General features: G+C 48.8%; 1 protein-coding gene across 1 annotated transcript; it reads right to left on the reverse strand.

The window, feature by feature from the left end:
* Positions 1–1,967: 1,967 nt before the first annotated feature.
* On the reverse strand, positions 1,968–48,853 carry Slc1a7 (solute carrier family 1 member 7). Its single transcript, XM_027402406.2, has 11 exons — positions 48,629–48,853; positions 38,145–38,224; positions 21,991–22,206; positions 12,201–12,243; positions 9,989–10,211; positions 7,053–7,152; positions 6,146–6,379; positions 4,697–4,891; positions 4,057–4,191; positions 3,548–3,650; positions 1,968–3,083 (listed from the first exon to the last, which is right to left on the reverse strand). Exons 1-11 carry the CDS (start codon positions 48,791–48,793, stop codon positions 2,865–2,867), a joined length of 1,713 nt encoding a protein of 570 aa, XP_027258207.1. The 5' UTR covers positions 48,794–48,853; the 3' UTR covers positions 1,968–2,864.
* Between the last annotated feature and the right edge of the window lie 22,517 nt (positions 48,854–71,370).

Genomic DNA, 71,370 nt, shown 5'->3' on the forward strand with positions numbered 1-71,370 from the left:
GCTATGTGCCTTGTCCTCTGTTGTCTCCCCCTTGGAGACTTGGGGTTGTCTCCTTGCTCTGTGGCCAGGTGCTTTCCACCCTCTGAGACTCACAAAAGCTGGCTTTTGTTTTTTGCCTTCCCTCTGGCCTCACCCCTTCCCCAGGTGCTGGGGCAGTCCCACCACAGGGAGCCCCTTTTTGTTGTGCCCTGGCAGGTCACAGGCACTTTCTGAGGACAACCTCAAGAAGGAGGGGGAGGGAAAGGAGGCAGCTGTGCACAGTGGGGGCTCCGGGGCATGGTTGCATTGGTCTTCAGTTCTGCAGGAAAGTTCTGGGTACCTTTGGTTTTGTTTAAGGAGAAAAAAAAAAATATATATATATAAAGATAAAAATCTCAAAGCTGATTTTTCCTGTTACAGAAAAAGTAATATAAAGCATTGTCCCTGCTGTGCAGCCATGTGGTGTCTGTGTGTGCTTCCATCCAGGGGCTGGGCTGGCATCTGCTCAGGGTGGGCAAGATCCAACAAGCAATACCTCTGACCAGCAGGAATGAGTGCCAAAGACCAAGGGGCCCCCACAGAAGTGGTGCAGACAGAGGAGGGATGGACACAGTAGCAAGGCAGGGAGGCTTGGTGCATGCACTCTCAGTGGGCGGGTCAGACAGGACACAGGCCTACACATCACCCCAGCTCCCCCAAGCTCCTCCCAGGCAGAGGGCCCACCTGCAGAGTCATCTTTGCAGGGAGTGTTTTTGCTGGTGTTACTGATGTGGGCCAGGCTGTCCAAGTAGGAAAGAGGCTGAAGGAAGGTCTAAGAGTTCATGCAGAGCTGATGTGGAGACAGTCTCTTTAGGTATGCCCAGGGAAGAGGTGAGGGACATGTCCAATATGGCACCCCAATGTGGGCAGAGCTGGGCCTGGGTTGAAAGCTGTAGGGAGGCTGTACCTAGTGCCATTTGGATCTAGACGACTATATAGGGATCTCCCTGACCTGGAGATGTGTGGGTACAAGCCTGTCAGTTTCATCAAAATATAGACTCCTGCTTGTGGCTAGCCAGGCAAGGCAACTGAATTTCTTAAAGGCTTTAAGAGGTGGCTCCAGGAAGGAATGACAAGTGAGCCCATCTACATGAAGGCAGAAGTAACTAACTGACTGGACAGCTGATCTCTCCCAGGTGGTCAGGATTCAGCTGTGGAAAGACAGCTATGGTGGACCCATGAGAGGACCACAGAGGGGGGAGTGGGAGAGTGTGTCCTGGAGCTGAGGCCCTTCCTATAGTCTTTACACTCATGAGAGGAAGGTAGAGTTCAAGGGTGAGGGCCTGTGCCCTACTGACCCTTGAGTGACCTTGGGGTGGCCTGTTTCCTCCCTGGGTCTCAGTATCCTCATGAGCCTGGTATATTACCCCTCCAGACCCCAGAGTGATACCCCCACCCCACCCCAACCCCAATCCTGGCTACAACAGATTGTGTGGACAGCACCCTTTTCTGTGCCTTAGCCTTCTTAAGCCAGGCCCTTCTCTAAGGTAAAATGTTAACTAACAAACTGCAGGCTTTGGCTGAGACTTCTTCCTTCTCTGGGGTCTGATTTCAGGCCTAGAGCCCAGACCAGGCTTATCAAGGCAAGGAGGTCTGTGAATAACAGCCCTGGGAAAGGCCCAACTACAGTCAGGCCTATTGAGGTGGCCTGGGGTGGGCTTGTTTATACTCTGTCTCCCACATGTGATGGCTCAGACAGGCCTGTCCTCACTGTGACCACCAGGACTGGCTGATGTGTGCTCTGTTGGCTTTCATTTGCTCAACAAAGAAGTTCCGTCCAAGAGTCTGGTCTCAACTAGAGAGTGTGGCCCATGCCTTATAATCTCAGCATTCGGGAAGGCAGGTGCAGGAAGATTGCTACTAACAGAGTCTGCATAATGGGTGGCTAATACTGCCTAAGAAAGACCATGTCCCAAATACGAAACAAAACACCACCAGCACACAGTCTGTTACATCCACAAGTCTTGAAAACACAAAGACTTTTATTTATCACGTTATTGCAAACACAGAAAGAGCTAGTAACTCTCATTCCTCTTTGCCACACAAGTCTTTATGGAGATTGGACCCTAAGGTACTGCTGGTCACTTGGCCAGAGAATCCCAGGTTAGGCCTCCCTTCCTGTGGCCCATCATGCCCACCTGTCCCATGGAAGGCTGGCTGGGCAGTACCCATGGAGCCTCCAAGCTTTAGTGGACATCATTCTCCATATTAGATGAGAGATCTGGTGGACAGAAATGGACAAGGCTACGGCATGTGGAAGGCATCAGGTCTCAGCTCTGGGATGGGCCAGCCCTTATTGGGAGTGCTGGGTTAAAACCACATGCTATGGGGTGGGGCAGGTTGACCTGGCCTGGACACAGCTGGGGCAGAAACAGGACACTGTTGTTTTATCTCTATGAGTTGGAAGCAGTGGTGGCTGTGGGGACCCTGGAGAGGTCAGAGCCTCTTTTGCTGGTCATTGCAGGTTGCCTTGTCCTCCAGAAGGGAATGGCCAAGCCTCCAAAGACTTGAGTTTATATCCTGACCCAGATGTTGCTTTCAGTGAGTGGTTTTAGCTGTCAGGCCCCAAAACTGTTCCTCCATAAGGTACAAGTAAAGACCCTCCCTGCCAGGTGATTTTGTGGGCTCTTGCAGGAGAAACTGTCACAACTAGGTCTTGGGCCACAAGAGCCCATAGTTGCTGGCTGGGGCTCCTGCACGCATTGTCTCTTTACCGAGACACTATTTCTCATCAATGGCTGACTAGCCTGCCCGTGGAGCTGGATGTGGTTTTGCCAGCTGCTTGGGTGGTATTCTGAGTTCAGCTCCTACCCCAGGGTCTGGCCTGGCTCTGCAGCCCTGCGGGTTCACACATTAGTCTCCAGCTCACTGATCTCAATGGTGCAGTGGTCTAGGCTGGCACTGGCTGGCTCCTCATCCTGCTCTACCTGGACTGGGATGTGGTGGGGGCACATGGGACCAAGGGTTAGCTCCGAGGCCTCAGCCACACTCTTCACACAGCCATTGTGCTGGGCGGCCACGATCTCCTGCAGTGTCACTGGCTTGGTCTCACAGGGTAGCAGTTTCTGGAGAGGAAATGAGCCTTGTTAGTACCAGGAGGGACTGAAGGTCAGGTAAAGCCACCAAAAGGGATTTTCCTATAAATACAACTGGGTAGCCTTGGCAGGGCACAGGCTTCTCCGGGTACCAGTTTGCAAGCTGCCTTGCCTCCTGCCTCCTATCTTGGTAGATAAGGGACTTACCCAACAGGGTCCAGTTGGAGAACAGTAGCTCCTCTGCCTGAACTTAGCTTCCCTCCAGTGAAGAGGGTACAGCCAACTACACACACCTGCAACCCTGAATACCAGGCAATTCCCAGCTGCCCCACAACATACTACATGAGGGACTGGGTTTCTCAGAGGGAAATGTGCTGTTTTCCCCTTCACTGCTTCCCTGGCTGGATCTGGGCACTCTGTCAGATCCACCATGAAATCTGCAACCCCACCTGGCTCCATCTCTTAGAGGCTTCCTGGGGAGACACTTCTCTCACCTCGGTGCCCGTGTCCTGAGCAAAATCCTTCCGGCAGATGTGGGCCATGATCCCAGCCGCCAGTGCATCACCCAACACATTAATCATGGTACGGAAGCGGTCCCTGGCAAGTCAAGGTAGACAGTGAGCTGCAGCAGTCTCAACAGGAATTGTAGAGGGCCACACTGAACTGGAAAGTGTAAGGCCACTGCACAGAAGCACAGGCAGTGACCGCAGACAGGGATGCACCCAACCCATCCTCAGTGGTGCCTAAGCAGCTGAGGAGGCCCCTTAGTGAACACAGGCCCTGTGTTTAGAGGGGCCAGACTTGGGGTCACTATCTAGAACTTCTTTGGAGAATTCAAGGGAACACTGTCTTGACTTTTGAACCCTGGGACCCCAAGTCATACCACTGAGCTGGGTGTAGATTATTGGGGCACCCCATGTGTAGTACATGGCAATTCCCCAACCCTCTGCCTGCTGCCCTCAGCAAGGGTGGGGTTGGGTAAGGACTGGAATGAAGCACTCACAGAGCCCAGTCTACAGCGATGATGAGGTTGATGTCGTCGGTGGGCAGTCCCACAGAGGTGAGCACAATGACCATGGTGACAAGCCCTGCCTGTGGGATGCCAGCTGCCCCAATGCTGGCTGCAGTGGCTGTGATGCTGCAGAGGGAGAAGGATGTGGCAAGGGTACCTGCAACAGCACTGGTTCCTAGACCAGAATGCTAGGTCCTCAGGGTCAGCCAAGGGGGTGGGGCAGTCATGAGTATCACATCAGGGGGTTCTCAGAGAAGTGTGTGTCTGCTCATAGTCCTTTGGCCCATGGGTCCCCATCCCCATCCTTGAGGGAACTGTGCTGTGGGACAGAGACACTCAAATTCTGGTGGTCTACCCCAGCTCCATGCCAGCTACATTCTGGCCTGGGCTCCCGGGTCAGAATTGTGTGCTGGGACTAGCCCACAAGGAGGTCACCTCAGGCTTGGCCCCATTGCAGCTGTGTGTGCTTGACACTAGCCTCACTGGTCCTCAGGCCTGGCCCTTGCCTCTGCTCACCCTGATCCCAGAGATTAGGCTTACCCTAGCCCTAGCCCTAGGCCTGCCTGTGGCTGTCATGTACCCATGTCCCTGCTGACCCAGGAGAGTTCTGAAGTGTGGCAGTAGTACACACCTGATAGTGATGATCTGGCCAAAGTCCAGCTCGTAGTTGTTGACCTGGGCAATAAAGATGGCGGCCACAGCCTCGTAGAGCGCGGTGCCGTCCATGTTGATGGTGGCACCCACAGGCAGCACAAAGCGAGCGATGCGCCGGTCAATGTGGTTGTTCTCCAGCAGGCACTTGAAGGTGATGGGCAGTGTGGCTGAGCTATGGGCAGAGGGGCAGGTGTCTGCCCACCACCCTCCTCCAGGATGGTCTGGGCCTTTGAAGTGAGTCACTGCAGGAGGGCCAGCTCACTGATGCCCTGACAGAAATGTGTGGCATGCATGTGGGTCAGCTTGGGCTGGTAGGAATGACCCTGGGAAGAGCTGTGTGTTAGGCATTGGGTTGTCCTTTCCTTCATCTTCCCTGGGGAGGAACGCCAAGGGTATCTATAGCGGTGACTGGCAAAGGCTACTCCAGAGTTCCTGGACCTTGAGTCCAGGCTTGCACAGGTCCTCAGCAAGCCCTGTAACCTGGGCACCTTGGTTTCTGTTGCACACAACTCCCAGGTCACCGGGCGATTGCAAGATCAAGCCATGCAGGGCTCAGGGAAGCACCCGATGTTATATCTCTGAGGGGTTTCTGCTGCAGGGGTGGGGGTGCCTCTGACAGGGGTGAAACATGGCACTGACTGGGAGACTGAGGCACAGGCAAGAATGGTGAGGGATACAGGGAGACCTTTGGCCCAGAAAGATTGGGCTTAGATCCCCACAGCTCCTTCCACATGTGGCTTGGACACGTGATCTCAGGAGAATATTATATCCTCACAGGGCAAGATGACCATGTGTGACCAATGCATTCCCTTCCTCCCTCCTCTAACTATCCCAGGTCCTCTGTACTCAGCTGTGGTAAGGAGTCCCCAAAGCTGGGCATGGGTTCATTGGTTCTATTGGCCTTCTCACCCCGGTGGATTATCCCAGTCTCTGAAGGAATCCTGTGCAGGTACAAATTATTCCAGTGCAGGTATGGGGACACTCAGGCCTGAGAAGGTTAAGGGACAGCATACCATCACACTGGAATACCTAACAGAAGCATGACTCCAGCCTTGGCTGTCCGGAAATGCTGCCAAGGTTGAAACAGGTGCTCCAGCCTGAACATTCCATATAGAGTAGACAGACTGAGCCCCCGTGATGTCAAGGGGCCTATCCTGACAGGAATACATGGCTGTAGAGTAAGGATGGTCCTTCATGAAGACTGAGAACGCTTTGGGACCATGGGCAAAGGAAGGCTGCAAGAATGACTGAGGCAGCCAGAGTCTTGAGCATTAAGCCCCATATGGTGGTATTACCAAGACAATATTGCCACCCCTGGGATCTGTCTAAGGAGCCATGTTAGCACTTCCTGTGGTTCTGTGGTTGGATGCATGGGCAGACCTCTGTTCAGCCTACCCCAGCCTACTCAGCTCTTCATTTGTGCTACCTGGAGGAGGTGGCCAACGCAATGAGCAGAGCTTGGAGGACTCCACGGATGAAGACGATCGGGTTCTTCCTGGTGATGAGGAAGTAGAGCAGGGGCAGGATGAGGAGGCCGTGGACCACCAACCCGCATACCACTGTCACGGCATAGAAGCCCAGCTTTTTCCCCACTGCCTTGGGGTCATCCATCTCCAGGATCTTTCCAGCAATCAGGAAGACAATGCCAAAGGGGAAGTACCTGGGGTGGCAGAGTGGTCTCAGGTTCAGTTCAGGGTCCCATCCCACCTGGCACCTTGCCACCCTGTGATCTCATCTCAAGCCCCTCCCAAGGACTGTATGAGACTGTAATGGAGGTGCCCAGCTGACAGCCAGGTCCATGGCATCACTAGTTCCCTTCAGTTGCACCAACCCCAGGCAGCCTGGGACCTCTTTGTTAGTTCTATCCATGCCACTGGTGACAAGAAGCTGCATTTTAGCTCAGCAATGCCACATCTAGGTGACCATGGGCAGTCCTCTGCATGCACTTCTGACTAGAAGGCTCCTGAGGTCTGAACTCTTAACTAGGATGATTACTGGTTCTCACTTCCACTGTGTGCTTTCTTCAAAAGCTGGGTTAAACAGGTTCCACAACGTGGGGAAACTGAGGCCAAGAGAGCAGAAGACTAGGCTTGGTTGTGTTGGAAACCCTGCACACCCAGCTAGCTCACTCAGGCCCAGGCTGAGCCTCCTGTGCAGGTTGTTGAATCCCTAAGAGAGCACCGAGAATGGGTCAGTGATGTGTCCAGGACAGGAGAGAGAGAGAGAGAGAGAGAGAGAGAGAGAGAGAGAGAGAGAGAGAGAGAGAGAGAGAGAGTGTGTGTGTGTGTGTGTGTGTGTGTGTGTTGGGGGGAGACTCCATAAAGCAAACTTACCACCCTGCAACTGCCACGATCTTCATGACGGACTCATTAAGGCACTGGCAGAAGCTGACCAGGGGAGTCCCGCTGTCACCCATGCGGCCCAGCATGATGCCTGCAGAGTGACACAGAAAGTCACAGGTGCACCAGGCCATCGTGCAGACATGCTGATAGCAAGGAGGGACAGGTGGGCACACAATGCAGAGTTCAGCCCTTGCTGACACCCCCGCAGCCTCTAGAATCGTAGTTCATTCTCCACACAGCAGTAGACATCCATCCCCTTGAGATAAAAGGCTCCTGAATACAACCTGACGTCCAGTCCACTTTGACAGTAATCAGTTCCCAGCTTCAGCCGTACATACCTAACTGCACTTCACCACCCTGCTCTGTCTGCCCTTTCTCCCTGGGCCCTGGTCTCATGGGCCTTAGCATTCTAGACAACAGGTTCTCTGCTGCCTCAGAGCATTTCCCAGGTTTTCAATGTCTGGACATCTGGCTGTCAGTTTGCTTGGCAAGAACACATGGGGAGACCGTTCCTTGGGGTCAGCCCTGTGACAGCACCATCATGTCACCATTCTGGGGAGCTCCACATGCTGAGACTGTCCTTCAAAAGCTCTGCATGCCATTTAGCAGCTCAGTGGCTTGCCCAACAAAGGAAAAGGTGGACGCTGAATGTGGCATGTGGGACTCCAGAGAAAGGCTCTGTCACCATGAAGCCACACAGAAGTCATCTTGTGGTGATGGGTGACAAAGGGCTTGCCTGTGTAAGCAGCAGCCAGGACTGGGGGTGACACTGGGTCAGGCCCACTCATCTTGTGATGGCTTGTGGCATCCTGGCAAATGAACCAGCTCTCACCTTCCATCAGTCTGCCTTCTGGCTATTTCTGCCCCTCCTCACCTTCACTTAGATGTCTCCAGGATGGACTCTGGGCAAATTCAGATCTAGTATACATAGGACACAGGTGTGACAATGAGGCACCCCATAGCATAGGCAAGGCGACCTGAGCACCAGCCATGTCCTCACACCAAGAAAGAGAGGCAAAGGACACAGGGATGAAGGGCCAGAGAGCCCTGATTAGGGCAACTGTGCATAATGGTATGGATATAGGCAGGTGAGGGCACTCTTTGGCTCACACAGGAGTGTGAGCCACACACACGCTAACTAAGATGGGCTGGTGCTGACTTAGCACAAATGTACAGCGATACACAGAGAGTTACACTGCCTAGTGAACACTGAGTCTCAGACATTTCATTTCACTGCTACCAGGTATCCTTCATTTGCTGCATCATCCCTCAGAGAGGCTGTGGTTGGAGGGGAAGAAAGCCCAGTAGCCAGTGCCAGTCGCAGGTCTTAGCCCTTTATGTGTCTGGTATTTTGGCCAAGGCAATTGGAACTTTGTTATCCATTATTGCCTACACACTCAGTCATCATCCAAACACATTTTCAGCAGGTTTCTCTGAGCTCTGCCCTCACTAGTCACCATGGAGGGATCCGGCAAATAGACTATAAGCCAGGCAATTGATGCTGAGCCACATAACCCAGCTTCAGCGCGACTACACACAAACAGTGGCTAATGCAACAGGGTCAGATGTTCACTGTGGAGCATTCCGAGCAGAGAAGTCATGACCCGGGCACCTGACTGAGTCTGGGGACAAGAAGACCTTGAAGAGGATGAGAGAGGTGGCAGGGAGGAAGAACAAGAGCAGTGGGCTAGAGAGAGCAGAGGCCTGGGCCACAGGATTGCAGGGAGATGGAGCAGCCGGGGCCACCCTTTGAGTTCTGCAGCTTCTAAAGCCCCATTTGGCTTCTGTCTGAGTGCAGACTACAGAACAGAGCTGGCTTCTTGATCCCAAGGACATATGAGAGGGGTCAAGATGCAGAGAACCAAGGCAGCTGTTGCAGGATCCAGATGGCTCCCGAGTGGTAGTACTGGCAGAGAGAGAGGAGGCAGGCCGGCAGGAGCTGGGTAGGGGACCAGAAGATCAGAAGGCACATGTCCCGGATGTCTCATATATACAACAGGAGGCTGAGCAGGCTGTGTGTGGGTGAGATGCGGTGGGAAGGCCAGGGAAGCAGCCTCGCCAGGGCTGATGCTGAACACTTCTCCAGACATCCAGGCCTGGAGATCCCCCAAGAGAGGGGGTCCTGTGTGTGGCAGTGGGCAGCATTCCTGGCAGGAGGTTGTGGCATCTGAAGCTATACAATTTAGGCGCCTCTTTAAGAGCAAGAATGCACGCTGAGTAGGCTTACACTTATAATCCCACTTGGCAGATGGAAGCAGGAAGGTCAGGAATTCAAGGCCATCTTCAGCTACAAAGTGAGTTTGAGGCCTGTCCAGGCTGCATGAGGCATTGCCTCAAAAACAAAACAAAACAAAACCCCAAAACCCAAGCTATATTCATTGTATACATGTATGAAATTTTCAAAAGCAAAGAAAAAGTTCAAAAACAAAGCACAAGCAAACCTCAGAATATAAAACTACCCCACACCACCACAACAAAAAAAGGTGACTGCTTTCAAAGGTTCACATACAAATAAGGACCTCAGTCACACCCTTAGTGGTTTAAGCGAATAAATTGCTGTGGTTGGAGGGACTTTGGGGACCCAGAAAATGCTTGCAAAGGGAAAGATATGCTCAGGGGAGTTACTATGAGCCCCCCCCAAAATGACACAAACAGCTCTAGAGAGAGAGGCAGCTAGGGAAAAGCCCGAATGTGGGATGAAAGTCGTAACAAACAGTGCTAGTTCTTCACCAGATATCATCTCATGACTTCAGTGAAAGGTCCAAGGTAGGAGAGAGGGAGCAGGGCAGACACCTGTGTGGGCAGAGCAGCCCCAGGGCAGGAATTCTCAGCTCGAAGAAGGGCTCAGAGCCACTGAGGTAGAAGCAGGAAAGAAGGGCCGGGAAGATTGGAAGGGGCACTGGTGTGGCATCTTCTCACACACATACCCATGGTGGCTGAGAAGATGACAATGCCTAGCACGTTCATGCCATCACTGGTACCAGGTTCTGACTTGTACACAATCTCCGGTGGGGGTGTCAGGTCCAGAGCAAAGTTCTGCACACGTGAGCCATTGTCTTCCTGGACCCCGTAGATGAGGATCCGCTGAGGAGGGGCCTCCTCTGAAGCCCCCTTGGGAGACTTGATAACTGGAGTGGTCTTGGTGCGGTACTGTTGGGGAGCATGCCAACCAGGAGGGAATCAGTGTCATGTTATTATAGGAAACACTTTAAGGCACATTTGTACACACTTGTATCAATGGACTCTCGAGGGAGAGCCTGGATGTTACCCACCACAAAGAGAAGGGAGTCCTTTATCCAGCTACATAGTGCCTGCAGCTCTCTCCAGTTCTGTGTCACCTGACTACCTCCCCCATCTACCTTCTCCTCTGCTTTGTCACCCATCTCCCCTTCCACCACGCCAGGATCCATGCACCAGACAGCCTGAAGCCCCGTTGTCCTTGGAAAGATCCAGAACCTTCTCAGAGAAAGCTCCTAGGCCCCAGGAGATGAGAAGTTACCCAAGGTCCTCCTCTGCTCATCAGACTATTCCTAGGGCTTGCTCCCTTGTTCCTTAGATTCCAGGAGCCCAAATGGGGTGGGGGTGGGGCGGGGAGCATCTGTCCCTTCAAGCAGCCTGCAGAAAGCCCCACGTGAGGCTTACCGCTACCAACATCAGCACACACAGAACTGAACCAGACACTTTCTGCTCAGAGCCTTGGAGAGGAAAATGACAAGCAAAGGGGGTGGGGGTAGGGGGTATTTGATTTGGGTCTTGAAAAAAAAGGAGTTTGCCAAAAGGAAAGGGTTATAAAATAGAGTAATACACACAGTAACCTCCAGTAATTCCCCACCACCAGGGCAGAATGCACTTCTCTGCCCAGCTTTCAGGGTCCTGGATCACGGTTCCTGGATGAAGATTAAGATGTTGGTAACTTGCTGCAGCTCCACAGCTGCTTGTTCTGGGGTCCCTTTCCAGGCCCTTAGCCTCCTGCTTTGTGTCCCAGCCCAACACTCAGCCTTGCCCAGGCAAAGGATTTAGGAAGGCACTAGCTGGGTTGCATCGACAATTGGTGGACAGAAGAAGGGGTAGAGATCTGTAAAGGAGCTGGAGTGTGGCCAGAAAGCTTGGGAACAACCCTCATGACATGGAGAGGACAGACAGTAAGCAAGGGAGGTTGCCCTGGGGAGGGTGCTCCTGACATGGTGACAGCGAGCGAGCGGGGTGGGGGTGGGGGTGGGGCAAGATGCAAACCGCATACCTGAAGATCCTAATATCAATTTGAAGACCTAGAGAAGCCATACCATCTGCTTCCTCTGTCTCTAGATCCTGGACCTAAAGGTGATTTTCGTGTGTTAACTGAGGGCACATTTGTAAATATTTTTTCTTTTAAGCTTACTAATTTATTTTGCTTTTAGACAGAGTCTTGTATTGCCTAGGCTGCCTGGGGTTTCTATTTTTTTTAAGTTTATTATTATTATTATTATTATTATTATTATTATTATTTTATTTTTAGCAGCCTAGGCTGTCCCAACTTCCCCGAGTTCTGAGGATTGCCAAGTATATTATCAAACCTTATTTATGCAGTGCTGGGAATCGAACCCCGGGCTTTGTACATGCTAGGCAAACACTCTGCCAACTGATGCACACTCCCCAGGGCCTGTTTGATGTACTTTAATGTTTTCCTAATTTCCAACAGTGAATGTTATTATTATTCTTATGGGGAGATTGATTTTAGAGAAGAAGCATGTTAGAAGCCACCCTGACCTGAATTCATCCGCTCTCTTGTCCTTGACTAATAGTAATTTTGACCAATGAGCTACTTCTGAGCCTCAGTTTTCCCATCCAGGAAATGGGCTGGTCTTGCCTTAGTGGACACTGGTGAGGATAATTGGGAGGGTGGGTATGAACACCCATGTGCTGAGTCAGGTGCTCAGTCAAGGCTTTCTTCTGCCCCACAGAGTTTATGAGTAACTGGAACCCAGGACAGGGGTGTGGCCATGGGAGGGGCTAAGATACGGATCCTGCCCATGCCCCCTCCCCCTGGCATCCACCTATAGAAGATAGGAAGGCTGCCAGCCTGTCACTTTCTAACCAGGCCCAGATAAACCTGCCTCCCCTCCCCTCCTGCTCCTCCCTCCAAAGCCAGGCTCTGCTCACCTGTTTGAATGTGGCCTCTACCAGGTTGGCTGGGAACATGTTCCTGAGGAGAGAAGAGGCAGCAATTAAGGATTTCCAGTGCTGGGACAGGAGGCCTTTGGAAGTCATCAATATGTACCCTTGGTAGCAGGCAGTGGAAGCCTTCCATGAGCCCCCCTACCCCAGGTGGCACCCGTGACACTGGTCCCCAATGACTCTTAGAATTTCCTAACCAAGCATTGTTCTTTCCCAGCCCCAGGCCTTGCTTACACTTCTCCTGCAGACTGGCATGGGCATCCTTACTTCCCTGATTGCTTAACTGCTAAGCAAATCAGCACGTTTCCCTAGCCAGGTGTCTGATTCAAGGCAGACCTGTGGCCTTTCTGTGTGTGGGTCACCTTGGCAACTCGTAGATGTTTGTCTTCCCATGAGATGGCCTCCTAAAGTCAAGTCTCCATTTGTCCCCTCCATCCTTTTATTTGTTTTTTGAGATAGGGTCTCACTATATAGACTTGGCTGGCCTGGATCTCACTATATAGATCAGGCTGGCCTCAAACTCATAGAGAGCCATCTGTCTCTGCCTCCTAAGTTTTGGGACAAAAGACGCGTGTCACCACACCTGGCTTCTCCTGTATCTTTGATAACCTTTGTGTGTGCGTGGGCCCTACTCAGACTGGACACACAGTGAACTGTTACAGTCTTTCTTCTTTGGTTCAGAGGTTGACCCTAGACCCTCCCTAGAGCCCCCAGTTGGAGGATGCTGTGTTAGGAGACAAAGATGGTACAGAATGTGCATAACCCACGTGCACATACACCCTGCCTGGCTGTCAATCATCTCTGGACACTGTGCAGTGCCTGGAGCCCAGGAGTGTGGTGGAAGGAGCTGCTGTGCTGCTTGGATGGAATAATGACAAGAAAACCAGCACATTTAGTGCATATGCAGTGCGTTCCCTAAAAGTTTTTGACTGGCAGTTGGTTGACTCCATGGACATAAAGCTCATGCCAATGGAGAACTGAATGTGTCTTATTTATTTTAAGGCTGAAGGTAGAGGGGCTTTTGTCCTGCCAGATATGAATATATACCAGACAAGTATAGTTGTTGTCAATGCAATGCCCTGCACACACAATATGGCAACCCACACCATAGAGACCGGAGCACAGGGCAGAAATTCCAATGGCTAAACATTTAATTTCTGTTGTCATTTTGGCATTATTGTTGGTGTGTGTGTGTGTGTGTGTGTGTGTGTGTGTGTGTGTGTGTGTATGCAGGTGAGTGCCATGGCATGTGTGGAGGTCAGAGAACAACTTTTAGGATTCAGTTATTTCCTTCTGCATTTTTGTGGGTTCTGGGGATCAAACAGGTTGTCAGGCTTGTGTGGCAAGCACCTAATGAGCTAGCTTGCCATCTTATCTATTATCTATCTATCTATCTATCTATCTATCTATCTATCTATCTATCATCTATCCACCTATCTAATCATCTACCATCTGTCAATCTAATCATCTATCACCTATCTAATTATCCACCTATCATCTATCTACTTACTATCTGTCTAACTATAGAGAGGGTCATACCATGTACCACAGGCTGCCCCAAACCTGCCATCCTCCCAAGTACTCAGATTATAGGTGTGTGCTACTGTGCCCATCCCAACAAGTACTCTGTATTTGAGAAAGCTGTTTCAAAAGCCAGTGAGGAATTAAAGGAGTCATCTTTAAAACTGAATAACTGACCAGCCATTCTGAAAACTTGTCACTCTGTTATTTAATCTTCCACCAAAACGAATTCCATTTGAATTCAAGATGTAATTTTTTCAAATGAAACAGTAAAAAACCTAGAGGACAATAGGTTAATCTTTTATCACCACCTAAACATGGAAGGGCTCGCTAAGAACAAAGTGGACAACTCAACTGATTTAACTCATTGAAAAGAAGAAATTGCTCCATTCACTATGCCATCCTGCCTGGGATATCGGAACAGAAAAAGGTATTAATGGGAAAATTAGTGATATCCAAATGGAGTTCTGCAACAAACTGGGATGGTGGCACAAGCCTGCATCCCCAGCACTGGAGCAGTGGAAGCAGGAAGACCAGGGGTTCATATCATCCCCAGCTACCTAGTGAGTTCAAGTCCAGTTTGGGCTGCCTGAGCCCCTGTCCCAGAGGACTGAACAGACAGATCTATAGTTTTAGTTCAAGGTGACCCAGTTCCATTTCTTAGTTTGAAAGGTCCTGTGGTTACAGAAGATGCTAACATCTGGGCCACTGGGGAGGATAGGTAGGATTTCTTTTCTTTGCTAACTTCTGAAAACCTAAAATGATACCAAAATGTCAATCTGAGGAAAAAACAAGATGCTTTCTAAGGTTACAATGCAAATGAAATTACAAAACAAATGACAGACAAGCTGGGGCATCTCAATGACTACAGTAATCACCAGACTCTGAAAACATTTTCAACAATTCCTGCTTTCTTCCATCTTCACCAGCTGCCCGCTCTCACGGGATCTCAAATCCCTAGAGGGCAGGGGCGTTTGTTCTTTTTCCCTGCTTTGTCCCTGGAGGAGAGCCCGACACACAGTAGGCACTCTGAAAATATTTGCTGCTTAAGCAAACAGGTCGCAAAACAGTAACACTTCAATAGAGAAAGACAAAGATATACCCAGGAATTCTCACCAAAGAAGATATGCAAATTGCCAAAAACATTTTTTTTTAATGTTTTGTAAAATGACAATACACACGCTGGGGAGGTGAGGGAGATGGGTGCCTTCAGGTGGCCCCTGCAGTGACCTTTCTCTAAGGGATCTAGCAAGACACTCCCACCTCCGCCCTTTTGACCCCTTCTAGGACAGTTACAGACTGGAGATGCTAAGGGCCTCTCGTTCGGTTTCCGGGAATGAGCTGTGATAACACACCCCCGCTGCTGTTGGCCTGGCTCACCCTCCCTCACTTATCCTGGCAGTTCTCTTTCTAGATTTGGTTCACACATGAGTGAGGCTGCACACGTGGACATGAGTGTGCTCTGCTTCCTAAGCCTCCTCCCCAGCAGCTGGGGCCAGAAGCAGCGGCTGACTGCAGTGTTTGTGCTCCTGCTAAGATTCAGGCTCCATGGACACATCTGGCCAGAGGAGGAGGGTAGAGGAGCTACCCAGGCAGAGGCTGGCTGAGAGCATTCTGTGACCCTATCTCAGGGGTCTGTCTCAGTTTTGTCACCAGGGAAGGGAGAAGCATAGGTCAGGAGCTGGGATCTCATTGAGTCTGCCATCAGATTGCACTGATTGTCAAACAGTGTGAAAATCTTGGTTATGAGCCCCAGAAGGCTCAGGGGACTTAGGAGGTGGTTAGCCTTACAGAAAAGACTCTAGGTTAAGAAGAGCTAAAAAGCCAAGCATGTACATTCCTTCAAGACTTCTTTAGTGTGAGGCCACTTTATCAGGTGGGCTGTGGCAGAGCAAGCAGGTTGCCCCCAGTGTGCGCCCTTCCTTCCTTTCTTGCTTATGGAGGCCTGTTAGGGTAAGAGACCCACAGGGCCCAGCCACCAAACCCTGATTCCCATCCTTTATTGTGTCCTTAATTGGACAGCCCCAGAGAGGAGAAGTCACTAAACTCCATCCCTAAAGAATGAATGGCTTTAGTCTAGGACAGTGGTTCTCAACCATCCTAATGTTGTGACTCTTTACTACAGTTCCTCATGTTGCTATCATAAAATTATTTTCATTGCTATTTCATAGCTGTAATTTTGCTACTATCATAATGTAAATATTTTTGGAGAAAGAGGTTTGCCAAAGGGATTGTGACCCTCAGGTTGTAAAACACTGGTTGCCAGGCTGTGGTGGCGCCCACCTTTAATCCCAGCACTTGGGAGGCAGAGGAAGGCAGATCTCTGTGAGTTCCAGGACAGCCAGGGCTACACAAGAAACCCTGCCTGGAAAAACCAAAGAACAAAACAAAACAAAACAAAACAAAAACAAAACAAAACAAAAAAAACCCACAAAACAACAATAAAAACCCATACTTTTGATTGTTACTTGGGAAAGCACTCATTTTCTGTTGGTTCTGAACTCCTATAGGAAAACTCCTTTATCCCATGAGGCCTGTAACCTGGTAGCAGCTACCTAAAGCACAGACAGAATGTGGCTAGGGGTATGAACAGTCATATTTGCAACTCCCAGCAACTAGCCTGGGCTGCCTGCCGAGGCTACCCTCCATATCTGCTGTTTGTAAGTTCTTGCTGAGATGGTTCCAAACATATCTTCTTTTGCAACCCCCACCAAGGCCCAAGGTGGAGCTTGCTCCTTTCAAGAACAGCTCCTGAGAGGCTCATCCAGCCCTTGGGATGCTAACGGGGAACTCCAAACGGAGCCAAGTTATTACTTAATCTCTGTGGTGTTTTAATAAGGTGGAAAAAGCAACAGCCAGCTCTGATTAGCTCTCTGCTTGGACTTCCTGAGGCTGGACTGGAAGCCGACGTCAGGGTGCTGACTTGGAGCCCTGGGAAATGAATTAATGACTTGGCAGGTCAGCCAGGGACACAGTCTGTAGTGATCTTGAATCATCTTTGAGACACAAGCACACATCTTTGCCTCCTTAGCATTGAGCCTCAGGGCCTTGTTTCCTTGTGTGACCAGCCTCTTGTCTTTCTGACATTTCACATTGTCACAATGTCCCCAAGTCCCCAGGGTCTCCATCCTGGTCATACGTGTTCTCATTCTGTGAGCAGCATTTAGCAGATGCCTGCACTAGACTGTGGTAAAGTGGTTCTGGGCAGTTCATTTCCTCCTAGAGCTCCAGAGAGTGGTGTCCATGCACCTTCCATTGAAAATGGAGGTTTCTGTCCCACCTGGTCCCACAACCGCTTTGCCCCAAATAAACACACAAAGACTTATATTAAGTATAAAATGTTTGGCCGACCCAGCACTCCGGAGGCAGAGGCAGGTGGATCTCTATGAGTTCGAGACCAGCCTGGTCTCCAGAGCTACTTCCAGGACACCCTCCAAAGCCACAGAGAAACCCTGTCTCAAAAAAACAAAAACAAAAACAAAACAAAAAAAATGTTTGGCCGATGGCTCAGGCTTCTTACTGGCTAGTTCTGTCTTAATTATTAACTGATTGATTTCTAGTAATCTGTGTATTGCCACAAGGCTGTGGCTTACCCACAATCAGGCATGTTACTCCTTCAGCAGCTGGCATCTCTTAGTCATCTCTCTTTCCTTCCTGTCCCCAGCCTTCTCCTAGTCTGGTAGCCCCTCCTATCCTTCCTACCTGGCTATTGACCAATCAGTGTTTTACTCATCAACCAATAAGAGAAACATATACACAGAAGGTCATCCCCCATCATTCCTCCTCTGATTTTTGGGGATGGAGCTTGGTCCTGATGTGGGGACTCATTTGTTCCTCCAGTTCTGGGCATAGTGTTTCACCCTGAGACTTAAAGGTGGGCTGACTGCCCGGGCATCCTGTGCCTCCAGTCACGCCTGTCGACCCTCTCTGCTCCAGTTCACCCTTCCCAACTTCACCAGCGTCTCATTTCTTTCCCTATTTTTTTTTTTCTGGTGGTAGGGATTAAACCTCATGATACTAGGCCTGTCTCCTGATACTGAGCTCCACCTCAGACCCCGTGTTCTACGTTCGAGGCCTGAAAGCCAACCCAGACCTGCCATTCACTGTGTCTGGGGTTGAGTTTTGCCATGTTGCCCCATTATCCACCTCTAGAAGTTTCTGCTCACACCCCATGGCTTCTTGCTAGCTGTGGGCCTTGTGTGTGCAGCTACAGAGCCAGAGGCATCCTGGAAAGAGAGCCACCTATTCAAGGTCACAGTGGCTGTTGGCAGGAAAGGAGGTAAGACCTTGGGTATCGAAAGTGGTGGTTCGGCACCCAGGAAGCATATCACCTTCCCTGCATCCCTACCTCCCACAAAGATGTGGTGTCAGTCGTACCCAACCGCAGCTTTGCAGAGCCGCAAAGCAGAAGGCTTGACTTCACCATGTGAGAAGCCCCTAAGAGCAGACCAGCACTGGGACATTTGATTCTGACACATGTATGGGCCCCAGAGCCTGGCAGCCCTAAGCAGAGCCTCGTCCCACCCTGAGGAAAAGCTGTTTTGAATCACAGGGTCTGAGAAATCATGGATCATGGAAACGTAATCCTAGAAATAATAGCTCTTAGAAGGAGGCCTCTCAAAAGCCCTCTCTCCTTGGCCTCCAGCACACCTGCTCTCCCGCTCCTCCTTTGCCCCTCCTGCCGGCCCCAGGCAGCCCACAGAGTTGCCAAGGACCAAGTCCTCTAGCCCCTAGGCACATGCTTTTCCTGAAAAGCAGAGGCTCCTAATGAGTCTTTGACCCCAGCTGCTCTGTTGGTATCACAACCTTGTGTGTAGGCTCCTGGACAGGCCTGTGAAGATCTGCCACCACCGGGGGCAGGGAGGGTGACCAGAAGAAATAGAGAAATCTGAGGGTGTAATAGTGTCAGGTAGTGAGAGGGGCTGGGCAGACAAACTCAGCCAAGCGAAGAACAACACAGCAGAAAGTTGGCCCAGAGCAGAGACCTTGGCAAAGTGTAGAACAGAGGCATGCTCACTCACCAGGAAAGGCCATGCAGAGAGGCAAGGACAGCATGAAGACAGGAACACACGGGACAAGACTGGCTGAGGCTGGTATGGCTAGAGTCAGGGGAAGAGTGGGGCTCTGAGGCCCTGAGTGAGGCAGTGGAGAGGGAAGGAGGAATTGTGACGGCTGTAAGTCACAGAGACCGAGGGGACAGCTGGCAAGCAAGCCAAGAACAACAGGGGGACGGCTTACTGAGCTGCTGTACTGAAAATATATCAGACTGGAGCAGAGAGAAAGCAGAGGAGCCCACTGGACACTCACATGGAAGGTGTAGTGGGAATGCCAAGCGTGGCACTGAAGGGCCACGGTCTGAGTCTGGTTTTGAAAGGAGAGCTGACAGCATTCAGAAGAGTGGGGTGTGGGAGAGGGAGAGTTGGAAATGTAGAGGGGGGATGGTGAGAGAGTGGGCAGTGTGGAGGGAGGGGGTGGGGCTGAGGCCTTTGGCTTGGACATGGTAGCTTGGAGATGTAGACAAGTGTGTGTTAGAACCAGGAGTTCACTCTAGCGGTTTGTAGGTTGAACCAAAATTAGAAAACACTGGTGTCTTGGGACATTCAAAGCCTTGGTGGGGGATATCATATCACCTGGCTTACACAAGCCTTGTGCTCAGTTCCCTCTCTTCAGTCTTCATGGTAAGAAAATGTCCAGGCCAGCTTCTTCCCACAGTGAGGAATGTTGCCATTCTGAGAAAACAGGACTGGCCTCGAAGCATGGAGACTATGAGCAGCCTGCAGAACCATCTCAGTCAAGCCATCCCAGGCCCCTCTGTTACCCAGACCACCAGCCTCCTGCAGACCCTGAGTGGGCTCAGTCTGAACCAGCAGACCCTTACAGCTGACTGCAAACCCCAGTTTGACATTTCAAGCCCATCAGTTTGGGGTGGTTTGTTACACAGCTGCAACTGACTGACACACAAGATAAGTATTCCTATAGAATATTCCTATAGAGAGGGAGAGATGCTGAGTATTGGCCACCAGTTCCCATGAGGGAGGAAAGAACGTTCCTTTCTAACTTTGAGCCAGGAGAATCACTCAGAGACCATGACTGTGTCTCCCAGGAATTGAGGAATGTAGAGGCTTGTGCCTGACTCATATCCAAAGACCCTGGGAAAGACTTGCACTTCTGGCAAAGATAAATATACTTTCCATGGTCCAGCTGTGGCTCTTACAAAATGGACCATGACCAAGAGGGTAGCCCAGGGGTTGACCAGAGATCTTGCCTGAAGGCAGCATTGTAAGTGCCCAGATGAAACAGGGATTATTTTAGCAGGAGAGCCCAATGCTAGGAGGGCTAGAACCTATGAAAATACTGTAAGAAATACAACCAGGGAATACCGACAGCAGTACACACATGCCCAGGAAAGTAGGCCCCTGTGTACCCTCCTATCAGAGTGGAGTTGGTGGGGCAAACAAGGAATATCTTCCCACTGCAGTTTCCCAAGCCAGAATCAGATCCACAAGGAAGGATTTGTGGATCCTTCCTTGTGGATCCACAAAGCTGGGGTTGGTATTAGATAGGTCTGGATTTATGTCCTAAACGATTAGAAGATGAAGAGGGACTGGGAGGAATCCATGGAGCAAATCTGCCAGTTAAGCCCATCAGACTGTGGTCATTTAAAAGAAAACGCCCCCCACCCCCCACCCCCCCTTGGTTCATAGGGCGTGGCATTATTTGAAAGGATTAGGATGTGTAGCCTTGTTGGAATAGATGTGGCTTAATTAGAGGAAGTGTGCCACTGGGGGTGGGCTCTGAGGTTTCAGAAGCTTAAGCCAGGCCCAATGTCACTCTCTTTTCCTGCTGCCTGCCCCTCCAGCTACCTCGTCAGCACCATGTCTGCTTGCACGCCACCATGCTTCCCACCATGGCGATAATCGACTGAACCTCTGAACTGTAAGCCAGCCCCAGTTAACTGTTTTTCTTTATAAGAGTTGCCATAGTCATGATGTTTTTTCATAGCAATAAAATCCTAAGACACAGGCCATTTCCAGTGTGATGTGTCTGTAGAGGCTGTCCAGCTCTGGCACACTCATACATCCTGGCCTAAGCCCTTCATCCTCGGGGCTACTTTCCTTTTCCTTAATTTCAAAATCTCCATCTTCAGCTTGAATCCACTCAAGAGATTCGAATTCTCCTGTGGCAGGTTTGTGCCTACTCCAGAACCTTCCTCCAGTTTGGTCTCCACATATTATCCACTCAGATGCTTGGGCAGTAGCAGCCTCCTCACCCACCCTTACTCTCATGCTCCCGAGTCCTGATGGTGTTCCTGCTAATCGTGCCAGTCTCCCCAGTCTCACCCAATGGCCGTCACCCTGGACCATCCCAGTTCTGCCTTCCTCTCTTGGCCTGCTCCACATGGATCCATAGCCTCTCCAGTGGCTAGAGGGAGCCTTCTACACTGAACCATGCCACTCCTGTATTTGAAGTTATATTCTGGGCCAGGGCTGTGCTCAGCTACAGAGCGTTTAGCCAGCAGGCAGAAGACCCTGGGCTAGACCACCACCACTGCAGAAATAAATCCAACCTGCTTCCTGTGGCCTTTAGAAACAGGCCAGCATGCCATGGTCTTTCTCTCCTGACAGTGACTCCTCTACCGCAAGGAAGGGTGGAGGCTGAGCCTCCTGATCCAGGCTCGGGCCCAGAGCTGGCACTGGCGAGGGCCAGGAGGGTAGTTGCCAGCTATGGAGCGGGCTCAGGTCCATGGATCTGAACTGACTAAGGTAGTGGCTTCACAAAGTCACTGTCCTGGGTGCCAGACAGCCTGGATGGAATCCTGGTGCCTCACCTTCCTGCTAAAGAATCTGGGAAAACCACACTGCTTCTCTGAGTCTTGTTTTCTCATTTAGGGCAAAGGGCCCAATAGAGAAATAGAGGGACCCATAACTACTGGCCTCTTGCCTTGCAAGCTGGGTGGCCTCAACAGCTGTGGGATCAGTCAGCTCACAGCCCTTCTCAGCCTGGTGTTCCCTCACCTGCCCCCAACCCCAAGGAGATGGCAGAGCAGAGCCCAGCAGGCAGCCCAGGGGCTGGGAACAAGCTGTGTTCATTAGTGATGTCAGTGTACTAGAGGGTCTCAGAGTTTATCCTGATCCATGTTGCCACGTATAATCTAGAGCTGACCTGAGCCCCACATTCTGTGTATCCTCTGGAGGCCACACAGGGCACCTGTGCCAGGCCTGAGGATTCCAAGAGCATACAGACAGAGAGTTACCGGACAAGGTCCAGCAGAGCATCAGCTGAGCTCATGACTGGCTTCCCACTCTGTTCCGTCGTCTCCTTCTGTGCTGCCCCGCCCGGGTGGATGATGGAGACCATGATGATGCCCACAATGACGGCCAGAAAGGTGGTCCACAGGTAGTATGCCACAGTGAGGATGCCCAAGCGGCTGGAGGTCTTGGCATCCAGGGAGGCAAGGCCGGACATCAAACTGGAAGGCAAGATGGGTCAGGTTTGTGAGAGGCACAAGACCTTGGCCAGGAACTCTGGTGTGCCCACTGTGGCTCCCTCTCCACTAAGCCCTGTAACCTCATGTGCTCCAGGAAGTCTCCCTCTGGGTCATCCAGTCCTGAGGCTCCTAACCCCCCTTGCTCCACATGCTCTCTCTCTCTCTCTCTCTCTCTCTCTCTCTCTCTCTCTCTCTTTCTCTCTCTCTCTCTCTGAAACCTGGGTCTCCAGTCCAGTACATCACACCTATACATGTCCAGTTCCTCACCAGACAGGACCAGGCCATGTCACTTCTATGGTGAAGTCCTTTCACACTGCCAATGGTAGGGGCTTCCTCGGCCTCTTCTCTCATGACCCTGGTTGTCATGGTGTGTTTACCTGCCTAATGCAGTCACAAGATTGAGTGCGCATGTAAGGGACATGTCTGACTTCTCTATGGGTCCCCAATGATCAGACAGGGCACGAGTGGCCCCTACAGGCTTACTGAATGAACCAATGAGTGAGGTAGAGACAGTGACCTAGCCTGCCAGCTGGCCACACAACCTCTGACATGCAAGTCTTCCATCTGGAGATCCAAGATCCCCCTCTCCACATGAGAACACCGAGGCATATCTTCCAGAGTGTACCTGAGTCAGACCACCCCCTTGCCTGGCCAGTGTTGAAGGTGTGTCTCTGCTCTGGGGAGGGAGTTGAGAGATTAATTAAGGAAATGCCTGCGCTTTGTTTCACTGCCAAAAGGATTTTCCTCCAAAGCCCTTTCATTCTTTCAGATAAAGGAAGTATTTGTCTGGATTTAATCATGTAAACAAGAGCAGATAATCCTAACAATTCCTCATGCTCTCCTCAATGTCAGCCCTATATCCAGCAGCAGTCAGTGTCCACCCCGTAGAACATACCTTGCCCCTGAGACCTGGGCAGCTCTGCTTGGCCCTGGGCATGTGCTGACTCTCCCATCAGGACCAGGGCAAAGGTCCCTCCTCCTGGAGGGTTCTCATGATGTCTACCCTCCTCTCCTGGTCTCTGTCCTCATCCCGTTTCTTTGAGTTGTTATATTATCAGGGCCCCTGACAGGGTAGGCTGGGGTCTGAACAGGGTGTGTGAGCCAGCCCAGGGCAGGCCCAGAGCAGGCAGGAAGGAAGAGAAGGGAGGGAGGGAGGGAGGGAAGGAGGGAGAGAGGGAAGGAGGAAGAGGGGAGGAGGAAGGAAGGAAGGAAGGAAGGAAGGAAGGAAGGAAGGAAGGAAGGAAGGGTTGCACAATCTCTTTTCTCCTCCTCTGCCAGGATGCCATATGCTGGTGATGGGCTTAGGGTTGGTCTCAGACATAAATCGCAAAGGCCAGTAATGGGATTTTCAGCAGAGTAAACGAGGCTGCTGGGACCATTATCTAAGGAAGATTACCTCTGCCCTCCCTCGGCAGAACTGTGGCGAGGCCCACCTGCTGCAGGCCAGAGGGTGTGCCCTAATTCACCCTCACTAGTGTCCTGCTAGACCAGCACTCATGCCGGCCCTAGGCTTGTCTGATTTAGTGTGTGGATCCTGTTCCTGACCTCAGGAAGTAGTTACTCTGTCAGGAAGCAGGGGAAGTGGCAGGCAAGAGCACCAGGACACAAGGGAACACAAGTAACTGCTGCAGAAGTTGGGCAAATCTGAACAGCAAGGGAGGTGACAATGAAGGGACATTTCTATTAGGGGAGAGAGCTCCAGCTAAAATAGTAGGGAAAGGTTTCCTGGAGGTGACGGCTTTGGAGTTAGTTCCTCCAAGATGGGGAGGGTTTGGAGATGGGGCCAACAGGAGCGTATGGCAGAGGGACACAGGAGACTTAAAGTGTGGGACACTGTGCTGCTCAGTGAGGTCAGAGCTCAGGGTCTGTGTGAGCTATGGTGACAGGACAGAAAAAATATATTGTAGGTGGTCTTGAACGGTGAGTCAAGGGGGGCTGGGAGGCCCCAAGGGGGTGCAGAGGACAGAGAACAGCCATTGTTTCCCAGGTACTGGGTCTAACAGTATCTGCCTAGGGTGAGAGAGCACAGAACAAAAGATTCCTACGATTGGGGGTTCCAGGACAAATTATGAACCCCCTGAAGCCCCCAAAATGGTCAGAAGCAACATTTTGGACCTCAGATAAAAAGATGTCTGTGCTGGGGGGCCACCATAAGGGTCAGACCTGTCACTGGAAAGACTGTCCTAATGAAATATGAAGTGGACATGAGATTCAGCTTCAGGGAGCCCCAGAGCATCTTGGGAAACCGATCCCTCTCTCACTTGCAGTCCAGACTTACAGCCTAAGGACTGTGGCCAGGACACAATGAGAATCAGATCTCCTAAGGACAAAGGTTCTTGAGGAAGGGGCCCAGTGAGGTGGCACCAACTTGGACACCTAGATGTGGTAGGCAGAGAAGAAATGCAAACACAGTCACAACCTGAGGGCCCTGTGGTCCAACCCCAGAGAGCATCGTAGTCTGAAAGATGTGATGAGAGTTCTACACAGGGCCATGCAGCCCTGCTCAGAACTCATACACCACACCTCACCCACCATCCCGCCAATGGGGCTAGTGAGCAGAAGTGAGGCAGGAGCTCCCCGGGCTGGTGCTGGCAGTGCCCAAGGTGACAAGGCTGGGAGGAAAGTGCCAGGAGAGCCTGTGTGAGAGCTGGGCTACTCCTTAAACTTGTGGGCACAAGGAATGTGGGGTAAGTTTCTACCATTTGGGATCTGGGGCTTCTTCTTGCTGGTGAGTTCCTTGAGAACTGAGGCTCTAGGTCAGTGGTTCTCAATTTCCCTAATGCTTCGACAAATTATGAACCCCCTGAAGCCCCCAAAATGGTCAGAAGCAACATTTTGGACCTCAGATAAAAAGATGTCTGTGCATATTTTGTGAATCTGTATGACTGGGGTTCATCAGTGTCACCCAACAGGACAGGACTGCCATCTGATCTCACCCAGTGTGTGCAGAGGTCCCTGTAGCAATCCATATCTTTAATGTATCTTTAATACAGTTCCTCATGTTGTGATGATCCCTGACCATAAAATTACTTTCTTTGCTACTTCCTAACTATAATGTTGCTATGGTTATGAATCACAATGCAAATGTCTGATATGAAGGATATCTGATATACAACCCCTGTGCAAAGGCTGTTTGACCCAAAGTGACCGTGAGCCACAGGTTGAGAACCTCTGCTTTAGAGTCACAAAGGTTTTCTTTTCATTTTTTCTTCTTTTTTTCTGAGAACTGACAAGCCAGGACATATTGGTACTTGAGAGAGTGTTAAGCCTCAAGGACGCTTGTGCATGTGGCTGAATAAAGGGAGTGTCAGTCTGTGGAGAGAGAGAGGTCCTTGGCTTCCCTATTTCTCCATGTTCTCTCTTACGTCTAGAACAAGCATGTCTTGTGTGGTGGAAGACACTGCCCCAGACTTTCTGCCTGGCAGCCATAGAGGCTGCAGTTTGCCAGGAGCTTTTCAGTTCCCCAAAGACTTGAGTATCTGCCTCATTCCACCACTCAACAGCCTTGTAAGTCAGTGGCACCCTGAGGAATCCCTATGTCAGAACCATTCGTCATTTAGATTTGCTAATCATTATCTTTTTTTTTTTTTTTTTTGAGAGTCTGGCCTTAAACTCTGCAATCTTCTTCCTCAACCTCCCAAGTAATAGAATTATAGGCCTGTGCCCCTTAGCCCTTAATTAATTTTAAAAATTTCAAAAAGGACAAGCCCAGCCCAGACCACAAAATGAGGCCCTGTCTCAAAAAATAAAAGTAAAAGGAAATATGGGATCTATTTAATAACACTTTAGGACTAGAGAGATGGCTTCGAGGTTAAGAAAGAGCACTGACTACTCTTTTAGAGGTCCTAAAGTTCAATTCCCAGCAACCGCATGGTGGCTCCCAACCATCTGTAATGAGATCTGGTGACCTCTTCTGTCATGCAGGCAGAATACTATGTACATAAGTAATAAATAAATCTTAAAAAATAATACTTTAACCCAGGATATCCAACTTATTGCCATGAGTGATCAATATGAAATGTTTACACTGCTCAGACTTTACATTTTAATTAAAATTAATTAATGAATCAATAAGTGTCCTGGCTGCATTTCAAGTGCTTGATAGGCTAGTGGCTATCATACTGGGAACTGTATGTCTGAGCTGCACGTAAGGACAGTGGAGCTCAGGCTACTCAGGAAGTAAGTTCTAGAATCAAGACTGGAATAGGGGTTCCTGAGCCCTCTCTTCAGGGTTCCTTGGTGGTAGGTAAGGTCCTGTTCTAAGGACTAGTTTGGGATAATAATGACTGTCATGTGATCCAGGCCAAGTAATTCCTTCTCAGTTCAGCTCTCAGAGTTCTGACTTGTCCATAACTATAGCCTATAGATTTGTGGTGGTGAGCCTGACATCTGAGGAAGTTACCAGATAGAACCTAGACAACCAGCTGTTGGGATAGCCAGACCAAGGCTTACAGGCGGCATAGTAGGTCCCATAGAGATGACCTCATATATTCCTCCTGATTTAGGGTAGCGATCATAACTGTGTTGTCTAGCCCACTCCTGGCTTAGCTGGTTGCTCTTAGGATGCCTAAGGTCAGTAAAAGGTCCCAGGGAGGATGGGAGCCCAGAGGCCTACATATCCCTCCCAAGCCATCTGGTTCACCACTGAGTGCCCAGGGATTGAGGATCAAGAGATTGAAGTGATTAGAGACATTAGCTTGTAGAGATGGTTGGGGGCTGGCCTGGCTCCCAACCTGTTTCAATCTGCAGAGTGGGGGAAGGGAGGCCTTGACTGCCAGGCTCCTGAGGAAGGGGAAAGGCTACCTAAACACCTCACCTGGCTTGCACATCATCTCTCAGGTTGTCACTGTGAACTCCATTGTGGACCAGATAACTGAGCAAGAAACACTATGGTGGGCGTGACTGGGGAAGATTTCCCTGCGGCTCTGCCTACTCGATTCACCTACACAACCTCCCGCAGAGTGCCTGATCTTAGGCTGCAAGTGCCCTGCCTTAGCCTTAGTTCTCAGGTGACCCATAGAACAGTGTAAAAACTACTTTGGGATGGTCTTCCTCACTCTCCTCGCCCGCTCCAGCCATCTCCTCTCCATCGTGTCCTCTGGAGGCCTCCTCAGACAGTGGCCACCTCAGCCAACTTCCCTGTGCCTCTCTGTTCGTTGAAGGACACTGTGGTAGGATACTCACTCCAACACCCCAAAACCAGACCCCGAGTCTAGCAGAGGGTGGCAGTGGAGAAGTGTGAAATGAGGGAGACAGACTAGGTCTATAATCTTCGCACTTGGGGCCAAGGCAAGAGGACAGAGAGTTTGATGTCAGCCTAAACTATTTATCAAGCACCAGGGTTTCTGGATCTCCCCCAGTGTAAGCCTTAGTCTGTCTTACTTCTAGTCAAAGCCCAGGGCCTGACTAGACCCGAGTGTTGGTTTGCTGGTGTGAGATGTTAAATCTGGGTGGGTGGGTGGGGCACTGGACCAGCCTGTAAGGATGGCTTGGGTTCTGGTGACTTTGTGTATCCAATGTCAGTTCCCTGAGGACTGGGCCACCTGAGCTAATTTGGTCCCGTAGCCAGGCTGAGGCAAATTCCCTGGTGCTATGTGTTTTGGATATTGAGGCACTTGGCCCTAGAACTTCAGGGACCAGATGGGGTGTCAGCAACCATCTGGCGTTGAACAACAGTTGCAGACAGTAGACAGGGTCTTTGGGCTCTGCTTTCAGCCCTCTCCTTTCCAGTCATTTTTATCAATGGCTTGGCCAAGGCCACAGACAGCATGTGGATCAGATTTGTAGAGGACAACAAGCTGGAGGGAACAGCTGACTGTTGGATGAAGGGCCCCCGCAAGCTAGAATCACCGGCCAAATCTGACGCGACGAAACTGAACACAGACAAGTATTGGGCTGCACTTGGCTCTGAGCACCCGACAGTGGGAACACTGAAATGGCCGGGAGGAAAGCTGAGCTGCTGCAGTGGCAGTGGGAAGGGGACATTGGCAGTTCCTTTGCTGGTAGCCTGATGAGTCACCTGGGACTTGGGGCCATTAGCCTGAGGGTTCAAGGCTGCCACAGACCTGCCCTGAGACTGAGTACCAATGGGAAAGGGACAGGGAGGGTGTTGTGTCCCTCAGACAGCTGCTGGGCTTGCTTGACAGGCAGTAAAATGGACAAAAGCTTTAGGGGAACCAATTGGGGTTCTGGGACAGGAACCCCAGAGCCCGGAGGACAGCAGACTGGGATACTGGGGCTGAAAGGGAGCTATGGGACCTCAGCTCAATGCCTGTTGTAACTTCCATCAGAGCCGTCACTGCCACGAACCTCTCTGAGACACTGCAAGCAACTTCCTGAAGCCACACAGTGGGCACTCAGGTGTCCAGCACAACATTCAGGAACAACTCCTACTACCAGCTAACCTGAGAACTAGGAATGAACCTGAGGCCCTGAGCTAAGTCCTTAGCTCTAACCTTAGCAACTTCTCAGGCTATAGGCAGTCTACCCTGCAGGCAAAGAGGTATGTATGTGAAGGGGTGTGGGCCATGAGTGAGAGTGTCTCCCATCAGCCTTTCTAACCCCCCACCCAGCAGAAGACAGGCACATTTTGACAGCAAGTGCCACGTTAGCGCCTGGTTCCACTTCCCAGATGGCTCTGCCACACCCCTTCTCCCCAGGCAGTTCTGTCTAGGACTTGAGGCAAGATGTCTTGATGCCAGTTCACTAAAATATGGGCCATCTGGTTCCAGCACTCCATCCAAAGTGCAGAAACTCCCCGAGAGCCTCTGCTTACACCACTCTGGGGCAGCAGCCACGTGGGCCAGTTTGTCCTTTAGGACGTACTTTTCCCGGAGCCAGGATAAAATCTAGCTCCAGGGGAGACAATCACCCATGCACACAGCTGCCCTTTGCAGGCACACAGACCAGCCCTCCCTGATTTGCAGGTGGGCTCCCATAGAGCTGTCTCTATCATGTGGCACAGAAGATCAAGCCTAGGAGGGCACAATCTCTACCATGAATTGACTTCCACCTGCCAGGCTGGCCAGAACCAGGCTGTGCAGAGAAAGGCCACTCCCGAGGAAAGGGAAGGCCCTGTGCACTCAGGAGCATGTCCCCTACTGCTCCTCCAGTAGGGCTAACAGTGTCTGTCCTCACGCTCAGGCTGAGCCTGTCTGAATGAGGTTCTGCTAGGCACAGTGAGTCTCTGTAGACAGATGACAGAACCACCTACCTCCCCAGTCCTGTGTACGTGTTACCACACCAACCATGTTGGGTACTTTCTCTGAGTACCTGGGGTCCTGCAAATGATGAGGGGCTTGTGGTCCTCAGTGACCTTGTTTAATAGGTAGCAAGACCTGCAGTGTAACAACACAGATCTCTGGGTCACCACTGTGAACTAGAGATCAAAAGCAGTTGGTAGCCCACGAGGAAGCTGGGCCCACCTTCCCCGGGGTGGCTGCCCAATGCATCCTGGGAAGGTGAGCAGGAAGTGGAAGTGGAAACAGCAAGACCAGGGGCGTCTGAGAAGGACGGGGAATCTCTAGGCTGAATCTCTAGGCTGCAGGTCTGCCCTGGCACAGACCCTAGCTGGGCTGTGTTTCCTCTTTTGATCAGCAAGGATCTCAGCTGACAAGGCAAGAGGGCCAACGAAGGCTCCCAGCCCCCACTGAAGGAACGGCAGGGCTGTGCACAGAAAGGCTACCTGACTTCAGGGCTGAGTCCAGAAGTTCAGGCCATACCAGGTTTGACACTTAGGCTGTGGCCACCTCCAGCCCAAGCCTGTCCCAGAGCCCAGAGAAACTTTTCTAGGTACTGGCTCCCAAACCAGACTTCAAGACTGTTTGGCCCAGGCCATCTCCAAGGAGTCAGAACGTGGGTGTGTGGAGTCGTCTGCCAAACTAGAGTGCCTCAGCAAGGGGGAGAACGGGCGGGGAGACTTTTCTGACCAAACATGATTTCCTGGTTCTAAGAAATATCCGTTGAAAATCTTACAGGAAACGGGAAGAAAAACAAATTCATACATGAGCATACGAACACACCCAATTCACAACGGTCCCACACAAAGCTCCCACACAAACACATACACATGACTTCTCTCTAAGACAGAGCTGACAAAACACTCTGCCATGCTCAGCCTCCATGAATCACAAACACATGGCTTCGGTTTCCTTGAATGATGCCTGGTTTGAGAAACTGGAGGAGGGGAGAGGAAGATTTTGGGGGAAAAAACAAGGGAAGAATTGGAGGCTCTGGCTAAATCCAGATGTTGGGCTAACCACCCCCCAGTTTTTGTGTTGCTCTTGTATGTGAATGTGTGAAAGGCACAGTTAACATCCCAAGGTTTCCCGTAGTGGAGCCACGATGAGTTACATACACAAACCCCATCTGCTAGGGCCTGCCTTGTAAGTTTGCACATTGGCTGTGTCTGTTTTATGGCAGAGGCTAAGAATGCTGTAAATAACATGACTTGAGGTAACTCCAGGTGCAGAAGTATGCCAGTGGTGTGTCTAGGAGCATTGCAGGAACTGGTGATGGAAAGGGTTGCAGCCCCCTGTGGATGAGTCTAACAAGAGGCCCAAGGCACGGGTGCAGGGTGGAAATTCTTAGGACATTTTGTTGAATGAAAACCAAAACAAGCAAGAGGCAGATTTGTTTTCGTGGAAGAAACAGGAAGGTATCCTCCAAGAACTTAAAGGAACAGAAAGCTGTGGGTGTTTTGAGTTTTTTCCCTTTCTTTCTTTCTTTCTTTCTTTCTTTCTTTCTTTCTTTCTTTCTTTCTTCCTCTCTCTCTCTCTCTCTCTCTCTCTCTCTCTCTCTCTCTCTTTCTGTTGGTCTACGAATTTAAAAGGAAAGGGATATATGCAACAACAAGCATCCTTATAGGGAGAAAGTGGGAAAAGATGCCTTCTAGGTCCCAGGGCGTAGGTGAAAGGAATCAGGAATGGGTAAAATTGCAGAGCAGAGTTGAGAATGGTAAACTACTTGGTGTTCACCTAAACATCACCCTGGGTGACACCCCCACATAAGTTAAGGATAGTGGTGTAGCAGATTCTGCCCACAGACCATCACTGTCTTGTGACACAGAAGTTTTCAATTTTATATAATGTGACAACACTTAGTTATAGAGACGGGGGTGGGGGGTAGGGGGGGTGCCCTTGCTGCCACTTTCACTTTAAGAAAAAGCTACCCAATGGCAGATGTGAGACAAGAAGGAGCTTGCTTCCCAGGGGAAGGGGCCCTTTGTGGTTTGATGGAAAATCTATAGCATTGTATAAAAGTGCACCAATTTTCAAGAGAGGCTCAAGGGCCCTTTGCAAGAAAAGACTAAAGCCCCAAACCCTGTTCCTTGTTATTGAAGTTAGTGGCCGTGTACCCAGAGAGCCCACAGAGTCAGCTGGCAGGAAAGAACCTCAAGAGAACCTGGGAAGGAAAGGGGCACTAAGGCTCAACCCTAGGGTGCTAATCTTGGGGCATGCTGGGGAACAATGAAGTATCACTGCTTGGGGATGATTTATGGAAGAGGTGACAGTATGTCCATGGCTACAGCAGGGACATATGTCTTCTGTACTTCATGAGTCCTGTGGTTTCCGGAGACACTATGCAGACAGATCCAGAGCCTCAGGGCTAATGGCTGGCCAGCCATACAACCTCCCTCAGAGCTACCCAGATTTCCTACTGAGTGAAATAAACTGACCTTGGCCTCTCGGATAGAGGTCTAAGAGCAAGACCCTGGCCTTCAGCCTGAACTGAGTTTTCCAATCAGTAAAGAAGGCACAAACCAATCCCAATTAAACTTGCCTAAGATGCTAATGAGGTCTAGTTCTGCTGAAGTTCACCCAACAAGGCTCCAGTCTTGCTTCTTCACTGAGCATCAGATATGGCAGTCAGAATGAACACAGAAATCACTGGCTAAGGGGAGCTCCTCTCCAGGCCTCCAGGGCTCCAGGACCCCAGAACAGCTGGTGCTTGGAGGGACTCATGAAAGTGGAGTTGGAAGAACACAGCACTTCGAAGGGGAATCTTCTGCCTTCGGAGAACATGGAATTGAATTCACTCCAGATAAATACATACAAGATAGGTCTGCAGATGAGACCAGTGGGACCTTAGACACAGAACACAGAAAGCCTGAAGTCACTCTGGTCGTACAAATAAATAATCAAATTGTCCCACCAGCAAACAGATTAACCACAAGGTGATTGCAATACACAGAGAGCCTGCGGGGGAAACACTCTGCCCGGAGGTCATGGCCCTGTCCTCCTGGTCAAGTGTGTTTACTTCTGTGGAGGAATACATTGGCACCTAGGTGTTTGGTTGCCTTTTGCCAGTGTCAGTGGAATGACCCGAGCAGCTCTGGGGCCTGGGCAGTGTTGGACTTCTGAGCCAATTGCCTGAGAACCATACTGTGGAGCTTGTGAATTCACTATGAGGGGTAAGGACAAACATTTTAATGACAGTAAGAAAGCAAGGCACTGATAGCATGTGCCTGGAATCCCAGCATTGGGGAGGTAGAGACAGGAGGATCAAAAGTTTGAGGCCAGCCTTTTCATGCAACCTGTCATGCACCTGCCTCCAAAATAATCATTAGTAATAATATAAATAAAAGACAACTCTTAACTTCCCTCAGGACTCAGTTCTAATGTTGGCCATGAAGCTTGTCCTGAGCTCAACCCCCACCGCTTTCCCATGGCTATTTACTCACTAAGTAGGCATTATTAGGCACCTAGTGTGTCCCAGAGCTTGCCTGGACAATGAAAATCATGTATTGCTCTGTGTGTCGTGAACAACTTCAGAAGGAATTTCTGGAAGAGCAGAGTCTGAGAAACCCCACCCCATCCAAATTCACTGCAAAGGCAGCTTGAGTGGAGTTGACTTTGAAACACAAAGGCCAGGACCCGGAATGTGCCAGAAGATAAAGAGGGAAACTGGAGGAGAGCGAGAAAAAGGTAGATCCTCCTGAAGGTGACCTCCTAGGGCCCCTGCCCTGTGCAGTCCTTTCCTGAGTGTGACCTGTTTCTAACAGGCATGACAAAGGTGATGGGATGTATCGCTCATGACCATGGTACATATAACATGCATGAGTATATCACATGGGACTTTGCCTTAGATGAGAGGGGGGGCTTCTGGCCAGCCTTGAGAAAGCTGAAGCCATGTTATGAACCATTTGTGAAGGGGGCAGGAAGCAGATGGCGGAGGACAGAGGGCAGCCACCAAGAAGCTGGCCCATGGGGCTAGGTTTGTACCTCAGTTGGAGAGTGCTTACCTAGTATGTCCAAAGCCCTGGGTTTAATCCCTAGCACTTGGTGTGGTGGTGAAGGCCTATAATCTCAGTGCATAGGAGATGGAGACAAAAGGACCAGAAGTTCAAAGTCACCCTTGTTTGCATATTAATTTTCAGGTCAGTCTGAACTACAGAAGACTATGTCTCAAAGCAATAACAGCAAACACACACTCACACAAAACATGCAAACAAGCAAACAAAACAACAGAAGCTGGACCCTCAGGCCACTAGCCACATGGAACCAACTTCTACCCATGGCTTGAGGGAGCTTGGAAGTAGATTTTTCCACAGGAGAACCCCCAGATAAGAAGAGGCCCAGTTGGTCTTACACTGGGACCCTGTGATACAGAGATAATGAGATGAGAGACCTAGTCAGGTTTTGACTTTGTATATAACAAAGGAGGCTGAAGACCCCAATGTGCTCCCCCAGTGCCCAGAGCAGTTGCTCGATTTGTGACCGACCAACTTAGAACAAGGGATGTCCACAGGAGTGGGGGACAGGTGAGGGTTGCCGGGTTGTAGGATTGTGAGAGAAGAGAGAAAGAAGAAGCAGTGCTCTGAGAATTCACGAGACATGAAGAGGAATGGCTCAGGGTGCCATGACTGAATCACAGTGAGATTGGAGGGACATGGGTGTGCCACTTGGGAGGCTCAGAGCTGCATAAATGGCTGCGTCAATGTCTCTGTCAAAGAGAACTTCCCAGGGAAGGTGCCATGTATGCTGTAGCTGCTATGACCCCTGACAGCAGGAACAGAGGTAGCAGCTTCACCAAATACCTGGTCCTCAGAGACACTTTAATAAGTTACAAATAAGTATGCAACACCCACCATGCACCGGGCTGTTCCTGATCATATGCCTTCTCACACAGCCCTGTGAGCAGGGTGATAATCCCATCTTGCAAATGCTGCTCAGGCTCCCATGCCCATCTGGGCTCAGGTGGCTCAGGTACTAAAGGTACTAAGGTGGTGCCACCAGGATTGGCGACCTGAGTTTTATCCCTGGAACCTACATGCTGGAAGAAGTGGACTCCCACAAGCTCACCTTTGCCCTCCACACACTCATTGGCATGTGTTTCCCAGGGACACACACATCTAGGGAGGGATCCCAAAGGTCCTGCTTTTTCCTGGAGCCCTGGGCAGGATCCCAGCTTCACCCACGCCTCCCTCACTGTGATTCCCACAGCCACAGACAGCTAAGGGCAGGCTGCATTCACCTGGCCTAGGTTGGAGTAGATTCTGGATAAAGGAGGCCCAAGAGTTAAAAGATACAGATTGTGGAAGAATGACTGAGATAGATGCCAACCAAACCCCCTGGTCTCACCGTCCTCTCACTGGACCTGGAAGCTCTATCCCCCCACCCACACCCCGCTGGCGAGGCTCTCCAAGGCAGCCTTCAGTGTCATTGTCATGCCTCTCTCCAGTCTCTTTCATCAAGAGTACCAGGTAGAGGTCAGTGTGAAAGACGGGAAACATGCCCAGTCCCCCCAGGACCCTTTTAATGGAAGAGTGCTGCCCATGAATCACTCCTGGCTGGGATGAGTGGCCATTCCAGGGAGGAGTGCTGGCTTACATGTTGTCACCCGGGGGCTTCACGAAGGCACCCAGATCCCAAAACGAGGCATGTCAGATGTGACTGAAAACCTGGTGGTTCTGATACATCCAGGGTTACAAACGTGACAGGGGGAAGACACAGGCCGTTACCCATAGATAGCTACCAACAAATAAGGAGCCAGAAGGATTTCAGGCAGGAACATGAGCATGAACTCAAGTGAGACTTTAAATTAAAAGAAGAGAGGGTCCAGGACAGTGCAAGTGAAGGTGGGAAGACACAAGGACACGTGACATGCTTAGCAAAGACTAGGTGGCCAGCATGGTTCCAGGGCCTGGTTTGGGACCAGAGAGAGTGGGAGCTAACAGTAAGACTTGGCATCTCACTGGAACTGGCTGTGCCCTCTGCTTCCCTGAGGCAGATGTACAGAGAGCCACTGGTTCCTTGGGCACAGCCAGGAATCCCGGGGTGGAGGTGCAGCAGCCCTCAAGCCAGGCTCTTCAGCTACCCAGCTGAGAGGCTGACCCCAAGACAATCAGGGTTTAAAAAAAAAAAATTCAGAACACCTATGAGGCTTCGGAAGGTCACCCTGCCTTGAGTTCCTTGTCAGTTCTGGTGGCATTAAGTCCAGGCTGAAGCCTGACATCTGACTAGCTGTGCCTGGAACCACATGAGTGGTGCCCACATCAGAGTGATGCTCCTTGGGGCAGGAACGGCAGCCCAGGCTGCTGCTCAGGGGACAGTGGTGGATGGAGCACAGACTTGCTTAAAAATTAGCGAGGGAGAGCTCAGGACTAGGAGACTTGGGGATCAGAAACACGTCATTCGGGGATTTGGATAGGGCTCAGTGGTAACAACTTGTTCAGAATTTGTGAGACCCTGGCTTTGCACTCCAGACTAGGAAACAAACAAAAAAGCAATACATCATTTTCCCCACAAAGGTTTAATTCTCTCCTGGTAGGAAACATTAAAGCTCGCCCATTTCTCAGTGGCACGGTTGCTCTGCACAAGCCCTAACTGTATAATAAACAAAGGAAACATGAATACACTGGCTTTTCTCAAGTTAAGACAGCATTCCAATCCCAGCCAGGAGGCATGTTCTGGTCTAGTGGAGAGAGGAAGGAGCTGGAAGGCTGGACAGATAGACACCTGTCACCAGGAGCACAGGTTGGGGAAGGGTGTCTGACAAGGCATAAGGCCACAGACTTCCAAATAGGATTTTCTTGAGCCAAGTGACAAGGCCAGTGTGGGAAATTCAACCTGACTACAGAGTCTTCTGTGTGTGGTGTCTGTGTTCTGACTAACCGCCCAGGCAGCAAGGATAGTAAAAGCACAGCAAAGGGACACCAAGCTTCCCAGAAGGAAGCCTGTCCCACTTCCTTAGCAGCTGGAGAGCTATGTTTCCCTGGCCAGTCTGGCCTAGAGCCCACAAGCAACTTGAGTTCAGAGACTAAGTTCTGGGTTTCCAGTACCCATCAGGTTTGAGTACCTGGCATGCGCAGGAGTGCAGATATAGCTACTGACTCACTAGACAAGTATTCTAAGATTGCAATCCTTGGGAAGATAAATGGACAAGGCAACAAGCGAATACACACAGAATAACAAGGAACAGTAAGTGTCTTGTGGGAGGGCAGAGCAAAACGGACCTAGCAAGGATGGTGGGGAGGGTCTGGTGGACGGGCCTTTCTAAGGAGGCCAGTCTATGCTGCTGAGATACACAGGAGGGATAGCAAAGGATGACAGGGCTCCGGGCAGAAGGAGCAGCCTGTACAGAGGCCCCAAGCCAGCGAAGGGTCTGGTTTGACCAGGGACCAAAGGCTCACAGGACTGGCAGTGGTGTGACATGAGATGAGGTTTCCTGAGACTGTTCTGGCCACTGAGGGGAGAAGAGATGGCCATGAAACAAGAACTGAGGTGTGGGGACCAGAAGGGTGCCTATGGGTCCAGATGAGGAAGGCATAGCTCTGTGCCCGTGGGGAGGGGTGTTCTACCCAGGAGACAGTCAGCTCAAGTTGCGGCGGCCATTTACTGACAGCAGAAAGTGAGGGGTGCTCAGTGCTGGGTAAAATCTCTCAACTTCAGATGCTGTGAACCATCCACAGCAGAGTTAATAGCCCGTGGGACTCATAGGAGAGATGGGGTGCTCTGTTCTTGGGGGTGCTGAGATTGTAGGTGGTTATAGTTTCTATCTGAATTGTCCCTTCAAGCTCACGTATTGAAGGTTTGGTCCCAGTGAAGCCATGTTCAGAGGTGGGGTCTTTGGGAAGTAGGTCATGGAGCTCTGGGCTCATTCACTTATTGGCTTCTTAACTTATTGGGGTGTTGGGACAAGTCACTGGTGGTGTGCTCTTGAGGATGTATTGGGATCACAGCTCCTTCCTGGTTCTCCCTTTGCGGTTCAGGTGCCACAGGCTAAGCAGTTCTCCTTCTCACAGGCTCCCCTCCGTGATGCTCGGCTCACCCCAGGCCCAGTGACCATGGACCGAAACCTCTGAAAAGGTGAGGGAAACCCTTTCCTTCTTCAAGTTGGTTTTCTTGGGAGTTGTGCCACAGTAATGACTGAAAACTTGCATAAAAGGAGGTAATACTTGGTGTGGGTTGAGGAGTCAGGCTTCTGAAGGGAGGTGGCAGAAGCAGCTGACTGGTACGCTGGCTGAAGCACTGTCTCTACCTCACAAGAAGGTGCCAACTCCTCCATAGCAGACAGCCAGGGAGGTTGCCTGCTCTCCGGGGGCAGAGCTCTATGCCCTTCCCTCTCCTCTTCTCACCTGGAGAACACCAGTCAGCGCCCTGTGCCCTCCCCTCTCCTCCTCTCACCTGGAGACCACCAGTCAGCTCCCTGTGCCCTCTCCTCTCTCTCCATCTCCCCCTGGAGACCACCAGTCAGTGCCCTGTGCCCTCCCCACCCCTCCTCTCACCTGGAGACCACCAGTCAGCACCCTGTGCCCTCTCCTCTCTCTCTATCTCCCCCTGGAGACCACCAGTCAGCGCCCTGTGCCCTCCCCTCTCCTCCTCTCACCTGGAGACCACCAGTCAGCGCCCTGTGCCCTCCCCTCTCTCTCCATCTCCCCCTGGAGACCACCAGTGTACCCTCCCCACCCCTCCTCTCACCTGGAGACCACCAGTGGCAGGATCAGCATCTTCAGCATCCTCATCAAGAGTTCACCAGGGAACTGGAAGTAACTAATCTCCTGGAAACACAGCAAGATCTGGGTCAGAGCAGGTGGTTCAGACTCCATATTGCTTGCTTCCTTACCATCTCCAGTGCACTGTGCAGTCGGCACACTCCTGTCTGGCATCTGGACAGCGGGAGCCTGTGAGAAGATCCTGATGAGCCCCTCCCTCATAGCCAGTCTGAGTTCCCTTATCTCCAACAGGAAGATAATAGGTACTCCATAGAGTCATTGGGAGGCTCAATTAAGAGTCTGCGTGAGCACTTAGCACCTCGCATGAGCACTTGAGCATCCAGTCCAGTGCAGCTCTTTCCCCATCACACCATTCATCCACCCATCCGTGGTGTAAATCTACTCCATCTACCAGATAGTAAGTGGCAGGAGGGCAGGGATTCATGCTGTCTCTATAACCCGCACTAGGCCAGGCATCACTCTGGGGTCCCCCAAATGGACTAAAGCAAAGTTCCTGCCCCAGAAAATGTTCCAGTCTGGTTAATGAGGAGATTGACCAATGAATTGCAACCTTCTCAAAAGCCAGTAAGATTCCGTCCTCTAGCTTACTCCCGAGACATACTGGCCTTGGAGGCAAAGGTCCCATTCCGTATAAAGGACCCTCCTTGGGCCTTTCATAGCCACAGTCTGATGGGGGATGTTCTTCTGTATATTTGTTTCTCTGTATATTGGTTGTTGAATGAAACATCAGTTGGCCAGTAGAGGCAGGAAGATAGACAGGACTAGGAGACAAGGCCAATGCTGAGGGAGAGGCAGAGAGAGGCAGTGAAGAGAAGCCATGCTGACAAACGAGATTGTCAGATTACAGGTAAGCCACAGCCTTATGGCAATACATAGATTAATAGAAATGGGTTAATAATTAAGAGAGAACTAGCCAGTAAGAAGCCCTAGCCATTGGCCAAAAATTTTATAATTAATATAGCATCTGTGTGTATATTTGGGGAGAATCGGCTATGGGACCAGGTGGGACAGAAACCTCCTTGTCCAGATAACTTGTAACCATCATGGTAGAAATGAAGATATTCTAAAAAGACACAAGTGTCCCTCCCTTTGACTATCATACCATTGAGACAATATACTGCAAGGAATTTGAATTTTCCTGGGAGCCTTAAGTTGGGAGAAAAAGGCTCAAGTCTAGTGGCAGCCAGAACTGGTCTCCCTAAAGAGATTTCATACAGTTCTGATGACTTGTTGGACCATCTTGTAAAAGAAAAAGGAGCCAAGACAATGATGGGTTGATGATGGTGGGAACACAGTCAGGACTGCTTAGCTGCAGGTACCACTGGCCTCTCTAATCCTCTTCTCAGTGTGGCCACATGAAATAAGCCCTCATTTACTGCCACTATCACTTGTTTCTTTGATTGATCTATTGAGGGTGAGGCTGAGCCTAGCTTATGAGGGCTGCCAGGGCCTGGGCTTAGCCTCTACCAGCCCTGGCCACAAGCTGTCAGTCCACAGGAGAGGAACCCAACAAGAAGAGCCACACAACTGAAGGACTGCCATGAACTGTTAAGTGTGCCTTCCAGATGATAAGGAATTCTGTCCTTTACTTGTTCTATGAAATAACTCATAGATTGTCTGAAATTTTCACACAACTGGGATACTGTTTTTAAGGTCTGTTCCTGGCAATCTTTTACTGGGGATCCTTATTCCAGAAATGGAGAGTGTGGGTGGCAGAGGCTGAAGGATCTGCAGACATCATCCAAGTTCCATTTTGATGCCTGAAACTGGCTTAAAAACTAGTGCCAACCTGGGTGTGGTGGCACACACCTTTAATCCTGGGACTTGAGTACACATACAGGCAGATGTCTACGAGTTCCAGGCCAGCCTGGTCTATATAGTAAGTTCCAGGACAGCCAGGGCTTCATAGTGAGACATTGTCTTAGAGAAAAAACTAAATAAAAACAATGCCAGGGTGGTCTAATGCCTTGAAAAGCCCAAGCCATAGGATTGTGGTGCTACAGATCTCATCCAGCCCACTCATACACAGACAGGAAGCTGACCTGGGAGAGGAGGTGACCTTCTACCTAGTGACATGCAAGAGAGAGATCTGGGCTTCCTAGGTCCATTATGCTACTATTTCCAATGTGCCAGAAAAATCCCACAAAAGAACACTCGTTATGTATCATGTCTGTATCTTTGAGTGTATGTAGTACTGGAGATTAAAGCTGGGCTCTTGAATAGCTGTTTATTTTTTTTTACATTGTGTGTGTGCATATGCATGCTAGCATATGTGTGTGTGTGTGTGTGTGTGTGTGTGTGTGTGTGTGTGTGTGTGTGATGGCAATATGTGGCAGTCAGAGAACAACTTGAAATCACTTCTCTCCTTCCACCATGGGCTCTAGGAATAAAACTCACATGGTCAGGCTAGCACTTCTACCTGCCCAGCCATTTCACAAGCCCAAGATTAACAATATCTTAATCATTAAATACTGCTCACTGCTGAGCCAATCGACATCCTTGCAGCCACGCCCCGTTACTTGTATGATTTACATTTTGTCCCTGAAATTAATAATTAACTGTTTTTTATTTGCTTTGTTTTCTTTGAGATTCTCATTAATTTCTTCCAAATGTTATTATCTATGAGGACATCTAAGCAAGCATTTGCTACAACAGGAGCACATCTGTTCCCTTTCATCTCATCTGGACTTGAGGCCAGCAGTTTTCCACCTTCCTGTTCTGGTTTGGGAAGGGGTGGGGAGTCGCAAGGCCCAGCTGCTGTCCTGGCCTCTTGGATTCCATTATGGGATTTATCCTGCATAGGATCCAGTGTTTCTGTCCAAGTTTGTTTCTGTCCTTATTTTAGTGGAACCATCTCCTTTGGTAACTTCCTGAGAAAAGGTTCAGAGGGCAACTTCTGAGTCCTTCAGTTAAATTACCTCAGTCCTACCCTTCCCCCTAACAACAAGCTGGTTATATTTGAGGTTTCTTACTGGAAAACAATTTTATTTTCTGGTTTTTAACTTATCTTAATAGGTGTGTGTGTGTGTGTGTGTGTGTGTGTGTGTGTGTGTGTGTGTGTGTATTGTGCCTGTGTGGGCACACAGGCCAGAGGATGACTCTGTAGAGATGATCCTTCCACCTTTGTGTGGGTCCCAGGGATCAAACTAGTTGCCAGGCAAGCACCTTCACCTGCTGAGCCATGGGGCTGGTCTTCCTCCTCCAGTTCTGAAGCAATGATTTTCCTTAAACTGCCAGTCAGTTCCTACTTCTTACAGGAGCCTTGCCTTATTTCCCCTTGGTACCACTTAAGGCTTGTCTATTTTTGCCCATTGTCCTGTAACTTCACAGTGATGTGTCATAGGGGAAGATCTTCCTTCCTTGTCTCTCTCCTTCTGCACTTCTATTCTGGGAAGCTTTCTTGTATTTGCTGCAAATTTTCTCTCTTCCATTTTTTTTGTTGGAAATTCTTCTTTTTCATATTTCATCATTTGTCAGATTTCTACACTTCTTTCCCAGATTTGATATTGGTTCTTGTTTGTAAAATTCCAAATACTATTTTTTTATTGTTCCTTCTTTTTTTTAAAGATTTTATTTATTTATTATGTATACAACATTCTGCTTCCATGTATATCTGCACACCAGAAGAGGGCACCCGATCTCATAACGCATGGTTGTGAGCCACCATGTGGTTGCTGGGAATTGAACTCAGGACTTCTGGAAGAGCAGCCGGTGCTCTTAACCGCTGAGCCATCTCTCCAGCCCCGATTGTTCCTTCTTTTTAGCATCTGTGTTGGTTAATTTTTTGTCAACTTGACACAAGGCAGGTCATCTAGGAAGAAAAACCTAAGCGAGAATGAAGGGTCTCTAACAGGGCCAAACATGGCAAATGCCTCTCTCTCCCCATTCCCTCTTCCTTGCTAAAAACTGTTAGATTACTTCCTGAAGCTAGCCCACAGGAATTCTGTTATATGGCCACTTCTTCCTCCGAGGCTGACTACCAACATCCAGCTATTAAAGTATTGAAGTCCAACAATCAAAAATCCCCTTTTGGCTCACCTGATTAACCTATCCAATCAAAACTCAACACCTCATGCTAACATAGGGGGTCCTCTTTATAAACTGCCATTTGCCTATTGGCCATGTCTGTCTCCCCTCTGTCCAGAGGCAGTCCTTTGTCCCTCCCAGGGCAAATGCCCCTTCTCTGCTTTCCTTGTTCCCTTTCCCTTCTCATCTGTCTTCTATCTCCTGTCTTTGTCTTTTATCCTCTGTCCTTTGTTGCTCTGGGACAAATAATTCTCTTCTGTGCTGAGAACTTGGTCTTATGTCCTTTGGCAACTCCAGTCCTTTTGGAGAAAATGTCTCTATAAGATTGGTCTAAGCCAATGGTCTATGAGGGATTTTCTTGACGAATGATTGGTGTGGAAGGGCCCAGCCCATTGTGGGTGGTGTCACCCCTGGACAGGTGGTCTTGGGCTATATAGGAAAACTGGCTGAACAAGCCAGTAAGCAGCCCTCTTCCATGCCTCTGCATCAGATCCTGCCTCCAGGTTCCTGCCTTGAGTTTCTGTCCTGACTTCTCTTTGTGATAGACTACAACCATAAGCATAAATAAGCCTTTTGCTCTGCAGGTTGCTTTTGGTTGTGATGTTTATCACAGCAATAGGAACCAAGCTAAGTCTGTTCAATCTGCTGCTGGTGTTGTTTGATGTTTGTGGTTCTGGCACTGTAACCTGTGACTTTATGTACACTAAGCACACAGTAACATTGAGCTGTACTACTGCTCCTACATGCCAGTTTTTAAAAATTGCATTTTTATTTACTTGTGTGTATTTGTATGGACACATGTGCTACATACAGCATGCATGTGAAGGTCAAAGGGCAACTTTCAGGAGCCAGTTCTCTCCTTCCTTTGTGTGGGTCCTGGGGATTGAACTCAAGTCATCAGGCTTGACATCAAGCTCCTATCTCTGCTGAGCCTTCTTGACAGCCCCATTCTGTTTTATGTTAACTATGCTATCTCTCAAGTCTCCAAAGATCTTAAGAAATGAACTTGCTGAGAAAGGGCCTTGCTATGTAGCCCTGGCTGGAACTCGATCTACAGAGCAGACTAGTCTTGAACTCACAGAGATTTGCCTGCCTATGCTTTCGAAGGACTGGGATGAAAGGTGTGTACCACCACTTGCAGCCCTTAAGAAATTATTTTAACTGGACATACAGGACCCATAAGAAAGTGACTGCTAAACTTACAAAACAAGACAGTCCTGAAGGGTTCCTGCTGAAGTGGAGAAGTGTGCCAGACACACTGTGACCTATAGGCTGAAGATGGATGCCCCAACGTTACAGAGGAACTTGGGGTGACTGTCCAGGTAGCAAGATGTCTCTGTCAATTCTAGAGTTTATATATTATCCTTCTGTGGTCTTTGATGGAGTTGAAGACAGATAGTTATGGTTATAGTTTTCTTCAGTTATTGTAAAAGATAAGTTACCCTTCTTTTTATTTGGACAGAAAAGAGGAGATGATGGTGGAAGTGCTTTTGAGTATGTGTTTGTCCTATTAGTTGATAAATAAAGTACTGTTTGGCCAATGAGGAAGCAAGATAGTTGGGACTAGGAGTCAAGGAAGATTCTGGGAAATGTAGTAAAAGATCCAGGCAGGAAGTGACATAGCAAGCAGACTCAGTATATAAGCAAGGGCAAGAATGAAGTCATCCCTTTTGCACTTCCTCCTGTTCTCTGCTTTGAGCTGCCATGTGATCCCGGGATGAGGATGCCAGCGGAAGGCATCCTCCATAAGATAAGTCTTATAAAATATATAGATTGATGATAATTAAGACGGAGATAGCAGATAAGAAATCCTAGTCATTGGCCAAGCAGCATTTGTACCTAAAAAAAAAAAAAAAATGATTTTAAGAGTCTCCAGAGACCCTCTTTTCTCTTCACTTAGTCTCTGGTTTGACATTTGCAGCTTTTCTCACTCCTGCTCCTGCTCATAGGTAAGTGTGGAGTATGAAGCTTCTGGGCTTGTCCCTGAGGTCCCTCAGGGCAGAGTGATGGGTGTAACCTACATAGAGGAGACAAGACCCTGTTTCCTCAAAGACTTTATAGGTCTTTGTGGGGCTCCAACAAGAGGCCTTGTGCCTAAGCCTGGCTGCCAGCTGTCCCAGAGTTCTGCTGGGGAGGCTGCACCTAGAATTACAGTGTCTTCAGGTTGCTTCAGGTATGTAGCTCACCACTGCCCCTTTCTCACCTCACATAGGTGAGCCTGATGCTCCTGAGGCAAGTTTCTCTGGACCCTGGGCAGATCAGGGTTAGACACAGTAGAGAGGAGTCCTCTGAGTACATGACTTGAAAGATTTCTGGTGCCTAAGTGCCTGCCCTCGACTCCATACTTCATCCCTGCTTTGTCCTTCCATATCAGAGCCCTTTGGAGTCCTGTGAGAAAAGCTACTCAGTATCTGCTCTTATGGGCTAGGATGACTGCCTCATGGGTTCTACTAGATGGGACTAGCCAGCTCCATCCACTTCTCATTCTGTCTAACCAAAGTTCTTTCTCAATGACTCTATGTTCTCCTTGGTTTGGGTAGTTTATGTCCTTGAGACTATTCCATTGGGGCTGATGAGATGGCTCAGCAGGTAAAGGGGCTTGCTGCCAGGCTGCCAATCCTTTAAATTCAATTCCTGGAGAGAACTGACTCCTGCAAGTTGTCCTCTGACTTCCATACATGCACTGTGGGGTGCGTGCGTGCGTGCGTGCGTGCGTGCGTGCGTGCGTGCGTGCGTGTGTGTGTGTGTGTGTGTGTGTGTGTGTGTTTGCAAATGCTTGCCTACCCACACACATACACACACAAAATAAATACAATGTTTGCTTTTTTAAAAAATTTCATCAAATTCTTAGGAAGGAAAGGAAATGGATGTAATTATAAATCCTCATGGCTTAAGTGGAAGTCTCAAAATCTCTCTTTTTTAATGATTCATTTACATCCAAAAGTAAAATCACATTAATTTTATGAGTTTCATTTCACAAATAGAACATCCTGCCATTTGCAAAATTGCTTATGATTTCTGCCTATTGAATAAGCTCAAACAATTGAAGGAAGCATTGCTGCCTGAGCCACAGGCAGAGAGACCAGACAGAAAAAACCCTGGCTTTCAGAGGACGGTGCTCAAGGAGCCACTTCCTGCCAAATGACTGTCCTCACACTCCATCCATGCCTCTTTCAATGCATCTGCCCAGTTAGTCTAGACCTGAACGCATCCGCACACCCAAGCATAGGGGAGGGCAACTCTGGTGCAGGAGGCCCCAGATGTCAGGCTTTTACTAACTGGCATCCCAATTTGTTTTCACAAAATAATCTTCCTGCAGGAAATGCATAGTTGCTGCTTCGGAACCTGAGTGCAGATTGAAAAGTGCCAGGGCCACAGCGGGGAAGGTTTATTTCAGCTAGCAGGTGAAAAAGGTCCAGCGGCTCACCGGGAAGGCACCAGAGCAAGAACAGGAGGCAGCTCTCCCAGTGCAGAGTCAGGAAGCAGGGAGGATGCTAGTGCTCAGCTTGCCTTCTCCTTTATTTAATCTGCCCGCTCTCCACCCCCAGCCCAGCACCTATGGGATGTTTCTGCCACGTTCAAGTGGGTCTTCTCTCTTCACTTAAACCTTTCTGTAGATGGCCTCTTATACTTCCCCAGGCGAGTTTTACCATGTCAATTCTAAATCAGAGTGGTCAAGATTAGCTGTCACAGATAGCTTTCGCAGGGAGACAAGAGAGGGGGTGAAATGGCATTCAGTAAATGCTTACTGTCTGCTAGACAATGCAGCTCTTACTCCCTTAACAATTCTGGGAGATATGCATGCTCTCTCTACTCCACAGGTACGGAAAGTGAGGCCAAAGAGGAGCAAGGACTTAGCCCTGCCATTGTAGGTTGAATCCACTCCCTATATTCTTTCTTAATCCGTTTATCTTTTTGAACACAGGATTTAGCTCTATTCCACCACTTCCTTTTTTTTCTTTTCTTTTCTTTTCTTTTCTTTTCTTTTCTTTTCTTTTCTTTTTTTTTGTTTTCCAAGACAGGGTTTCTCTGTGTAGCTTTGGAGCCTATCCTAGCGCTTGCTCTGGAGACCAGGCTGACCTCGAACTCACAGAGATCCACCTGCCTCTGCCTCCTGAGTGCTGGGATTAAAGGCGTGCACCACCAACGCCCGCTACTGCCTCTTTTTCTAAATCTGTATGTACATTTTGTATTTTTATTTGCTCAGCTTGCTAATTTTTATTATAAAACTTCATTTGATTTACAATTCATAACCACATAACAGAGTCTATACTAGGCTATTTTGAGACTTCCTCTGCCAATGGAACTAATCTACTGCTTTCCTAACCCAAAGTATCAAAGTCCAAATCCTTCCAAACAAAAACACAGTCCGGCCTATCACAGCAATACCCCAGTCCCTGGTACCAACTTCTGTCTTAGTGTTCTATTGCTATGAAGAGACACCATGACCAGGACAACTCTTTTTTTTTTTTTTTTTTGATAGGACATCATTTATTCCCATTTTACAGATGAGCAGACAAACTCAGAGGGCTTCTGTGATTACCCCACTCCAGGCCACAGGTCAATGACTTGGGAGACAGGGAACAGACTCTGACTTCAGTGGCTCAGCATTCTTGGGTTCCCTACCTTTCCTCTGCAGCCATGACACTAGTTACTTCTCAAAATAGACATTCAAAAGCAAGGAAGAGCCTTTTCAGCTGCTTCTGACAACCACAGTAAACGTCCATCAGACCCCACATGCATACACAGCATGAGGAGGAGTGCTCAGAAAGACCGGGACGACTCTTACGTAGGAAAACATTTAACTGGGGCTGGCTTACAGTTTCAGAGGTTCAGTCCATTATCATCGTGGCAGGGAGCATGGTGACATGCAGGCAGACATGGTGCTGGCTACATCTTGATCAGAAGGCAACAGGAAGTGGTCTGAAGTACTGGGTGGTATCTTGAGCATATATGAAACCTCAAAGCCCATCTCCGCATTGACACACTTCCCCCAACAAGGCAGTATCTACTCCAACAAAGCCACACCTCCTAATAGTGCCACACTCCCTGTGGGCTTACAGGGGCCAATTACATTCAAACTACAGCATTATACTCCCTGGCCCCCATAAGCTTGTAAGAAAATGGGCTTCTGGAGTCATTGCTTCTTCCTAAGTAGCTTCAGGTAGTGAGCAGGGTTACCAGGGGTGGGTAACCCCTGGTACCATCCCTTTAATAGAAGATCTGAGTCTGAGTCTGAAGCCTGGCCCAGAGACAGTGTGAGCTATCAGAAGAATGAAGAATCTATGGGTCTGGAATGCTCAGGAGTCCACTGACAGATTGCCCTGAAGACAGAGCCCTCCTCGTTGACCCTCCATAGTGCAGTCATAAACAAAATCTCACTAAGTGGGTCTAGAGAGAACCCCTTACCCCAAAGCCCCTTAAGAGCTGATCCTGTCTCTCTTTCCTTCTTCTCAATATTTGCTCTCTTGTCTGCACTGGGCAAGGGCCTCACTCACTCCTGATGTCTCCTCTCTTAGTCATTTCCTGCCTGCTGGCCCATCCCTCTGTGCCTGGGCTGTGAAGCCCAGCTGTCTCTGTTTGGAGCTCTGGCTTGTCTCTCCAGGAGGAGGACCTGTCTCCATGGTCCTGAGCTGTGTCTTCCTTGTCAGAACAGGCATCTGTAATGTGTTATGTAACATCCCCAGTGTCTTCCCCGCTCCACAGAAAGACCTTCCCAGATGATACATTTGCATGGCAGCCTATCCACTTCACCTTCTGTCTCCTACTTCCCATCAGCCTCTCCGCCTGACGTTTCCTCTGTGGGAACACCATTCTCACACCTTCCCTCTTCAGCCCAATGCCACTTGTCACTCACTCCCCTTGCAGTTGCTCCTGCCTGGCCCACTACCATCCGTGTTCCATTCAGCCCAGGGATGGCTCCGAAGTGTAGATCTGCCTCTTTCTCTCCATGGTTTTGCACAGTTGTTGGAAGCCATGTCTGGTGATGGGAACCTTTCATCTCTGGGTTCCTGAACTCCAGCCCCTTAGTCTCACTGTATAGTCCAACCTCCACACCCACACCCCACCCCCTCCCTCAAACGCGCGTGTACACACACACACATACACACACACACAAAGGCTTGAACCATTGCTCCCAAGTTTCGTACACCCTTGAGCCTCATCCTGCTCACCCTGGTCTCCCCACCCTTGCTCTCAACCCTGTCCCTTTTCAATGGTATATCTTTGCCCCCAGCCTTCTTACTGTGCTGGCTTTGTTGCTGCTTTGCCAGCCATTTTACTGACATCTCATACTAGTGTGTCTTTTTCACACACACAAATTATAGATGGCAACATCGGGGCCCAGAGAAGTAACCTAGCTGACCTACTGCAATGACACTGGGAGCCTCAACCCTTCAGACCCCTATACCCTGGGGGCCTGACCTGTGGTGAGAGGCGCTGGGTCCTGAGGAAGAAGCCAAGGAGGCAGCCCACGATGACAGACAGCACTGACAGGATGAGCAGCCCGTTGTGTCTACACACTGCCCGTCCTCGGGCCAGGACAGCGCCCAGCGCCATGCTGAGCCCAGCCGGTTGGCACCATTCCATGTGCTGTAGGATGTGGCCCAGGACTGGGCTGGAGGCACAAGCTTCTCTACTCGCAGATGAACAGAGTCCTAAGCACCTATTGCCAGTCTTGCAGCCATGGTCTGTGCAGCCACCCAGAGGGAAACCACAATCCTATTACCATCTGCATCATTAGGAGCCGGGAGCAGATTAGGGCTTGGGAAATTGGAACAGGCCACATGGTCCAAGTGTCCAGTCCTCAAAGCCAAATACTCCTGAAGAGGGCAGGGGGCCAGACACCATGAGAGGAAGCAGAGGTACATCATCCCATCTCATTCCAGAAAGATGTGAAAACCTAGCAGCGAGGTACCAGTTGCTGCCAGCCTCAGTAAGTGTTGGATGGACATCTGATGGCTGTCCTAGAAGCACGTTGTTGTATTGGCGTGGTTCCTGCTAATGCCAGCCCCCAGAAGTCAATGCCGTGAATATGTCACTCTGCCAGAGCAGTGTGGGAGGAGCGAATGCTGTGTGCCAGGCTTCCCCTGGGTGCTACTGCCAACCCCACTACCTTGGGACTGGGTTCCAGCCTCCTCATCATTGAGAGAGGGACTGAGACTCTGAGATCAAACACAAGCATCTTGTCATCTTCAGAGAGCTCTTAGTTCCATGTTGTGGAATTAGAGTCATTTATTAGCCATCTTTTCTGGTGTTTCTTAACCATCCTGCTAATACCACGAGAGAATCATTTCCCTCTTTGTTCCCTCTCTCTTCTGGCTGCTCGCCCCTAACTCCTAACCTTCCAGCCTCACAAGTTACTCACACACCTCCGCCCAGGTGAGGGCCTATTCAGATGCTTAGGCACATACAGATGCAAATTAGAAGGCGTATTACCCTGAGGCCATAGTAACAATAGTAGCCCTACTGGCATTTAACAATACAATGGTGACCCGGAGTTTTCCTGCACCGCTGTTTACAGCAGCTAGAGACTGGGACCCAAAATATTCCATAACAGAAATATTCGGTCCCCCACAGGTATGGCGGGGGCAAAGGTTTATTGTTTATTGTAAATGTGAGGGAGAAAACAGCCAGAGGCATCTGGAAGAATCCAGAGTGTACATGACTATGGGGTTGGGGGAGAGCAAAAGGGGATTCGCCAACCAAGAGGGGCGGCCTGGGCCAAGAGACTGGTGTAGCCAAAATGGCTGAGTTATATAGGAGCCAGAGGAGCTGGATTGCAAGGGCAGCCAGCCCTTGGGCTGGAGAGCGGCCTATTGGATAGGGAGCATATGCCAGTCAGAAGGACCCTGTAAGGTGGGGATGGAGGGATGCTGGGAGAACCTGGTGACCAGAGTCTGCTTTGATATGTTAATAGGCATCACAGACCTTTGTCCCAGTTTGAGACCTAACAACATCTACCACAACTGCAACTCCTCCTGGACCCTCCCCAGCACATATCTCCCCCACCCCTCCGCCTTGACATCTTTAAATAACCCAGAATATAATCAGTACTACCTGCATGAGCACAGACAACCTACCAGCTGCCATACTCCGGGAGATGGGGTGGAGATACCCCTTCCTTCAGCAGCCATCAATCACCAACAGCCCCTCAGCTAGGGGTGGAACTCATAAGCCCCTCCCACACCCATGCTGGAATTGTTGACCAGCAGGTCTTGTGGGGGCAACCACAGCTGCTGTGGACTCATGAGTGCAATGTCCGCGTCACATCCAGAGGAGAGAGTGTCACCACACTCCTCCCCATCCTTCAGCTCTTACTTTCTTCCTGCCCCTCTCCTAGGATGTCCTGTTTAGGGCCAGTCACTCCTCAGCCATGCCTCCACTGCTGCCCACTGTGAGGAGAAGCCTCTCTGACTGAGGCAGACAATGGGAATGAGCATAAACTTCTTAGAAGGCAGTTTAACAACAGGATTGCCCAGGAAAACAACAATAACAGGGCCCCACCCCGACAGGGTCTATGGCCTCTCCAGCCACAGGCCTTTGACCAGGTTTAAGGCCCCAAGGCCTCCTGTTTTTAAGGATGGCAAAGCACAGGAGATTTGCCTTTGAGACCCAGGTCGGCTACTTGCTAGCTGTGTGATCCTGTGAAACCATTTCATCTCACTCTGCTTCAGTCTCCTCATTTATAAAACAGAGACAATAATAGCGTCTAGCCAGAGGGAATGTGAGTGAGGGTAAAGGCAAACTCTAGCGTGCTGAGCAGTGACCATGGCTGGAACTGTTATGGAGGAAGCTTCACCCCAGTCCCTGGCATCCATATACCCAAAGAGTAGGATGCTGTGGTGGGAGTTCCACCTAAGCCCCCTCCCCTATCTCTCTCCAAACCCTGCAGCATCTCAGAAAGCCCACCAAACAAAGACCTCTTCCCCAGGGATGCTCAAGACCATTTCCACAGGGTATTTAAACTGCCTCCCAGAAAATAGGTTTTTCCTGTTTTCCTTTCCCATCCCTTCTCCAGGGACTGGAAGGCCATCCGGAGTGTTGTATCCATTAAATGTGGGCTTTTTCTAATTCGGTTTGATTTGTTCTGATTTGCATTGCTGCATTGGTGGAGAGGCTTGTCGAGGTGTAGAAAATTTTCAGCCATCTTCACACAGCATCTCAGAGGAGATTCCTTTCTGCTCCTGCTTGTGGACTGGCCCGACCTCTAAGCCAGAGGGAATTAACCTGCCTGTATCGCTGGGCATCTGTAATCTCATTAGAGCCAGTCAGGTGAGCAGTGGGCAGGCTCTGGTGGATGGAAGTGGGGATGTGACAGACAAGTGACCAGAAAGGAGAGGGCGGGGAACTGCGCAGTGGGCAAAGGAAGCCGGACACAGGCCCTGGTGCCGTGGCAATGAAGAGACAGATTCTGTCTGGTCCCAGCTGAATCAGTTTGTGACCTCGTCCTCGGGCCTGTCCTTTTCAAAGAGAAGGGACTGAGCACTTGTGTGCAGAGCAGCCCAAAGCCCCTACTCCTGCCAGCTTCTCCGTGGCAGCAGAGGAGGCTGGACGCCCAGCAAGCAGTCTGAGAGATTTCCTTCTCTTACTCTTAAAGCTCAAAGCTTCCTGATACACCTTCAACTCCAACAAATGCCTTGTTTTCCAGCTTACTGGTGGTTAACTGTTGCCTGGGAAATCCTGGGTAGACTTAGGGCAGGTTTCAAGCAACATCTGGGTCCACACTTAGCTGTGCTACAGGATAGGCGTGGCTTGCTTTCCACTTTGGCTCTAAGACTTTGGGTTCCAGAATGCCCGCGTTAGGATAAAGCTCAAAGGGGGACCTTGGGTGGGGGACCATGGCGGATTCCATGGCGGGCGAGGGTGACTGAAATGGAGGGACAAACACGCCAGGCAGACAGAGTTTAAGTGAGAAGTTTTATTAGAAAGGGGAGGTGGGGGGAGGGGAGGGGAAGAGAAAAGAGGTAAAGAAACACAGAGACACAGAGAGAGGACACAAGGGACACAAGGGACACAAGGGACACAAGGGACACAAGGGACACAAGGGATGAGGGAGACAGGAAAAGTCCTTTCTGCCCCAGGGGAACAGCGGGAACAGCGGGAAGAGAGTGGGAAGAGAGCCGAAAGAGCAGAAAGAGGAGAGCGGAGAGAAAGACAGCAGAAACAGAGCGTTAAGTGTCCAGGGGGTCTGTCTTTTAAGGGGTCCTTTGCACTTGCGAGCAGACTAGTACTACTCATGGAACCCTTGGCTGACCAGAGTACTTCCTGAGTGCATTCTGTCAGGTGACAGGGGCAGGCCAGCGTAATGCCTGAATCCTTACAACCCCCACAATTGCCACTGACCCCACCCCTCCACACTCTAACCCTCCTGGCCATCTGCCTGTTCCCCACATTCCAGGACTCCTGTGCTCTCACTGTCTGCATCGAGCAGATGTTCTTATGCCAGCATGATGTGCTATCTCTCTGGGCACTGGGGACAGAACAGTGTGTCAGACACAATTTGGCGGCAGAGAACCTCTAAGAAAAGGGTGAACTGTGAATGGCTGATAAAACCTTACTGCAGACAGCTTTGAATTAAATCTGAAGTCTCCTATTCTAGAACCCTTTAATAGATCATTTCTGCCCGCCCACAGAATCAATTGTCTTTTACAATATAAGCAAATATGCAAAAAATGTTTACATAATTATATAAAACAAACAAGTTTAGGGAACTCTGGCAAGACAAAGTTAATCAGCTTCTTCATTCTGGTCTAGCTGGCTCTCATGAAAGTTCTAGCCCAGCATGCATGAGGCCCTGGGATCCATCCCCAGCCCTGCATACACCAGGCATAGTGGTGCACTCCTGTAGTCCCAGTACTTGGGAAATTGAGGCAGGAGGATTAGAAATTGGAGACACACACACACACACACACACACACACACACACACACACACACACACACGCTACTTATGGAGTCAGAGGCCAACCTTGCTTGCCTAAGATACTGTTAAAAAAAAAAAAAATCCTAGCTTTATTGCTAAGATTGCTGTGAGAACTTGGGCAAATTTTTTAACTTCTCTGTAAAGTGGGGAGAAGACAATGGTCCTCTGTAGGCGTGTGTCTTAGTTATGGTTTCTGTTGCTGTGACCAGACACCACGATCATGGCAATGCTTAGAAAGGAAAATATTTAATTGGGTGACTTATAGTCTTAGAGGTTTAGTCCATCATGATCATGGTGGCGTGCAGGCAGACATGGTGCTGGAGAAAGTGAGGGTGGAGAAAAAGCAACAGGTGGTGGGCCTCAAAGCCCACCCCACAGTGACACACTTCCTTTAACAAGGCCATACCTACTCCAACAAAGCCACACCTCCTAATAGCGCCACTCCCTATGAGTTTATAGGGGCCAATTACATCCAAACATCTTGCTTAGGTCACTGTGTGGCACCCAGGTGCTTCTAAGCCACCATGTTTCTGTTTGGGGTGCATTCCAGTTAGAGGAAGCCTCCAAAGCTGGTAGCTGACTTCCAGCCTTGTGGGGAACCTCAGAGCATTCTGAGGTTCTGGGGCTTGAGGAGCACACATGGGGAGCTTAGGCCTCCTGAGGGGAGAACATGCCCCTCTCAGGGCATCTGAAGTCTTGGGGCCTGTCCTGGTTTGCTTTCTATTACTGTCATAATAAAATAAAATAAAGACCAAAAGTGACTTTGGGAAGGAAAGGGTTTGTTTGGCTTACACCTCCATCGCAATCCATCATTAAGGGAAGTCAAGAAGGGAATTCAAGCGAGGCAGAACCTGGAGGAAGTAGGATTACAAGCAGAGGCTGCAGGCGATGGATGGATCACTACTTATTGGCTTCTCCTCTGGCACTTGTTCAGCTTCCTCTCTTATCCCTCTCAGGACCACCTGCTCAGAGCTGGCGCCACCCACAGTGGGCTGGACCCTCCCATGTCAATCATTAATCAAAACAATGCCCCACAGACCTGCCTACAGGGCAATCCGATGGAGGCATTTTCTCCATTGAGGATGCAGTGACAAAACCAAACCAAACCAGAACCAACCAGCGCAGGGTCCCTCTTTCCCCGTCACTGCGCCCACCCTCTTCCTGCCTGTTATACGGCCTCCTTCCTCAGCCTCTCAAATCTTTGCCCATGCTGCTACCTCTGTCCTTCACTGCGGCTGCAGTCCCAGGTCACACGCCACTCTTCCTTGACACCCTCTCTTCGCATCCCCAGCTCAGGTCAGTGATGAGCCCCAGTTCCTTGACAAGTAGCTCTGATGAAGGCACAATGACCTGTGAAACCCCAGAATCTGAAACACCTCTGTGGAGGAGTCCGTCAGCTGCACGCTGTGTTAAGATTCCAACAGAGGTCACCAGCCAGGCTGGAGCCCTATGGCAGTACAGTTCTGCCAGGGTATGACCTTGCTTGCTGGGGAGTAGGGAGGGGCGCAATAGGCTTCCCAAACGTAGGGCCTGTTTGTTCTGACCTCAGTAAACCAGAGAGGGGTGCAAGGGAAGAGCCTGTTCTAAGAGAGGCTTGGAGAAAGGCAGAGCTGGAGAGCCAGCAGCTTCGGGGCCTGGGGCCTGGCCCCTTCCAGCAGGTGTCAAGATGCATTAGCCCAGCTGTCCCGCCCCTAGTTGGGTTGGGGTGATGACAGCTCTGGGTTTGTTGGCAGCTTTCCAGAGACATACCAGAGGCGCCTGCCTCTCCCCAGCTCACCTCTGCAGCTTGCCAGGGGCTGAGCCCTTCCGGGAAGGTTGCTGTGGGCAGCCAATCCCGCCAGCATGAATTCCTGGTATCTTTCATCACTGGAGACCCAGCTAACCTCTGTGGAGAGCTCTAACCCCCCCCCCCCCCACACACACACAGGCCTCAACTGATGGAGGAAAGTGACTTAGGGGACGGTATGCATGCCTGCACCTGCTGTCTCCTTCCTGTCCTTTCTAGCTAGGGAAGTCAGGCCTGAATCCCAGTGAGATCAGCAGCTGTTCCATGCAGAGCCCCACATGCCAGCCACTGTGGGCACTCTACCTCCATCACCTGGACTTACCAGGCAGTGCTGTGCCTCAGGGGAGCCAGTGGATCAGCTGACCCCCTGAAAGAACTCACGGACCAGAAAAGTATCTGGTCACAAGACTTGTATCATCTGATCTCACTATTTCAATTAAGTAAAATAAAATATAGAATGCAATTCCTCAGTCAAACTAGTCATATTCCAGGGGTTCAGTGGCCTGTGGCTACAAAGCTGCACAGTGCAGCCACGGTCCATGTTCCCATAGTTCTAGCAGACATTCTACAGAGGCAACAAGCTAAATTCAAATCTGAACTCCTCATGGATGCTGGCGTGGTGTTAAGGAGTTTCTGAGCCTTCCTCCTTCCCATTTATAAAAAGTCCATGTTTTTTACCTTGTACCACACTGACTCCCCCTGGAGCATGTTAGTTAAAGTATAGAGTTAACACACCCCCAGGGCAAGTCATAAAATCAGTCAGGACTCTTGGTTATCAAGTCACAGAAAATTAAATCAACCTAGCATAGGTAAAACGGAAATTTATATGTAGGGCAGATGACAGACTCTGTGGGGCTCATCGCCAGGAGGACATGTGCAGATCCAGCCTAGTGTGTCTCTTCTCAAGAAGCAGGAAAACTGACTCATTAAAACAACATGTCTGCTTCCATAGTCCCAGCTAGTCATCTGCTTTTATTTGCTACCTGATGTCATTCTCTTGCTTTGTTCTTGTTGTTTTGTTTTGTTTTGCGATAGGATCTCCTGTAGCCCAGGCTACCCTCAAACTTGCAATCTTCCTGCCTCAGCCTCCCAAATGCTGAGATTACAGGCACACACTTCCAGGCCTGAAATGCCTGTATCAAGTGAAAATGTCCAGATGCTTGTTTGCTGTGGTGATCCTTTCATCCCAGCACCCAGAAGGCAGAGGCAGAAATATGTTTTCAAGCTTGAGGCCAGTGTGGTCTACATAGTGAGTTCCAGACCAGCTGGGGCTACATAGTGAGCTTGTGGGAAAAAAAAAAAAAAAGCAAAAACAAAACCAAAAAAAAAACAGTATACCTGTTTAAGTCCCATTCAGTATCACCCAAATCAAATCATGGTTTTTGTGTTTTGTGCCTCACAGATGTGTACACATTTTGTTTTTTAGCAGAACAGTGAAAACACTGCACAAAACTGCATCTTTTTCACGTTTCAATGGGATATACTCCACGGGTGTTCCCTGCCTGTGGCTACTGAGGAGGAGGGAAGGACTGAGAGGAGCCGGAGTCCTCCCTCTATTTGTAAGCGGCCAGCTATTATGGGGAAGACATGTGAATTAAATGAGCATGAGGTTTGGCTGAGTGCCACAGAATGCTTCCAGTCCTTGGTGAGTGAAGATCAAGCTCCATTGGAAGGAAGCAAGGTTCCTGCAGGCTGTGGGTGCCTCCTGCTTGCTCATTTGCAGACCTAACATGCCTTCCTCAAACTTGCTAGAATCTTGCTGCACTCCCATGCTCCCCCAGCTCACACCCATGGGGCGTGACACACACCATGTGATAATGGAAAGGCTGAGGCAGTCTTGTGTGTGCGTGGCAAATACCTCCTCTGCTCACAGACAGGCTCATGGGCCCATCATGCAATGCTTATAGAACACAAGTTCAAAGGTAAAATGAAGATGGTTTTAAGATGAGGACAGCAGCGCACGGAGCCAAACACCAGGTCCTTCTGAGTACAGGGCTTCTGCAGCTGCACAAATCTCATGGCAGTGAAACCATTCCTGTTTATAAGGTGGGGCAGGTTGAGGATGGCAGAACCCATGGTCCAGGTGGAGCTCAACCCTGAGACCCATCTGCACCAAGTGCTGGCTGGGGAGAATGCTCTCCCTCTCCAGCCTTTCCTTCTGCATACAAGAAAACTCATTTATTCTGTATTTTTGTTGCTTTGACACAGGGTCTCACTCTATAGTCCAGGCTGGCCTGGAACTTCCAGTGGGCTCACAGGTGGCCTGCGCCACCATATCTGGCCCCCTTATTCATTCTTCACATGCACCATGGGCAGCTATGAGGCACACAGAGTGGGTCTGACTCCACTGTGACAATTAGGACAGGTACCCTGTGCTTTCGGCTGAGTTTTCTCATCTGCAGTGTAGAAATAATGGCATCCTAGCATATGGAGGTGAACTCACCACACATGTGATGCTCAAAGCAGTTGTGATCATAGTAAGCACTGTCTGTATACATGTAACTATTGCCATCTCATTGCTGTGTCAGTCACAATCTAGACATGGAGGATGCTGTAATGCAAATGAAAGGTCCCTAAAGTATGATAGTTCAGCTTGCAGACTCTTAACATTAAGGTGACTTTACCAGGATGCAAGTTGTGGAGCCTCCAGATTCACCATAGTGTGCCTTACAATGGATTGATCAGGGTATTGTGTGTATTTAAATCTTTTTATTAGGTTTAGTAGTGGTGTGTTCATGTGTGTATGGTGTGTGGTGTGTGTGTGTGGAGGATGTGTGTGTGTGTGTGTGTGTGTGTGTGTGTGGTGTCTATGTATGGTGTGTGTGTGGTATATGTGTGTATGTGTGGTGTGTATGGTGTTATGTGTGGTGTGTGTGTGGTGTCTCTGTATGTGTGTGTATGTGGTGTGTGTATGTGTGGTGTATATGTGTGTGTGGTGTGTATGTGTGTTGTGTGTGTGTTGTCTCTGTATGTGTGTGTGTGTGTGTGTGTGTGTGTGTGTGTGTGCGCGCGCTTACATGTGTGCTTTTGCCACAGCGTTCATATGGTGGTAGAGGACAACCTGCAAAAGTCAGTTCTCTCCTAACACCATGTGAGTTCCGGGAATGGAACCCCTGTCACCAGGCCTGACAGCAAGCACCTTTACTACTGAGCTATCTTGTGTATGTTTTAATTTTTGTAGTTGTTGTTTGGTTTTTCAAGGGTTTCTCTGTGTAGCTTTGGAGCCTATCCTGGAGACCAGGCTGGCCTCGAACTCACAGAGATCCACCTGCCTCTGCCTCCCGAGTGCTGGGATTAAAGGCATGCGCCACCAACGCCTGGCTTAAATTTTTTAATTACATTTTTTAAAATGTGTGTGAACACTTGTGTATGTTTAAAATTTTTAATTACATTTTAATGTGTGTGAACACTTCTTTATGTGTGTGTGAACACTTGTGATGATTATTGTTTGCCGAGTGCACTCAAAGATGATCTGTAGTCTGTAAGGCTAAGATTTCTTTATTCAGATAAACACCAGCCCAAACGCAAGCCAGAGCATGCCAGGGGCAGCAAGGCAGTCAGGCCAGAGAGAAGGGCCAGAAAGAAGGGGCTCACCTTAGACCTCCCCTGACCACGCCCTCACGGGTGTGTCCAGGCACAGCAATCAGGGGTACTAGGAGGCGGGGCTACAGTGTCTCCCTACAATTCCCCTTTTAGTCTAAAAGAGGATTATAACTTAATAGTGTAAAACATCCAAAATTAACAATCATAAAGGTGAAATATAAGAAGATACAATAATCTGCTATTGCACATACTAACTGTGTCTATTCCGGCTAAGCCCTAAAGTCATGTGGAAAGGGTGTCTAACTTGAACACCTCCTTCCAATCCCAACTCTAAACAATAAGAAAGTTATTCCTAACTAGGCTTACACTACCCTAATAAACAATAATGGGGAGTGGGGGCATAGCATCTTCTAAGTTACTTCCTGCTGAAATGGGATGATGGTAGCCTTGTGGGGGTCCTGTGGGGGGGAAAATGTTAGCACAGGGAAAGTCTCTATTGGGTTATCTCCAGTCCATGTTAGATGGGATTTGCTTGATTGAAGATCTAGGTTGAAATCCTCAACTTGATTGAAGTCAGTACTCGAGGCTCTGGTCAGAGTGTCAGTCGAAACGGAGTAAGTTGAATCCAGTGTAGTCGGAGAGGTATGGCCCAATTCTTTTTCTGGAGCATGTTGGGCACCAACTGATGATTATTGTTTGCCGAGTGCGCTCAAAGATGATCCGTAGTCCGTAAGGCTAAGATTTCTTTATTCAGATAAACACCAGCCCAAACGCAAGCCAGAGCGTGCCAGGGGCAACAAAGCAGCCAGGCCAGAGAGAAGGGCCAGAAAGAAGGGGCTAGTCACATGTGCATGGTGAAGAAATAATCAGAAATAGAAATCATCCTTTGTATATAAGACACATCAGATCCCACACAGGTATACCAGGCCCTCTAGAGCAAGGTAATGATGAAATTGATTGGCTGTTGGTAGGAAATGTGCTAGAAACCTTAGATTTCATAAGAAACACCATGTTAATAGAAAAGATTTGAAGAAAGATTTTTCCATCACTTGGAAACAAGCCAAGGAAATTATATGGAAGAGTCCTACTTGTTCTTTGTATAACCAAAAACTCTACTACCTACCTACAGGAAGTAATCCAAAGGTACCCAAAGAAATGAAATTTGGCAAAAAGATGTTTCATTTCATAGGGTTTGGAAAATTAAAGTATGTACACCATACCATAGACAGATATTCAGGATTTTAATGGGCAAATGCTCCGAGTTTCGAAAAGGCTGATTTTGTAATTACACATTTATTAGAAGTTATGGCCATTATGGGAATACCTGTACAAATTAAGACTGACAATGCTCTAACATATGTTTCTAATAAAATGAAACACTTTTTCACATATTACAACATAAAGCATATTACAAATATACCACACAATCCTACAGGGCAAGCAGTTATAGAAAGATCTTGCAGTTTAAAAGAGATGCATGTGTCGGGCGTTGGTGGTGCACGCCTTTAATCCCAGCACTCGGGAGGCAGAGGCAGGCGGATCTCTGTGAGTTTGAGACCAGCCTGGTCTCCAGGGTGAGTGCCAGAATAGGCTCCAAAGCTACACAGAGAAACCCTGTCTTGAAAAACCAAACAACAACAACAACAACAAAAAAGAGATGCATGCTTGTTAAAGGAAAATCCAAAATCTCTGTCTCATGTCAGAAAAGCCACCTGGTATAGAACAGAAGAAAACCAAAATTAAGGGACTATTCTATTGTCAAGTAATATCATAAACCTTTGATTTTATTTTGACTCTTTAAAACTTTTCTTAAGATATAAATAGTATCTCAAAATGTATGATATATATATGTTTAAATATATATCTACACACACATACATATATATTTAAACTTTCTGTCATGATATTAATGGTATATAGCGTGCTAACTAATTCTAGAATAGACTTCATCTAGGTTTCTGTACATGATTTCAGGCTTCAGTCTCTGAATTTGCCAAATACAAATAGACTGGACATTGTGAATATAATTCTTACTTAATAATTGTTCTCATTGTATATAATTTTACTCTGTTAGACTTAAAACCTCTTTTGATTTAGACAAAAAAGGGGGCAATGTTGGGGGATATTCAATTGTGAATCCTGATTTTGCATTCTCATTAATTAAATAAATTAACCTTGGGTCAGGAGGCTGAGTTAGCAACTGGTTGACAGAAAGTAATCATAGAGCATTAGAGGGCATCTGGAAGGGACAGAGAGTCACTCTGGAGGAGTGGGGGGGGATTTGAGTGGCACCATTTGTTTGTTGTTTGTTTGTTTTTCAATTTGGGGGAGTGGAAGGACACCATGGAGACATGAGAAGTTAGACATACAGAATAAAAGAAATGTAAAAGGCCACATGGTAAAAAATGGATTAATAAAAAGCAGGTTAATTTAAGTTATAAGAGCTAGTGGCACAAGCCTAAGCTAAGGCCGAGCTTTCATAGTTAATAATAAGTCTCCATGTAACTTTTTGTGAGCTGGTGGCCCAAAGAAAGGTCTCTCTAAGGGGGGAGGGAGTTTCTGGGATGAGTTGGAAACCTAGTACAATGGAAACCCCATGGAATCTTTGAGAGTAATCCTGGAAAAGGCTCCCAGTAATGAGGGACATGGATCCTGAACCAGTCATCTTCTTCTGAAACTCAACAAGGCCTCTAGTGAAGTGACTGGACATCAACCAAGGCACAGAACATTTGACCTACAGTTTGTCCTGCCTGCAGAGTGTTCTGGGACCAGAGCCTAGTAGAATTGTCATTAAAGAGACCAGAGAGACTTCATCCAGCAACTGATGCAAGCAGATGCAGAGTCCCACAGCCAAACATTAGACAAAGCTCAGAAAGGTATCAAATCCATTGGAGCTGGAGTTACAGGTGGTAGTGAGCTGCCTGATGTGGGTGCTGGGAACACAGATGATCTGGAAAAGCAGTACACACTCTTAACTACTGAGCCAGTCCATCTTTGATGCTTTTCAAAGCTAGTTCCCCTGTTGTGTTTGTTGTCATCTCCTCATCCTCTCTCTTTGTATTGATCTTCAATAAAAGTTCCAAAATATTTTAGAAAAAAACTGTCAAGACAGTGATTTGTAATTGTGTCTAATCTATCAATTTGCACAACTGGACATCTTTTTTGATGAAAATTTATCTCTTTTTATCAATTAAAAATAATTTTTTGATGGGCAGTGGTGGCACACGTGTTTAATGCCAGCCCTAAGTAGGCAGAGGCAGGTGGACCTCTGTGAGTTTGAGGCCACCCTGGTCTACAGAATGAGATCCGGGATAGCCAGGGCTACACAGAGAAACCCTATCTTGAAAAACCCAAAGTCGTCGTCATCATCATCATCACCATCATCATTTTTTAATTAGGAATGGCCCTTCAACATATTCAAAGATGCTTAACTTCATTCAAAATAAGATAAACAGGTTGGAGTTAGGTTTGGCTACATTCCAGCAAATTCTACCTGTGACTTTGTGATGAAACAAAGCCTTCTGTGTTGTTGTTGGAGAGATGTTGCAAATTACTGATCCTTTGATATAGAGTAGCCTACTTCCAGGATGATCCTAACTTTATTTATTTATTTATTTTTTTGAGACAGGGTCACACTGCCTGGAACCCATCACTATCTAGACCAGGCTGGCCTCAAACTCACAAAGATCTGCTGGCCTCTGCCTTCTGTGCCTGGCTCTTGACCCTAACTTGAAAATCTCCAGCACACATTAAGGAAGGAGAACATGCCATAAATGTTTGTGTTACCAATGTTTACAAGAGGCATGGAAAGTTCCAGAAGAAAGCAAGAGAACTATGTTTATTAGACTGGAGAAGCATGGGTCAACACCACGGGGAATGCTTGTGAAAATATATCACTAGCTGTCTCTTTACTGCTTCTGATCCAGCAGGTGGGAGTGAAGTCCTTCATGCACATTTTAGTATGTTCCCAGGGGTGCTCTGTGGTGCAGGGCAGGCCAAGACTCTAAAGGCTGAGCCCACTGCATGTTGTTCTGTAGTGATGTTGGGAACGCCAGGGGCTGGTTGTAATTTGGCCTTGCCATCAGAGGAGAATAAAAGAGACATATTGCATCCCAACCACTGGCCACACCCTAGTTCTGTGATTTTTCACATCAAATCTCAGTTTCCTGGCCTGTGCAGCAGAGATGGACGCCTGTCTCTTCAGGCTGCTGGGAGGTCCCAGCTCTGTGATAACACGATATGAAGCCCACAGCAAATGTTATTGCTTGGATTTTCACTGTGGTTATTGCATCAGCTGTTTCCATGCTTCCCCTTTGGTTTATTAAGCAACAGATACAAATGTTTGTAAGTCACAGATTGGTGGCCGACACCCTTGTTTTGATTGGCATTCTGAGTAATTTGCAAAAAACCTAACTTAGCTGCCAACATTTAAAACTGGGGATCTTACATAAAAACCTGGCATTGTGGCTTCATTGGAAACATGTGCATGATTTCAGGCAGCTGCACAATCCCAGCATTTACTTCGCTGCCACCTGTGGCCTTCTTGCCCAGTCCCCTGGACCCCTGGAACAGAGCTCCAGTTTGTAAGTTGCCTTTACCTGCTTCATCTCATTTCACCCTTAGCCCCAAGGTAGTTGCTAACATCCTTTGGGAAGACCATGTGACCTAGACAAGGTGAGGATAATAGCAACAGCAGTCACATTCAGCAGACTTATTCCAGGAACTTTGCAGGGTTTAATTCATTTAATTTCAAAAATAATTTTCTTAGACAGTTTCATTATTCCTATTTCACAGGTGAGGAAACTGAGGCACAGAGGAAGACAGTTTGAATAGCTAGAAAAGCTCAAAGTAAGGAGCTGGTGCAGTGCAGCTTAGTGGGAGAATGTGTGCTTAGCGTGTACAAGGCCATAGGTTCAATCCTCAGCAGAAAGAGGGGGTAGACTCTCACAAAAGGTGCAAAACCTGAGAGCCTCAGTCCACACTGGCTCTGTCGTTTTCAGTAGTGTCTTCCCTCCCTTATTTCTCTTCTTTCTTTTGATATGTTGTGTTTTTGGTTTGGTTTGGTTTGGTTTGGTTTGGTTTGTGTTTGTTTGTTTGTTTGACACAGGGTTTCTCTGTGTAGCCCTGGCTGACTTGAAACTCACTGTGTAGACCAGGCTGGCCTCAAACTTAGAGATCTTGCCTGACTCTGCCTCCCGAGTGCTAGGATTAAAGGCATGGCCACCACTGCCTGGTGAAAAGTCACATTCTTTGTTTGTTTTTGTTTTATTTTGTTTTGTTTTTCAAGACAGCATTTCTCTGTGGCATTTTGGAGGCTGCCCTGGAACTAGCTCTTGTAGACCAAGCTGGTCTCGAACTCACAGAGATCCACCTGCCTCTGCCTCCCGAGTGCTGGGATTAAAGGCATGCACCACCACCACATGAAATGTCACATTCTTAACTGAACAAGTTAAAGCAATTGGAAATGGGAAGCTCAGGCTCCTTCAGCTTTTTAGCAAGAACTGTAGAAGAGAGTTAGGGAAGAGATTCTTAACCTGTGGATCTCTACCCCTTTGAGGATCATATATCAGATATATCCTGAATATCAGATATTTACATTACACATAGTAGCTAAATTACAGTTATGGAGTAGCAAAGAAATAACTCTATGGTTGGGTTGTCACCACAACATGAGGAACAGTATTAAGGGGTTCCAGCACTAGGAAGGTTGAGAAATCCTCCACTGGTGTAGAGGATTTAAGGAGGCAGGATTTGTCTCTGGAGATGGTTGGGAAGCCAAGATAAGCCTATGATTGGACACTCCTAATAAATCATGCCCAGAATGCTAAAATGGTCACCTGTATGGGCACAGTCACTCAGACTGGTCAGGACAGAGCTTGTTTGGTGCCCTGTAGTTGACACAGTGACCTTGACATTTGTCTCTCTTCTTGGGTTACAAAGCATCCCCCTATGACACTGGCATCCACATTTTATAGGGCAATGGGCCTTGCTGGAGGCAGGCCAGTTTCTGGGGTCCAGGTGTGTTTGTCCTTCTCACAATGTGAACTCTCAGCAGGAGTTCAGAGTCAGACAGCACAGAGCTAAGAGCATTTCTGTGGCTGATTGAGAGTCCACCCATCTTGATGGAGTGACCAGGTAGCAAAGAGGTTCTTCTAGAATTCAGTGCTTGTTTAAGAACAAGGAGGGCCTGGAAGATTTTATAGTAAGAACCCAACAAAGGATCCCCTTCAGAAATAGCCCCACTTTTCTGGGACATGCTCACTTGGATATGGCAAAGATACTGAGATTTAATGTGCCTGAGCTGGTACAGCACAGTGGCGTGTGTCTGTGGTGCCAGCACTAGGGAGACTGAGAGAGGCTCACTGTGGCTAAGGTGTTTGAGATTAGCCTGAGAAACAAAGAAGGATCTCAAAAAGGAAATGGAATTTAAGCAATAAAAATTTTCTCTTCATTGTTTTCTTCTTCATGTTCCTGGAGATTAGGCAAGAACTGCTGTCTATATTCCAGAGACAGCTGGGAATAATTAGCCTAAAAAATGTTTTAAAAATTACTATTAATTTTTATTTTCTGTGTATGAGTATTTGCCTACATGCATGACTGTGTACCATGTGTGTGCCTGGTGCCTGTGGAGGTCAGAAGAAGGCGTCAGATCCCCTGGGACTGGAGTTACAGATGGTTATGAGCTACCATATGGATGCTGGGAATTGAACCCAGGTCCTCTGTAAGAACAGTCAGCGTTCTTAACCTCTGAGAAATCTCTGTAGCCCCAGCTTACAAAAATTTACATAGCAATAAATAAAAAGTTAAATATCTGGCTCATCAGAAGACAGAAATGTTACAAAATATTATTATATTTTCTCACAAATAGTTTTTTAATCCTTTTTAAGTTTGGGGTTTGGATTAGTGCTAGGAATTGAACCTAGGGCCTTCCTCATGCTAAGCAACTGCTTTACCCCTGAACTACTTCCCAACGGCAGCCTACTGTTTTTAATTGACAAATGAAAATCACATATATTTATACAAGGATGTTTAGTCTGGCTATTAATTACTACTCACTATTGTTAAAGCTCCCTACTGCTGTTTTACATAATAGAGATGTAATATCTCATTTTCAGTAAGGACCTTGTGCTAGTTAGTTTTATGTCAACTTGACACAAGCTGCAGTCATCTAAAGGAGGGAACCTCTATTGAGGAAAAACCTCCAGAAGATCCAGCTGTATGCAGGCAAACCTGTAAGGCATTTTTAAATTAGTGGTTGATATGAGAGGGCCCAGCCCATTGTGATGGGGCCACCCCTGGGCTGGTGGGCCTGTGTGCTATGAGAAAGACTGAGCAAGCCATGAGGAGCAAGCCAGTAAGCAGCACCCCTTCATGGCCTCTGTATCAGCTCCTGCCTCTAGGCTCCTGCCTGATTTGAGTTCCTGCCTTGGCTTTCCTCAATGGGCTGTGATTCAGGATATATAAGCCAAACATATATATTTTTTTCTCTTCAACTTGCTTTTGGTCATGGTGTTTCATCACAGCACTAGAACCCTAAGACACACCGTTTTCATATTTCTGAGTTAAAGTGATTACACACACACACACACACAGGGAATATGGCACAATAACAGCACACCACATATTTGATAACTGCTCTCACCTTGTGAAAGTACATATAGCATTATATCACAGCCAAACTCATGATTCTCGTGTTTGTGGTGGTGCTCCCCCTGCTGGTTGTAGGAAACTGTACACAGCTCTGTACAGGGAATGATACCTGAGAGTGACAACAGGCAGTGCTGTTGCCAGTTTACTTTTGTCCACAGTACTCTGCTCTCTGTTATTATTTCAGAGTGAACGTACTCTACTTTCAAGACAATTGGTTGACTGTTCTGTGGTAGAATATTATTTTAAGGTGTGTGACTTTTGTTTATGCTGCATTTGTTTAACTCTGTGAAGTTGTAATTCTTTGCCTGTCTAAAACACTGGCTGGTCTAATAAAGAGCTGAATGGCCAATAGTGAGGCAGGAGCAAGGATAGGTGGGGCTAGCAGGCAAAGAGTATAAATAGAAGGAGAAAGGAGGAGAGAAGGAACAACGAAAGAACAAGGAGAGGAGGATATCAGGGGCTGGCCACATAGCCACCCAGACACACAGCCACATCAAGCCAGACATGGATTAGGAAGGAAAGAAAAGGTAAACAGGAATAAAGAAAGATAAAAGTCCCAAGGCCAAAGATAGATGGGATAATTTAGGTTAAGAAAAGCTGGCAAGAAACAAGCCAAACTAAGGCCAGACACTCATAACTAAACCTCTGTGTATTTATTTGGGTACTGAGCAGTGGACTCCTCAAAAAGCCAAAAGAGTAAAACATCACACTGAAGGAACCAGCTCCCCGTTTTTGGTAGCCATAACAGCCTAACACATGCTTGCCTGACCTTGTCTTGGTCACTAGGAGGTCAGATGCCTGCCTCATGGCAAGGAACCAATCAGAAGTTAACTGGTGGGGCTGTGCTTTATGGCTCTGGGTGTGCTTTATGGACAAGTACACAGCAATGACATGCAGAGCATAGCAACTGCCCTGGGAGGGCCTATGGGCCATAACAACCAGTTGACCAATCAACACAGGGCAAGTCCTCCAAGCCTGGAGGCACACCAATCCTGAGCCTGTGAGTAACCCTAGACACTCCCTTTATGCTGCCCTATAAGATCTCTGTCCCATGGCTTCTCAGAGTCTTTTCCCAGCCATCTGCCATGGTGGATGGATGAAAAGCCCGAGCTAATGGGGTTAGCTCGTTAAACAACTGCAATAAAGCCTCTTGCTGTTTGCATCAAGTTTTCGACTCTGCCTGGTGATTGGGGTCATCAAGGTCCTGGGCAGAAATCCTGGGGTCCTGAGACTCTGGGGGGGGGGAGTCTTTCAACACAACACTGTACAGCAGCATGCCCTGTGAGAGCACCAGAAGCCTCAGCTTCTCCTCAAGCCATGGGTGGCTGCTGCATAGACACCCACCCTTCCAAGACAGACAGCTCAGGGACCTCAGGATGCTTCTGCAGCATGAAACTTTTTTTTTTAAGATTTTATTTATTTATTATGTATACAACATTCTGCTTCCATGTGTATCTGCACACCAGAAGAGGGCACCAGTTCTCATAACGATGGTTGTGAGCCACCATGTGGTTGCTAGGAATTGAACTCAGGACCTCTGGAAGAGCAGTCAATGCTCTTAACCTCTGAGCCATCTCTCCAGCCCTCGTCATGAAACTTTGAGCCATCACTGGGCCCTAGAGTGCAATTCTGTCTGCACGTCTCAGAAGCCACCCTGTGCCCTCAAATTCCTTAGCAACTCTTTGAAGACAATAACTTCAGAATTCACTAGACTCCTGCGTGTGATGGATGTGGAGAAAACGAACTGGCATGCCCTGGAGCGTCTTCCTGCCCTGAGCCGCTCTTATTCTATTCGTCCCTGGGCTTAAATAATAAACTTCAACTCTGCTCTGGACTGGCTCATCCTGACACTCTTTTCTATGGCAAAACCAAGGATTTGGTATTACTTGGATGGAGGTCTTTGGGGGCTGTTTAGGAGTGGAGGGACAGTGTGGAGCTGTCCCTATTCCTAAATGCCCTGCATTTGTTGACATAGGACAGTAGAACTCTGATCTCCAGTCCCTGCCACCTGTAGCCTGGAAGACACAGCTCTGCTGCAATGGTCTGCCAAGAACAGTCAGGACTTGGGCACTGGCTGTCAGTGTTCCGCCCGACCCCCACCTCCATCTAAAGGCTAGCTGGAGACAGCTAAATATGTTCCCAAAGAATCACGTAAAGACAGTGTTTCTAGACACTCACACCTTCCTGATGGATGCCAACACTCCACCATGGAGTCTTTCTTTATACTATAAAGTTTTCCTGCTTCTGACTTACCTTTGCACCTATGCCAAGTGTAAGTGATGGTGGGTGACGTCTTCACTCTAGCAGGTTCTGGATCTGTGTGTCCTCCCTCTGATGGCCTTCACCTCCTCTATGAGCCTCCCCACACCGCTCTGAGTGCTCTGAGGCTCCAACCCCTGACCTGTACCTTTTGTCTCTGAAGCTGAAGGGTAGTAACCAGGGCAGTGCCCTCTGCATCGGAGATATCCAAATTGTAGATGCTACACAGATCAATCCCCTTCTGCAGGTCCAAGCTCACAGAGACAAATAAACCCAGGATTACCTTTTCACTCTTTTCTAGAGTCCAGTTAGCTCCTAGTTATTTTTGGATTCTTTAGAAAATGGGGTCTTCTGAGGCTGAGGAGATGACTCAGTTGGGAAAACGCTTGCTGTGCAAGCTTGAGCACATGAGTTCCATATCCAGCACCTGTGTTAAGGAAGGAAGGAAGAAGGGAGGAAGGAAGGAAGGAAGGAAGGAAGGAAGGAAGGAAAAGGCCAGGTACTTCACACCTTTAATCACCGTGCTGAGGACATGGAGACGGAGGATCCTGGGACTTGCTGACCACTAGTCTAGCCAGTCTGTGTGCTCCAGTTTCAGTGAGAGACCCAGTTACAAAAACTAAGGTGGAGGAGTTAGACAGATGAAGCCACTGTTAAGAGCACTGGTTCTTTTTCCAGAAGACCCAGATTTGATTGCTAGCACCCACATTTGTAACTCCAGCCCCAAGGAACCTAACACCCTCCTCTGGCCTCTTTGGGCATTGCAAACATAGATGCACAGATATACATGCAGTCAAAACACCCATACACATAAAAATTTGTTAGTGAAAAAAATGGTGGAAAGAGATTGAGAAAGACCCCCAACATCAGCATCTGGGCTACAATCATGTTACACATATGAAAGTGTGCTTGTGCACAAGAATGCACGCGAGTGTGCACACGTGTGCACATGCACACACACACACACACACACACACACACACACACACACACTGGGATAGTGAAGTCGACTCTCTAACAGACACAATGCGTTCTAATGTCACAAAGATTGTAGTAAAAAAAAAAAAATCAAAAACAGTAGCCAGATGTAATGTAATGTCCACCCTGTAATCACAGAATGCAGAAAATCCCGAGTTTGAGACCAGCTTGGGCTATATAGTGAACACCACTCTTGCCTCTAACCAAGATATGAGTTCTTGGGAACAGTGTGAGCCATGAAAGCAAGCTATGCTGAAACTGGCTGGCTGTGGATGGGGTGGGGTGGCTAGCCCTGGCCTCCGGCTGCTATAGAACTAAGAGAGTCACGGAAGCTTGTTTTCTGACTATTTATTGCTCATAAAATTGATTGCCAAGCACCCTCATGCTGCCTGCATGTCCCTGGATCTCCTGGTTGTTTAATAATGGGTAAACAGGTTGTGGGCTGATACAGAGAGAGAGAGACAGAAGGCAGCAGAGACAGAGGAAGACGCCCCTAGGGGGTCCTTGAGAGGCTGTCTGGCCCACCGTGCGGTACCCACCTTCCATCTCCTCCACTCTGTAAGGCGCGCATGTGCCTTCCCAAGGCAGGGAGAAGTCTGTTTCCCCAGCATTTTAGAAAGTTCTCTGCATCTGCTTAAAAGAAAAATTCCAAACATCCTTTTCAAGCTCTGTTTAGGTCTTTTTATAGCTGTGTTTGGACAAACTGAACAAAAGAAATGTAACATCCAACTCGGGACCTTTGGTTGATCACTGCATGTTCTGCCTGAGTGAAATCGGAAAGTGCACATCGGAGAGCATTTTAAAAGCCTCAAGACTCTCCTGCCACCATCCTGCTTTCTGGCCCCTCTGCCTATTCTTGCTCCATTGACAGTAGAATTCTCCTCATTTCCCCAGCCCACTGTGCCCTTTCTGGAGCCTTCCCCATGCCTATTGTTTGGTGTGGCCTCTCCTATCAATCCAACTTGTGAACCCAGTGGTCCTCTAAGATTTGGCATGCTTATAATCCCAGTACCCAGGAAGCAGAATGTCTTGGTTAGGGTTTCCCATTGCTGTGATAAAACACAATGGCCAAAAGCAACTTGGGGAGAAAAGGGTTTATGCTATGCACCCTTTAAAAGGTGGGCCCTGCCCACCTCCTCTCTCTGTGTGTCTGTCTCCATCTCTCTCTCCCTCTCTCTCCCCTCCCCCCATCTCTGTCTGTCCTCTCCTCTGCTGCTGTCTCCAGAGGCCAGTCTCCTCCAGTTCCTCCCCCCTTTCTCATTCCCTTCCCCAATAAAACCCTCCACTCCAGCTCTGTCCTATGATGGCATCTCTCCCATCATTGTCAAACCACAGCAGGTGCAGCTCCTTATGGTTTCCTCAGCCTGCTTTCTTATACAGCCCAGGGCCACCTTCCTATGGTGAGTGGGCTGGGCCCTCAAATATCAATTATTAACCATATCAACCAGGAATCAAGAAAATGTCCCACGGGCTTGCCTATAGGTCAGTATGGTGGGAACATTTCCTCACCCGAGGTTCTCTCTTCCCAAATGGCTCTAGCCAGTGTCATGTTGACATAAAAACTAGCCAGTATATGGAGCCAGGAGGAGCAGTTGTTCAAGGTCACCCTTGGCAGCCCAGCAAGTTCAAAGGCCAGTCTGGAATGCAGGAGATCCTGTCTCCACTCCCACCCACCCCTGAAAAAAAGAAACACTGAAAAGTGTCTATACCCAACAAGCCTCTCCACCGAGGCAGCAATCCAAATCAGACCAAACCGAACTGAATTAGAAAAGGCCCACATTTAATGGATACAACGCTCCTGGAGGGCCTTCCAGCCTCCCAGAGAAAAGATGGGAAAGAGAGACTGGAAAATCACGAGTCTAGTTTCTGGGAGGCAGTTTAAATACCCTGTGGGAGTGGTTTTGAACATCTCTGGGGGAGGGGTCATCAAATTGGCCAGGCTTTCTGAGATGCAGCAGGGTTTGGAGAGAGATAGGGGAGGGGACTTGGGTGGAACTTCCACTATAACATTCCAGACTCTTTGGGT

Source organism: Cricetulus griseus, chromosome 2, assembly GCF_003668045.3.
Source record: "Cricetulus griseus strain 17A/GY chromosome 2, alternate assembly CriGri-PICRH-1.0, whole genome shotgun sequence".
Lineage (NCBI taxonomy): Eukaryota > Metazoa > Chordata > Mammalia > Rodentia > Cricetidae > Cricetulus > Cricetulus griseus.

What these genes read in the sequence shown, in the direction of transcription:
- Slc1a7 (XM_027402406.2), bottom strand. Translation starts at nt 48,793, where the DNA reads ATGGAATGGTGCCAACCGGCTGGGCTCAGCATGGCGCTGGGCGCTGTC. An exon ending in ATCGTGGCAGTTGCAGGGTG is followed by an intron (nt 6,380 to 7,052) that starts GTAAGTTTGCTT and finishes CTGCCACCCCAG; the next exon opens with GTACTTCCCCTTTGGCATTG. An exon ending in CTCAGGACACGGGCACCGAG is followed by an intron (nt 3,084 to 3,547) that starts GTGAGAGAAGTG and finishes TTTCCTCTCCAG; the next exon opens with AAACTGCTACCCTGTGAGAC.